The sequence below is a fragment of the Glycine max genome, chromosome 9 (assembly GCF_000004515.6).
Source record: "Glycine max cultivar Williams 82 chromosome 9, Glycine_max_v4.0, whole genome shotgun sequence".
In the NCBI taxonomy this organism is placed as follows: Eukaryota; Viridiplantae; Streptophyta; class Magnoliopsida; order Fabales; family Fabaceae; genus Glycine; species Glycine max.
In genome coordinates, this window is record NC_038245.2 from 1830952 (window position 1) to 1891899 (window position 60948).

At 34.6% G+C, this 60948-nt stretch overlaps 6 protein-coding genes across 15 annotated transcripts in view; 4 read left to right on the forward strand and 2 right to left on the reverse strand.

Moving 5' to 3' along the window:
* The window catches only part of LOC100814455 (peroxidase A2), a 2953-nt gene extending 2083 nt beyond the window's left edge, over positions 1-870 (forward strand). Inside the window, exon 4 of the mRNA XM_026123653.2 lies at positions 102-870. Coding sequence (XP_025979438.1) covers positions 102-583 — 482 coding nt within the window. The 3' untranslated portion in view covers positions 584-870. The remainder of the gene's footprint in view (positions 1-101) is intronic.
* A 4399-nt stretch (positions 871-5269) lies between these two features.
* LOC112997743 (peroxidase E5) lies at positions 5270-8036 on the forward strand. The gene is made up of 4 exons (XM_026123654.2): positions 5270-5698; positions 6508-6699; positions 6893-7058; positions 7399-8036. Exons 1-4 carry the CDS (start codon positions 5486-5488, stop codon positions 7875-7877), a joined length of 1050 nt encoding a protein of 349 aa, XP_025979439.1. The 5' UTR covers positions 5270-5485; the 3' UTR covers positions 7878-8036.
* Positions 8037-10962: 2926 nt separating this feature from the next.
* LOC100816732 (U3 snoRNP-associated protein-like EMB2271) lies at positions 10963-15501 on the forward strand. Its single transcript, XM_003535024.5, has 7 exons — positions 10963-11428; positions 11533-11872; positions 12333-12557; positions 12776-13004; positions 13355-13533; positions 13953-14018; positions 15339-15501. Exons 1-7 carry the CDS (start codon positions 11052-11054, stop codon positions 15411-15413), a joined length of 1491 nt encoding a protein of 496 aa, XP_003535072.1. The 5' UTR covers positions 10963-11051; the 3' UTR covers positions 15414-15501.
* A 1227-nt stretch (positions 15502-16728) lies between these two features.
* LOC100789286 (serine/threonine-protein phosphatase 6 regulatory subunit 3) lies at positions 16729-43511 on the reverse strand. Of its 6 annotated transcripts, none has more exons than XR_415820.4 (20): positions 43184-43511; positions 41416-41519; positions 40399-40485; positions 40237-40312; positions 40086-40160; positions 39714-39767; positions 33885-33944; positions 33508-33624; positions 30415-30509; positions 30105-30307; positions 22543-22640; positions 22003-22106; positions 21762-21927; positions 21481-21603; positions 21202-21284; positions 19626-19767; positions 18885-18914; positions 18454-18524; positions 17341-18315; positions 16729-16991 (listed from the first exon to the last, which is right to left on the reverse strand). XR_415820.4 is itself a non-coding variant. In XM_006586769.4 (20 exons), exons 2-20 carry the CDS (start codon positions 43220-43222, stop codon positions 17397-17399), a joined length of 2646 nt encoding a protein of 881 aa, XP_006586832.1. In that variant the 5' UTR covers positions 43223-43347; positions 43436-43511; the 3' UTR covers positions 16729-17396. The 6 variants fall into 6 exon arrangements, 5 of the variants coding, with proteins under 5 accessions (XP_006586832.1, XP_040861226.1, XP_014617342.1 ...); XM_006586769.4 differs by having other exon boundaries at positions 16729-18315; positions 43184-43347; positions 43436-43511; XM_041005292.1 differs by having other exon boundaries at positions 16729-18315.
* A 3812-nt stretch (positions 43512-47323) lies between these two features.
* Positions 47324-51764, forward strand: LOC100789815 (nuclear intron maturase 2, mitochondrial). 3 transcript variants are annotated; one of them, XR_005886471.1, is made up of 3 exons: positions 47324-50198; positions 50366-50470; positions 51147-51764. XR_005886471.1 is itself a non-coding variant. In XM_003534721.5 (2 exons), exon 1 carries the CDS (start codon positions 47423-47425, stop codon positions 49544-49546), a length of 2124 nt encoding a protein of 707 aa, XP_003534769.1. In that variant the 5' UTR covers positions 47325-47422; the 3' UTR covers positions 49547-49553; positions 51147-51764. The 3 variants fall into 3 exon arrangements, 1 of the variants encoding a protein (XP_003534769.1); XR_415821.4 differs by having other exon boundaries at positions 47324-49553; XM_003534721.5 differs by lacking the exon at positions 50366-50470 and having other exon boundaries at positions 47325-49553.
* Positions 51765-53362: 1598 nt separating this feature from the next.
* On the reverse strand, positions 53363-60630 carry LOC100775219 (beta-glucosidase BoGH3B). Of its 3 annotated transcripts, none has more exons than XM_003535027.4 (12): positions 60357-60630; positions 59703-59957; positions 58768-58972; positions 58383-58473; positions 58113-58258; positions 56821-57064; positions 55650-55754; positions 55314-55496; positions 54582-54786; positions 53803-54295; positions 53604-53686; positions 53363-53504 (listed from the first exon to the last, which is right to left on the reverse strand). In XM_003535027.4, exons 2-12 carry the CDS (start codon positions 59929-59931, stop codon positions 53500-53502), a joined length of 1989 nt encoding a protein of 662 aa, XP_003535075.1. In that variant the 5' UTR covers positions 59932-59957; positions 60357-60630; the 3' UTR covers positions 53363-53499. The 3 variants fall into 3 exon arrangements, with proteins under 3 accessions (XP_003535075.1, XP_006586833.1, XP_040861234.1); XM_006586770.3 differs by lacking the exon at positions 60357-60630 and adding an exon at positions 60190-60350; XM_041005300.1 differs by lacking the exon at positions 60357-60630 and adding an exon at positions 60118-60350.
* Positions 60631-60948: the final 318 nt, after the last annotated feature.

Consider the following 60948-nt stretch of genomic DNA (forward strand, 5'->3'; position numbering starts at 1 on the left):
TTTTTTTATAAAAAAAATTATCGTTATACATCTTTAGTATCATGTGTACCCATTAGAAAACCCTTTAATTGCATTACTTATTGAAATTTTTCTTTTTTTAGGTGCTCATACAATTGGTAGAGCTCAATGCAGATTTTTTGTTGATCGATTATACAATTTCAGCAACACTGGCAACCCAGATCCTACTCTAAACACAACTCTCTTACAATCATTGCAAGGAATATGTCCAAATGGTGGACCTGGCACTAATCTCACCAATTTGGACTTAACCACTCCAGACACATTCGACTCCAACTATTACTCCAATCTTCAACTTCAAAATGGCTTGCTTCAGAGTGATCAAGAGTTGCTTAGTGCAAATAATACGGATATCGTTGCCATTGTCAACAATTTCATTAGTAACCAAACTCTTTTCTTTGAAAACTTTAAGGCGTCAATGATAAAAATGGGCAACATTGGAGTGCTAACGGGATCACAAGGAGAAATCCGATCGCAATGTAATTCTGTGAATGGAAATTCTTCCGGACTTACTACTACTGCCACCAAAGAATCATCACAAGATAGCATGGTTAGCTCATTGTAAATAAATTGGCAAAGGTTGTGCTGAAAAATGCAAAGATTGAAAGTACTAATAAAGCGTTTTGTATATGCACATATATGCTATGTGCATGTGGTGAACCATTATAAACTTTTTACTTTGTATTCAGCACCTAGGACCTAGCTCTATATTATTCACTACCGTGTGACAAAATATATATTTACTACACTCCTTCTATTTCAAAATTTTGCGTGCTTTAGCTTTTCTATTTTCGCAGCAAAACATTGGTTGTTTTAAAATTTCAAGATGTAATGTGCATTTTTTTCCAATTATATATATCTTTATATGTAGTTGAGAGATTAAGACTATTTTAGTGGAATATTTGATAACTTTAAGTTTTACAGTTTTTAATGTAGCATTACATAGTGGAAACAGTAGAAAATATTTTCATAGGAATATAAATAAAGTAGTTGAAAATAGTATAAAAATCTGTAAAACAATAAATAAATGATAATTTAATCTAAATTTGTATGAATGAAATATTTATATATCAGTGCAAAAACCGTAAAATTCAAAGTTTTGGAATGAAGGGAATTTAATCTAAATTTCTGTCACAAGCAATCGTGAACTCCATTGTTTTAAATTTCCACCTAGATTAACGGAAATTGAGTTAAAACTTAAAAGTACTACTTAGCTTCAACAAGAGTACAGACGACTCCAATTATATGTTGCTACGAACATATATTTTTTTGGAATAATTGTGAACCAAAGAAACAAGACAAACAATTGAGTTATACTGACGTGATTCCTATTTCTAAGCTATGTTTGAAATTTTGCCACTCCAAAGTTGAAGGGATTGCGAAAGCTAGGTTTGGATTGTAGCAACTAATTTACTTAGGACAAAAAAAAATTATGCAAGCAATTTTTTCAGTGATGATGTGTGGATGCATTATCTATTTCCTGAATCCTGACAAGAACACAGATATCCAGCAGAATCAAAGTTTTTTATTGTACGAGAAAAACATGTACTAATAAGAATCAAGGAGACTACAAATTAAATCTAGAGAATCCAATTCTATTTTACATGTTTTGGTCCAATGATGAGAATCTAACTCTATAAATAAGATTGCATGAGTCTTTTGTGTGTAAAAGGAGCTTTTATGTTTTATTTGGCGTGGGCTTTCACTTTTGTCAGTTTTGTGCGTCATGTTTTCGGGCTTTAGCATCGTATAGTGGTTTCTATTTATTTATTTATTTTGACTTAATTATACTTATTTTTGTTCATTTAAGTTAGATTCTTAGATTGTATATGATTTTAATCATTTGAGTTTTTTTTAACTAGTTGCATCTCAATTGTTTTTTATTTAATGATTATTTAAAACCACGGGTTGATATCATTGATTGCTGATCTGATATTTAAAAGTTTATTAAAACTATGGTTCAACACCCAACTAATTTAACTTGGTGAGAATTCCTGAAAAGTTGAAACCTAATTTCTAGATAATGAGACCTAATTTGTTGATTTGGAAACGAAGTGGAAAGAAATAAGCAGAAAGATATGATAAAATATTCAATTTTTACCATTTATTTGAAAAGAGAAATAAAAAGGAAAGGATTCTAAAATAAATAAATAAAAAAGGAAAGGAGTTATTTTCATGACATGGGATCTATTAGAAAACATTCTCCCTCCCCAAATCGGCATTTTCTTTTCTTTTTTGTTAATTTCTTAAGATTAAATAAATTTCTATAGCTTAACTTTTTTAAAATTAATAAATAAGTATTATGTTAAGAAAAAATAATGAAATAAAAAATACAGTTGTTAATTAGTATACAAATATTTTCATATAATTTCTCTATTGGTACTGGTATTTGAACTTCTCAAAATGTCCACCCGACGTCTATCTAACAATTATGGTTAATTATATGTATGTAAATATGATTGATTTTATTTAAATGTAGTTAATTATTATTAAATATATTAATCACATATAAATACAAATTTAATCATATTTTTATATGTAATTGAACTCGTTTGATAGTTAGTAACTTCATAACATTATTAATCACTTATAAAATAAAATTAATTATATACTAACTTTATTAATTACTTTTAAAACAAAGTTAACCACCACTTGTGGTACAAATTAAAATTAAACATATTTTTATATGTAATTGAACACATTTGATAATCAATAACTTCATAACATTATTAATCACTTATAAAATAAAATTAACTATATACTAAGCATATTTTCAAGCGGTTTTAGTGGGACGAATATCATTTTCCTTTATCTATTTCTTTTCTTCTTATTTCTATCCATTCAAAGAACAAATCTTCTATACTCTATTTCTCTTCTTTCTATTTCTTTTCTCTATATTTCACTTAATCAAAGCATAAAGGTCATTGAGATGGGTACAAAAATATGTATTTATTTTTGTAACCATAGTATCGGTATAAAATTATTCTCATAAAAAATAATAATAATTCTTCGTCCTAGACTTTAAGTGTAGATAAAATGGGTATGTGTCGATGACAAATAATGTGCATTAGTTGTTCTTAATGCACATGAGATTTTCGTTTTCTTTTTTTAACATTTTTCTAGTGTACATTAATTGAGCTTGATTTGTGGTATTAATTATTTTCTCACATTAGAATCGACCCTAAGTGAATTCCAACTCCATATAAGATGAAATGTTTCGTTAATTACAACGAGAAACTGAATAATACATTATTAAAGAATCAACTCACATTATTAAAGAATCACTTGAATCTGCTATTACAAGTAATATTCGCATCAAAGGCTTTGTGCCTTGTTAAAGCCAAACAAACAACGGCAAAATTAGTCAATTCAAAAGTGGCCGGTACATGTTTATCATGGAAGTTTCGTACATAATTAGTATTATATTAATAAATAATGTAACAACTCCTTCATATTCCAATGCCTAAAATATTAATTTAGCTAGAAATTTAAAGCACACGTGGGTGAAAGTGGGTCTGCTTATTACTTCAGGTTTTAACTAAAAGAAGACAATGAAACGAACTATATAGATAAGAAGACCAAACGAAGTCAATGCACAAGAGATAAAAAATACTATTTATACAACTTCTTTTACAAAAAAAAATTTAAAAAAAGGGATGAAAAATGTAAAATGTAAAATACAATGAATAATATAATAAATAGAGATAAACAAACCAATTATATAAATTACTATATAGCTTTATCGTATAAATTACATAAATTACTATGCAGTTTTAGTTATATATAATGAGAAAATAGATTCATTTACGAATAACTCTTTTAAAATTATTTTTTTTGTTACCATTTATTTTTTAAAAATTTAATCTGGAGATATAAAAAAGTTATTCATAGAATAAAAAAATCATCTCTCATATATATATATATATATATATAATACCTCTATGGATCAAAACAATTAACATATCCAAAAAAAATTATGCTGTACAAACAATACTCATATATATGTATAGATTTGTAGGCAATACTTATGTTGTGAATTGATTTTTTACTGTCTTTTTTGGTATAGGGGAAACAAGTTTAATTACTGTCTTTCAAATTATGAAAAATATTATTATTATTATTAAAACATCCATCCTGCCCAAAACATTTGTGCAGGAAAACTGAAGTCTATAAACGATGATGATGTCGCGCGCAAGACAACTTGGTGTTAAAGCTTTTGGTAACCACACCTTACTTTTAATGCGCCTTATGCTCAGACCAGTTGATTAATAAACTCCCATCACACTAATTAATAATTGATAATACCCACAATGGATGGGTTGAGGTGTGGACGTGTTGTGAGTTAGAATCCTTGGAAAATATTCTTTTTTACAGACCTTGGGATATAAGTATTATTATAGAGACATTTATGTTTCTGCGTTTCAACGGAAATATATATTACATGCCTATGGACGTAATATTTTATCCAAAGTAATGACAACGGAAATGCCGAGAAGAATTAATTAGATTTAGGTTGTACACACAGCTCCTGGTCATGCGCCAAGTCTTAAAAAAAATATATCCTATGGCAATAAATTAGCCAAATAAGAAACTCAATATATAACCAACAACTATTAACACAAATTATAATCACTTATTTTACTTAATTAATTCTGATTGTCCTTAAATATAGAATAGATCGGTCAGAAGAATAATAAAATTTATAATTTTTAATAAATTTTAATCAATAATAAAAATATATTTAAAAAATGTTACAAAATATGTTACTTGCACTTCATTTGATCATAAATTTGTTATGCATTATATAAGATTATTAAATTTTATAACAATTATTTAAAATTCATATCTAAAATAATTTATAAATAGTTGTCAGTAAAAAACTCTTTATACTGAGAAAGCATGGAAATTAAATTTGTAAAAAGTATAACACATTATATAAATTTATATACACAATGTTAGTAGTAGGATGTTATACTGTACTAATGTAAATTCACAATTAAATTTCATATTATCAATTTAATTTTCGTTAGATCAATTATGGTATATCAACAAAGCTAACTCAATATTAATTAATTCTTTCTTTTAGTAGTGATCGATATGCATTGACTTGGTAATAAATTGAGTTGATTAAGAATTGCAATTCAGACACAGTGGACTTGGATTATACATATGGGGTGTACACATTATCACTGCACCTTCCTTCTTCAAGTGGTACTTAACTAAACATAATCTTATCTAACAAAAATAGTTAAATCATCATTTAAAAAATACATGACTTTGTACTAGATAACGTGCCTAACAAGAAGTTGTCTTGTTCTTCAGTGTCATTCTTCGTCCATCACAATATTCACAAGCATGGCTGCTATTTGTCTCTATAAATAAAAGGCAAGTTATATGGTGAGTCTTGCAGCAGCAACACACACAAACAGAGGTGTTGAGTGAGTTCAAATCAATTTTAGGCAGAAAAATGAGGTGTTTTGGTCTTGTAGTGATAGGTCTAGTGGTTGTGCTTGGAGGGTTACCCTTCTCTTCAAATGCAGGATTAGATCCCTTCTTTTACAAGAAGAGTTGTCCCCAGGTGCATTTCATTGTATTTAGAGTCGTAGAGAAAGTTTCAAGAACCGATACACGTATGCCTGCCAGCCTCGTCAGGCTTTTCTTTCATGACTGCTTTGTTCAAGTATGTAAAACTTACTTGCTTATTCATCCTCCCTTTCTATCTAATTTAAGTAGTTAATTCTTTCCACTTTAGATGCCTAAAAACCCATAGTTCAAATTTAAATAAACCCCTTGTGAACAAAAACAAAATTGTCTCCAGCTAAGTGGATCCATCAGTCTCACAAATAAGCTCATAGCCATGATTACTTAGTTAGGTACTCTTTCAATTTAAAACATTTATTGAATTATATTTGAGTTTGATTTTCATGTATTGTTGGCATAAATTTGTTTATATAATTGACCAACAAAATTTTAGGTATGACTTTTAACTTAGTTATTATTAAATTAATAAATTTATTATACCTTATTATTTATAATTGAATATCAGTGTAAGAAATTGTAATGCATGTAAGCAAAGGGGTTAGAGAAATTCTCTAATACACTCTCAGATTTAAAGGTTTGGTACTCTTATATATTCAGAATCTTTCTTTCTCTCTCTTGGCGTGTCAAAACTCATTCAACTATTAGGTTAAAAAACAGTTGTAGCAAAAACCTTAAATTTCTCCTTATACCATAGCAACTCTCTATAAATTAAATTAAATTAATTATACAACTAAATAATGCATGAGATCATAAAGGAAGGGAACACCTTGTTAGTCTCATCTCAAAGTAAGCGGTTTGGATTTTGGAATGTCGAAAATTTCTAGTGGAAACTAAACAAAAGTTCAAGAAAAGAAATTGATTCTTAATTACTTCGTCAGATGTAGTTGTTGAGAATGAACAAGAAATATGAATTGATTTATGTTGTTGATGTTAATTTGTGGCATGCAGGGCTGTGACGCATCAATTTTGTTGAACAACACAGCCACCATAGTGAGTGAGCAACAAGCTCTGCCAAACAACAACTCAATAAGAGGTTTGGATGTTGTAAACGAAATCAAGACAGAGTTGGAACAAGTTTGCCCTGGTGTAGTTTCTTGCGCTGATATTCTTACCCTTGCAGCTGAAGTATCTTCTGTTCTGGTATGCCTCATCTTATATAACATGAAGTCTCATTTTAGGTTAAAGAAAAAACTTAGATCAAGTTCTTTTGTTAAATCCTTTTTTATCAAGTTTGTCCAATCAAATAATAACATATAGATGTTTATTTATTGCAACATATGCTTAATAGAGGTTGTTTATTTATTAGAAAGAATATTCATGTATCATTTGACAGGCTCATGGTCCTTTTTTGAAATTCCCCTTGGGAAGGAGAGATAGTTTAACAGCAAACCGAACCCTTGCCAATGAAAACCTTCCTGCTCCTTTCTTCAACCTCACTCAACTTAAAGCTGCCTTTGCTGTTCAAGGTCTCGACACTACTGATCTTGTTGCACTCTCAGGTAAGAAATGTTCCCCAATTCAAATTATCCTATGTGTTTCAACAATGCTACCTATAATAGCAATAATAAAACGTGATTTGGAAGGAAAACCCATAATTTCTTGACACAGATCAATCATGCTAAAAATCGATAAATATTTCACACGAATATCATAAAAACCCAAAATAATGATAATAATAAATGGAAAGATGAAATCTTGAAATTCAGGGTAAGATATTGGATTTACTAGTGAACACATTAAATTTACTCTAAATTCACCATCTTGACTTGGTTTGACTTTGGAAGAATTTATCTTATAAAAAATAAACACATGAGGGATTTGTATATGATTCAATTTCAGGTGCTCATTCATTTGGTAGAGCTCACTGCTTTTTCATTCTAGACCGATTGTACAATTTCAGTGGTACTGGCAGACCCGATCCAACTCTTGACACAACTTACTTGCAACAATTGCGCCAAATATGCCCCCAAGGTGGACCTAACAACCTTTTGAATTTTGACCCAACCACTCCTGATACATTGGACAAGAACTACTACTCCAATCTTAAGGTTAAGAAGGGTTTGCTTCAGAGTGATCAAGAGTTGTTCTCAACACCTGGTGCTGATACCATCAGCATTGTCAACAAGTTCAGTAGTGACCAAATAGCTTTCTTTAAGAGCTTTTCCGCTTCGATGATTAAAATGGGAAACATTGGTGTGCTAACTGGGAAGAAAGGAGAAATCAGAAAACAATGTAACTTTGTTAACAAGAAATCTGCTGAACTTGATATAGGTATTGTGGCATCCGAATCAGAGGAGGGTGTGGTTAGCTCAATATAAATGAATTAGGAAGAGTTTTATATACACTGGGAAATTATGTGAATGAAGGTCACTAATAAAGAAGCTATAGGCACATTATTCGTATCAAGTGCCCCCAGCTAGCTATAGTTTATTGTATTCTGAATCATGTTGTATTTGTATTAAAATTCTCTTTTTCCATATCTGTTTGTTCTTTTCTTCCATTTTCAAATTCAGATCTTTTAATAGATATATACGTTGGTGATATAACTTGTAAATTTTTCTTAGTGTTGAGAGGACATGATGAGAGAATTTCATTCCTTAAGGCTCTCTTCGGATGATAATACGGAATTAAGGGAGAGAAGATGAAAAGAGAAATTTTCATGGACACCCATTAGGTTGCAAGACAGAGAGAGGAAAAAGAGAAAAAAAAAGAAAAAGTATAGGTTATGTGTGTAAGATTTTGAAAAGAAATAAGTTGTCACGTTATGTACCCAAAAAATTTAATTTCTTATTTTATCCCTACTAAATAACTTTAAAATATTATTTTTACTTTATTTTTCTTAAACCAAACAATAAAACATGATAACTCTTCATTTCTATCATATTTTTCCTTTTTCAAATTATCTTTCTTCTATTTATATTTATTTTATTTCTCTCTTTTAAACCAAACACAATATAAAAAATTACATTTTAAATTGAAATTTAAACTCGAATTGGAATGTTTGATCAATGCAATTGAGGATTCAAGTTCAAAATCAAAATGCATGTTTGAATGAGCATTCAAAAATTAATGTTATTTTTTTAAAAATTGATCGTGATTTATGTTCATATATGTTTGTATCTAAAAATAAGTTAATAGCTATAATTATTTTTATCCACACAAAAATTACCTAGAGTTTATTCAACTCATAATCATTATGGGACATTTGTTTCACGCACTATTTATTTATTCTTGGAATTATGGGATTGGATAAACGTTTACTAAACATGGAAAGCGTTTATTAAAAAAATTAAGCATTTATTATTCCATTTTTTTATAGAAATTATTCCATATTTTATTCATGGTGTAATTAATATTCTTTTCCCATAACAACTTTTAATTACTCAAACTTATCTTTAGGGGACATTTTGGTAGAAGAAAAGTTGTTTCCATCCTAATTATATTGCAAGGTGGCTGCATTCATGATTTTAAGAATATATTTTTGTAGTTCACTGTAAAATTATTGAAAATATTTACAATTTTTTTTCGGAATTAAAGATTTTCATTTTCAATAAAATACTAAGTATATGAGTATACTTTTGTACTACATTATTTTTCTTTTACTATTAATTACTTTTGATCTTTTCCATTAATTTACAGGTTTATTGAATTTTCGTATGCCAACCTTTTAAATTTTATTTTATAGTCATTTTTCTAAATTTTGCAAACAAACTATAGCAATAAAAAAATAGACTAGTTTTTAATAAATTACAAATAAACTTATTTTTGCTACACATTTTTTTATAACATATTTCTTTACACGTGTGCTGTTGTTGGAATAAAGAAAAAAAAATGCATTAACCAAATACTATGAAGTAGTTTGATTTTAGATCACTTGACTAAGACTAAAATACATGCGCAGCTAACACCAAAAGTCTACGGGGTTTAGGTTGAATCCAAACTGAAAGTTTGAGAAAATCGGTATATTAATTGTCATACTTCCTCCAGACTTAAATAATATAAGTTAAAAAAAATAGACCTAAATAAAGGTAAATATTAACTGAGTATTTTATCTTATTTAATAATAATATTCCTATTATGTTGTTTATGTAACCTGTTTCTAATTAATTCATTAATAAAATAAAAAAACTAAAAAGAGACTAATTCATTTAAATTAATAAAATTAAACAGGGACTAATAAAAAAAAACTAATTAAACATGAACTAATTTATTAAAATTAATAAAAACTAATTAAACAGGAACTAATTCATTAAAATTAAAAAAATAAAGAGAGACTAATTCATTTAAATTAATAAAATTAAAGAGAGACTAATTAAAATTAATAAAACTAATTAAAAAGGGACTAATTCATTAAAATTAACAAAACTTATTAAACATGGGCCTAAAATTAAAAAAATAAAATGAGACTTATTCATTTAAATCATTTTTTTATGAACTCTTGTAATTTTACATTTTACATGTGTTTTTAAAAATTCACATAATCCTTTTAAATCTTAAAAATCTATAAAGGTCTTTCAATTCTTATGATATAAATCTATTAAAATTTAAATTATCATAAAAATTTTATAAAAAAAAATTAATAAATCATTACATTCTTATTTAATCTTTAAAATTTTAAAAAAAATTATGCTAAAATAATTTTTTTAAATCTTAATTCAATACATCTTCTAAAATTTTTGTTTTTACCCGATAAAATAATAAGTATAACAAATAATTGTAGCAAAACCAGATGATAAAAGATAAAGAAAAAAGGAAAAAAAAAGGGAAATTTTAAATTACATATTTACTCTAACTTTCATTTTTATAAACTATTAATGAATTTTATAAATATAATTTAATATTGTGTGAGCCAAATTGTTATTAGGATAACAATAGAGAGGTTGATCTCAATAGTAGTCTTTTATCATCAAAATATACCTTGAGGTGTAATTATAATTACTTTATTAATAAATTTTATAAGTATTTATAAGTATTTTTACTATACATTTTTCACATGATTTTTTCATATTATATATAATATATTAATTTTGTACTATATATTTAACGGTTAGAAACATTAAATTTATTAATAATTTATATTTTTTAAAATTATCTTTAAAATTAACATGTGCTAGTACTTTTTGCAATCTTCATACAAGAAAATGAATTTGTCTTATTAAATTTTACCATTTATTATTAAATAACTAAAGGTATTTTGATAAGAAAAAATCATTAGGGATGGAGGTAATATTTATTAGGAAAACATTGTAAAACACTAAAACCCATCAGGATATCGACCGAAGGAACATTTTATTACTAAACCTTAAAAAGAAATATTGCAATAATCTTCAAAATTAAGCCATTTTAATTTTTATTCTTATTGAATGATAAAAAAAATTAATAATTAAATAACATTTCTCAAACACTCTTAAACCCTAGTTGTTTCCTCTGTCTCAAAACAAAAACCCTACAAACAAAACACTTCCTGCTTCGCAAACGTTTGAATCTGAATCATGCCGCGCAAGAAGAAGGCTCACGATCCATTCTTCACCAACGATTCGCGAAAGCGCCAAAAACAGAACAAAAAACTTGACGAAGATGAAGAAGAAGACGCCGAGATAGAAAGCGACTTCGATGAAGACGGCTTCTTCGCCGGCGGCGGCGGCGGCGGTGAGGAGCAGGAGGAGGAAGAGACCGGCGCGGAGGTGCGGAAGAGACTCGCGCAGGACCTTCTCCAAAGGGTTCGGAAAAGCGCGCAGAAAGGAGAGGAAGAAGAGGATGATGAAGAAGAAGAAGACGAAGAAGGAGCAAGAGACTCGCTCGTAGCTCAAAAGTTGTTAAAGGAGCAAAACGAGGAAAGTGGACGCGTCAGAAGAAGCCTTGCTTCAAGGTTTGATTCATTAACTCAATGCATTCCTCAATAAATTGTTTGTGTTTGTGTTTTGATTTAACCATAAAGTTTTGTTTTTTTTTTTTGTTTGGTTGTTACTTTAGGGTGAAAGTGAGTGGTGATGAAGGATTTAGGGTGTTGGCGAAGCACCGGCATAGTGTGACGGCGGTGGCTCTATCTGAGGATGATTCGAAGGGTTTTTCGGCGTCGAAAGACGGAACAATTATGCAGTGGGATGTGAATAGTGGGCAATGTGAGAGGTATAAGTGGCCCAGTGATTCGGTGTTGAAGTCTCATGGGTTGAAGGATCCGCAAGGTTCGGCTACAAGGCAAAGTAAACAAGTATTGGCTTTGGCTGCGAGCTCGGACGGTCGCTATTTGGCAACCGGAGGCCTTGATCGCCATATTCATATATGGGATACTCGCACCAGAGAGCATCTTCAGGTACTGTCTCTGCATTCTTTTAAATGAATGATAATAATGTAGAATTATAGACTGAAAAGTGTCTGGCATGTTTTGTGCCTGTGCCTATTTGAGCATATAGAAGGGTAGTTGGTTGTTAACTGATTGTTTTGTTTGGACTGATTAATGTGTGTATTTTGCTGCTTGTTCTGTATAAAAATGTTTCGCCGCTGTTTTAGTATGTGACGCCTTATCGAAATGCTTAGCTTTAGTTCATTGTGGGTTTTGTGTTTTAGTGGGTAGTGAATTGATTTGAGTGTAATCAGGATCCTACATGGTGATTGACAAAGTAAAATGTGAAGTAAATTATCTGTAGTTAACACAGGACATCTAGTGTTTGGAAAATCATAGGCCTTGTTTGTAGCTAATTGTTTTAGGGTCTTGCACTGTTGAATTGGGGCTTGCGTTGTTGTTATTGGATATTAATTTGGATTTTTTACAGTCTTTTCCAGGTCACAGAGGTCCTGTTTCCTGTCTGACTTTCAGGCAAGGAACTTCAGAGCTTTTTTCTGGTTCATTTGATCGGACAATTAAGATATGGAATGTTGAAGACAGAACTTACATGAGCACTCTATTTGGCCACCAAAGTGAAGTATTAAGTATTGATTGCTTACGCAAAGAAAGGGTACTGACTGCTGGACGTGATCGAAGCATGCAATTGTTTAAGGTAATTTCACCATGATGAAGTATTTGGCTATCATCTAACTTGTATGCTAGGGTTTCCTTGCTTTCTCCTACTGTTGCTGTGTTCTTTCCCCTTTTATGTCTGAAATTATTGATTAAGGGGAAACTTTTATCAGCTAATTACTATTTCTTGGGTTATTCCTATTTCTCTTTTAGACTTGTTTTTGACCATTTTTTTAATGTGCATTCTCCCTAATTTAGGTTCATGAAGAGTCACGTCTTGTATTTCGTGCTCCTGCATCCTCCTTGGAATGCTGTTGTTTTGTTGGTAATGATGAACTCTTTTCTGGTTCGGATGATGGAAGCATTGAACTTTGGACTGTAATGCGAAAGAAGCCTATTTACATTTTGAGGAATGCACACGCATTACCGGTGGATAGCATGAAATCTGACCAAAAGGACAGTGAAAAACTCCCCAATGGTAACTTAGGTAAATATGTTCATATATTTTTTCCTTGCAAGTCAAATGTCTCAAAATATTGACAGTTCCTTCAGTTCTTTAAATTTTGTTGGAGAAAAATATATGATGTATACAGTAACATGTTTTCTTTCTTTTTTCTTTTGCCTGCTTTTCAGAAAATTTTATGTCATTTCCTCTATGATTCTGAATCAATTTACTCCTGTAATGTATGCATCAGAGAACAAACAACATCATATTTTGCTGTTGGCTTAACTACTGCATCTTGTACAATACGAATGCATGAATTTGTAATACATTTGCTAGTTATATTTATCCTTATCTCAAGATCGTAAAGTGATACCGTTGTCTTCATTCTGCAGAAAATGGTTACAACCATCCCAAGGATCATCATTGTTTGTCAGTATTCTCTTGGGTCAGTGCGGTCAGTGTTTGTAGAAACAGCGACCTTGCTGCATCTGGGGCTGGCAATGGTTCTGTTCGATTATGGGAAATTGAAAGTGATACCAAAGACATTAAGTCTCTTTGTAATGTGCCATTGGTAAGTGAAAGGAATAGCAACTAAACTCTAGTTAACTTTTCCTAGATTAATTTTTCATAGATTTTGATTATAGCTTCTGTTGAAAAGGCTATTGTTGTTCTTGTTTCTGTTGAATGTAGCTTCTTCTGTAAATCACTAAATCCCTTGTTATTTATTGAATAACTCTCCCCTTTTTTCAAACCTTACTTTTTTGTGCCATGTGATGTTAACATAAGCTTGCGCAGAATAGAGATTGTATACTTGTAAATTCGTACATAGATTTGTAGTTTTATGTAAAAAATCAAGTTTTACTTTTGAAGTCAAAAAGTAATTTCCAAACATGCAATTCTTCATCTTTCTAGTGTTGGATTTACATTTGTACTGAGTTTTATTGCAGTTGAAAAATCCACTGCCATTTAATTTATCCTTTTGCATAACAGGCTGGGTTTGTGAATTCCTTGGCTTTTGCAAAATCAGGAGAATTCTTAGTTGCTGGAGTTGGACAGGTGAAAATTTTCTCAAACTGTGTCCTGCTTGTATGCTTTTTTTTTTTTGTATACTATTTACTGAAATTTCACTGGAAACACTGTCATGGACAGAAAAGTTATCTGAGCATTTCAACTTTCTAGTTTGAAAGGTGGACTTTTAGTATGATAATATAAGGAAATCGATACCAGGTTATCTTATTTATGACTCACTCACACTAATAGGTGAATTTATTATGTTCTCTTGATGTTTGTGTTCTTTGTTTCTTCCTCCCCCCTAAAGCTCTCTCATTTCCAACATTATTTTTATGAAGGTAGCTGTCTCTCTGGCAAATTTCTATTTTTAGCTTGTGATTGTGAGACTTCTCGTGTTAAGTGATTAGAATGACATAATTTATAAGATTAAAGATTTCTCAGGTCCAAATTTTGCTGCACTCAGTTAGGTGTCAATCTGTCCACAGGTGTGTAAGCCTGTAACCCAATATGAGTGTAACCACATTAGCAAATGGACCTTTAATAATGATTGTCCATGGAGACAAATTTTATTGTTTTTCTCTCCTGGTGTTGGATAAGTATATGAAATTGACTAGTTTTATCTAGTAAATAGATTGCTACCAACTTTGAACTTGAAGAGATTAGAATTGTTGAAAGAAAACATTACTGATGCCTTTAATTCTATAGAAACGCCACTTACATCATTGGATACTATTTACTCTTATAGTTATAGATTGCATATTTTACCAGAATAATTGCAGCTATTATCAAATTCATAATTATAAGCCAGTATATAACTCTGCTTTTAAAGTTAAACTCAAGCTTAAATCATAGAGCTACTTAAATCAGTCTTGCCAAATTAAGGAGTATGCCTCATATGTAAACTTTTGCTATAATCAATGAAATGTTTTCAATTTGATGCTTGAGTCTGCTCTCTAGAGAAGTTTCATTTTCTGCTATATGGGAATTTTGTCCGAGTAATTTTGATATAAATATAATTGTTCACAATAAATTTATGGTAATTCACATCTACTATAGTTTCCGTGTTGGTCCTTTTCTGATGGAGCACGAAGAACATATGATGGGCTATGGAACAAAAAGAAATTCAAACTTCTAAAAACCTAATTAGTGCATTTGTTAGCATCTTGTTTGTTTGGGGCTAATTGCATTCATTAGTATGTTGTCAAACAATGCAATGTTATATGCTAATAATAGTATGTGTCAGGCATTCTTCCTGAATTAATTCTCTCCCACATGATTCTTGTGTCCAATAATTCTTGAGCTGCCAATACCGTGCTAGAATTAGTGTTTTCTTCTTCTATAAACTAAGATGCATTTTGTCTGCAGGAACCTCGTCTAGGAAGGTGGGGACGTAACCCTGAAGCTCGAAATGGAGTTTCAATTCTTCCTCTTAAGTTGTGAGATGAGGCATTGAATATTGTACCCTCCTCAATTTTGACATACGAATTGTAACATTGAGTTGAAATGTAGGTCCGTGATCTTAATTAAATGAATCAATTACATTTATTTTTATTATTGTCATAGATAATTTCTTAGTTTATGCTTTGTTTGTATAGGATTCTGAAATCTTGAAATGTTTTTTTTTTACTTAGGACTACTCAAAGCAAATATAAAAATTTATGGTGCAAAATCATTTTCCTTGACGCCAATACCACCTGTTTCAATACAGTTAAACGCCCCTATCATCAACCTTCCATTGACCTTGTAGTACTCAAAACACAGTAGGCAATTTATTATTTGTCTACTAAATCTTGTTCCTCCTAATTACAATGACTTTCCACTATCATCGAGGGACTTGTGCTGAACTTGTTTACACCGTTATTTGTACATGAAGTGTCTGTTTGGCTCTCCGTTCGGTGTACCTTAAACGGATGCTTTTGGATCCAACGTACGTTTAGGGTCTTGGCAATGATTTTTCCAAACATGGTTTGTAGTTGATTTTGTCTTTCAATCACAAATTATGACTTTTTAGACAATTTTGTAAAAGTTAATAGAATATATGATATTTTGTAATTAAATAATGGTATAAAATTATTTTATATTGATTTTATAATATTTTTTCTCTCAAAGTTTAAAGGTAATTATATATTCAAATAAAAATAAGAAAAATGTTAATAAAGTTTAATTGTCATGCAGTATAAAATAATCTTATAATTATTAAATCACATTTTTCATAATTATAAATATATGATAAATTTTAATTGAATAACGATATAAACCTATTTTATAGTGGATAATCTATTATCTCATTAATACACATCTATTTTTTTTTCTTACTTTCTTACCTTAAATAACTTAACCTTAAATTAACAGGTTTATTATAATAATTATGGGAGTTTAATAGTTGAAAGTTGAAACGAACTAAAATTCAAAGTGTGTTTATGAATAAAAGACAATTAACGATGGTAACTTTAACAACAAATAATAAAAAGTATTAGGTTTCAATTGATCAAAAGACAGTCTGGTCTCATGTTGATTGCGTAATAATAAATAATAAACCTATGCCGAAAATTAAAGAAAAAACTGCTCTCAATCTATAATTTTTTTCTTTCGAAATTACGATTCATTCTTACAGTCAAAAGTCACCAAATAGGTATTAAATAACTTCATATAACCAAAATCGTGAAACACTTACCAGCACATTAATCCCCTCTTATAAACACATAAAAGGACAATGCATAGGAATTCAATGCAACTCTTTAAAACCAACTAAGGGTGATTTGGAAGGGAACTTATACAATATACTGGAACAAGTCAATACAAGTTTCAGAACCCGAGGGTTCAAAGTATGTAATAATGTAACGAATATTGTTCATCCGAAAACTCGTAATTACAAAACGCTCCTCCAACCCCTTCAATTTTCGTCCTTTTATCACTTTCAGTATGCTTTCTGAAGTGCAAGTCCTTATGAGCAACCATCCCAAGCTTTGCAATGCTAAAGACCCACGTGACCTGAGCTTGAGTTCAACCACTTGCTTCCTATAAAAATCATCATACAAGGTTACTTTGAGCAATTGAACAAGTCAATCAAGGAACCCATCTTCACATACCGAAACACTCGGAACGGAGAGACATTTTTTTATATGAACAGTTAAAGATGAAAAGGGTGAAAATTCAGTAGCACCTAATTGGGCAAGCTAAACAATTGTATGAACAGGTGAAGAATTCAGTAGCACCTAATGCATGAGCTAAAGTCTCATCAAACATTGAATTTCTAGCTTCAGAAGTTGGTGGGAATAAAAATTCAATACTCCTATTTAAAAAAATAAGTGTGCAGAGAGGTCCTAAATGCTCTTGCCCTGCCAGACTCCAGGATGTATCTTCCCACCTGATTAATGTTTGCCTGATTAGCCACCCAAGCCAGTTCACAAGAATTTACATAATCTATTCATGTTTGACTCCCATTTTGTTGTCAGTTGTGTCCTTGTTACTGTCTCCTCCAACCTCAGTGACTGACCCATCCACAGCTTTTTTATTGTCAGTTGTGTCCTTGTTACTGTCTCCTCCAACCTCATTGACCGACTCATCCACAGCTTTTTTGTCATCAGTTGTGTCCTTGTTACTGTCTCCTCCAACCTCAGCGACCAACTCATCCACAGCTTTTTTGTTGTCAGTTGTGTCCTTGTTACTGTCTCCTCCAACCTCAGCGACCAACTCATCCGCAGCTTTTTTGTTGTCAGTTGTGTCCTTGTTACTGTCTCCTCCAACCTCAGTGACCAACTCATCCACAGCTTTTTTGTTGTCAGTTGTGTTCTTGTTACTGTCTCCTCCAACCTCAGTGACTGGCTCATTCACAGAAGCGGATGCCCCTGAACTTGGATTATCAACTCCTAGAGTCGGCTCAGTTTTGTCCTTGTTACTCTCAGAGGTTTCAATGCTTGAGTTATTGAGAGAAGCTGATGGCTCATCAGTAGCTATCTGCTCATCCTTTGTTAATGCAACACTGGATGATGAAGATGATGATTCGGCTAGACCAGGATTACTGTTCCCAGGTTCTATCTCAAGTTCTCCATTGGGAAGAACATCAGAAGGGTCATTGGCATCTGAAGATTCCCTCCACTCAACCCACTCAACTGGTTTATCGGTCCCACCATGTTCTAATTTTAGTCCTGCTTCTGGAGATGTTGCAGTGTCAGCTAACTCCTCATCTTCACCAGCAACAACAACATCCCCACTGGCTTTTACAAAAACCTCATCAGTATTAGGTGATGGAGAAGCAAGGGAACCTGTTGAGCGTTCATTGGCAACCCGATCTCTATCCTCCTCGAAAGCAAACCAGTTGGAATTTGTGAATAGAGACCCACTGCATGTGCCAAAGCAAAATAAAAGGTATTCATTGAAAGAATTGGAAAAAAGACCTTTACATGAACACCAGACATTACAGCTCAAATTCAAAGTAGAAAATTGACACATGTATGATCAACAGAGGCACGCCATTTACCTTTCATGGTCATCTCCCAACCGCAAAGAAGATATAACAACTTCTGCAGATTCATCATCAAAATAGACATCCTGCAAGATATATATTATGTCATGTTTTATCATGATTTAAATCAAACCTCAATAAAAAAATCCCAAGACACATCTTAAGTCATAAACAAACACAAGAAATCACCCAAAAAAACAAAGATAAACAAGTGCAGACTTGTATGAAAGCCATCAATTTACTCAGCAAAAATAGGCGAAATTTATGTGGTGCAGGAGTTCAAGTCACTTAAGACACCCAAGCAAGAATTACTCATTCCATCTTTAGACATTTATAATTTACACAAGAAAATTTATCTGAGCATTCACTTCCATATATTCAATTATGAATTCATTTCACCTCAATTCCAAAACTAGAGATTAACATTTACGAGGAAAATATCATACCTCATCATCTCGTTCAAGAGAGCCATGTACCTGAGAATATCATACAACACATAAGAATGACATCAGCCATCAGGAATTTATCTTCGTACAATAAAAAAAAAGTCATGAATGATATAAGAAACGCTCAACACAATCATCAAGTATGCACAATAAAGAAGAAATAGGCTATTTGTAGGACAAAATTCACATAAGTAATTACACAAAAAAGGATCAGCCTGGTGTACATAATATGAGAACTGACTATTAACTGTAGGCAAGAATTATAATAACATCGGAAATCAAGCAAATTCAAAAAAAATGCTGGCAAAGCTATGTGCATTTCACTCTGGTCTGATTTGCATAGGATGGGAAGGATTTGACTTTCTCAAAGTTGAGGATTAGGCTGCCTTTACTACCTAACATAGAAGTTTTCAGATATTACTTTTTTTAAGTTCTTTTGAAGCCCGAATGAGCCGAGCCCATTTTCACAGTTAAATCTTCTGATATAACACCATAGAAATCATCTTTGTAAGTATTTCATATACTTCTGGCCATTATGAAGAAAACAACTTTAGGAGCCTTTGTGGACAGAAACTAACATGACATCACGAAGTGATTCCAAATGAGGTTGATAAATAATCCTTCATCAATCGAAGAAAAATTCCAGATATTTCTGTTCTTCTGTTCAGAGCTATCAAAAATGACACTACAAAATGAACATTCAGCAGCAGACAGACAGGTGATCCCTGGAAATGAATGTACCTCTTCAATGTCTTCATTATTGTAAATGCCATAACGGAAGGCCTGACTCAAATTATTAGCTAATGCAGCAACATCATAGTCCCGATCTTGATAATCATCCTCGTCACTATCCCTATTTCTGTCATGCAACGCTGTTGGTCTCCTGTAACAATCAATTAATTTAAATCAACAAAAGAGTCTCTTAGGAAATACACAACGAAACCACATATGAGCTACATTGAAGCTACATAAAAAAAAAAATGAAGCTCTCAATCCCAATTACCAACAATAATAAGAAAAAAATTCAATAACAGAAAAAGATCGCCCTTAAGCTCAGCTCCAAGGGTGCATTGAAATAAAAAAAAAAAAAAAACTTCGTACCCCATTGCCCAGAGGCTCTTCGCTATGCGAAGGTATGGGGGAGGGATGTTGTACGCAGCCTTACCCTTGCATATGCAAAGAGGCTATTTCCGGATTCGAACCCATGACCAACAAGTCACCAAGGCACAACTTTACCGCTGCACCAGGGCTCGCCCTCTCCAAGGGTGCATTGAAATGCACACAACAAATCAGCAAGAGTACAACACATCTCATGCAATTCAGCTGTCTTGCGTGGTTGATGGGTTCACTTTGGCACTGGTTTCATTTTAAGTCAGTAAAGTAGCACAACAAAAGGGATTTTGAAAAGGGACTAGGCAATATCTACTCAATGGAAGCTTTTTACAGTTTTTTTTTTTTTTTTGGTCAGCAAAGATTAATTTATATTAATTGAGTACCAGAGGTACCGGAAAACAAAATACAAGGTATATGCCAAATGATTGGTTCCACATCAGACTTAATGTAGTCTAAGGGGAACCAAAATCTGGCTACATAGTGGGATAAGACTGTTGTAATTAAAATTACCTAAAATATCCCAATAAAATCAATATACAATTATCGTTAAACCTCTCTTATTTATGCATCATGATCCCAAAGCAAAACCTATAGCATCAATTTAGTCAATTTTGTTTCAGTAAGATGGAATACATCATTCCGCAGTTTCAATATTGTTTTAGTTATTCCAGAAGTACAAGATGAAGGATCATTCTACAAACAAAACTAAATAAAAAACATACATGTCAAAATGAATATCAGCTCAATATTTCAGTAATCCTCTGCATGACAAGAAATTCCATTACAAAAACTTGAAAGTAATCTATAAAGATGTTAAAAAGACAATCTTAATAAAACACAAAATTTTCTTGAAAATTTATGCACCTCTCTGTTACACCACTTTTACATATTCTGGAGCTCGATGCTCTCTTGATTAGGTGAACAATGGTCTATGCCTCAAATGGAAACATTTTTCTTGATCAAGGAAGGTATATTATACTCTGATGGTTCTAATAGTTGCTATGACTTTAAGTTTATGGCTCAAGAAAAGAGAATAAGATTTCAATATCGAGTGAAACCTCTAATGATTCTAACCAGGACATATAAAAGCATGATGCCATTCAAAGAAACAGCAAATCTTAATTTTTCAGCTCATTCTGATATTGGATATGAAGATCAACTAGGGGATAGAACAAGACAATGCAAATTAAGAAATGCAACATACCCACACGACCATTGATAGACATTTTCCACAGCATTGCGATTAGATAAAACACTCAGGTACCAATCTTTCCATTCACTATTTCCCTGTCAATTTAAGAAGTTTGAAAATGAGCTTCAAGAATATGTAGTTAACATTTAACATTCATTTTGTGCAGGAACATGTTAAAACATCCAACAATTACTTACTAGAAAAGAAAGAGAATTGATCAACAGATACCAGCAATATAACTTTAAACACTCAAAAATCCTACCAAAACTTGCTGGAGACAAAGTAACAGACCTGCAAATGTTCCTGAATCACACTGTTGTTATTCCCTAACTGGACAAGTTTGTTAGATATACGGGTTAAGTGTCCTATGCATCCTATCCTGGGTGCTGATTTACCCTCAGCAGGTATTGTTGGCTGCATGAGCATTTGCAAAGACAAATTGAAAAGTTAAAATATTAATTCATCCCAAAATTTTTATTTATTTTTCATTAAATAGTTGAATCAAAACATAGATAACAAAACAAAACACTTTTTGCAATACAATTTTTAGGGGAGGGGGGGAGATCATGCACCTTATTTGTATCAGCTTCCAACGTGAATTGCTTTTCTGCTTGTATAATTTTCCCAACAAAATCACAATCACGGAGAAGATGTTCCAGAAGAGAAGAATTTTTACTCTCCAAGCAAGACATTATAATGTTTTCCACGTGGTGATGCAAAAAGTTATTGTATGGGTACCTACCACATTCAAACATTGTAGCAATGCATGAGATCAAATCACATGACACAAGATAACAAAATAGCTAAACTTACTCAAAGAACAAGTGAATAATTCTTTGTACTGCTCCAAGATCAATCAATTTCCTCTCAGCAGCTTCACCACCAACAGTTACTAAAACTGATATAAACTCTACAATCTGAAAGAATATGTGTTCAGTTAAATATTATGGCAAAGCTGCAATATTACTTCTCAACATCTTCAAAGATCATGAACACCAAACATTAAAAAGGCAATTACTTGTAAAACGTATCATGACAGCAAGGGGGTGTTTGGGTTATTGTTAAAGTTGTTGTTTGATAATGTTTTATATTTCTAGCTTGTTGTAGAAGCTTGCAGTGTTTTATTCATGGGAATAAGAAGCAAGATAGTTGAGAGTATTTTACATTCCTGGGAATGTTTTTACAAAACTTATATCAAAAGTGGTAATGTGATATTCCCAAGTCCACATTCCCAGGAAGCTTGCTCAACACACCTTGAAACAAGAACCACCCAAATGTTCAAAACTCACCTACCAATTTCCAACAGACTCAAATCAAACAGACAAATGCAGCAATTTGCAATAATTAATTTACCTTTAAACGATGTTTACCAAGAGGTGGTTGTAACTTGCCAAAAGTAGTTAGCAAGAGATTTTCAGCAGAAGAAACATCTAAGAGCTTGAGTAAATCACCTGCAGAGTAAGAGCTAGATCAGCATTTTTTTCCTCTGTAGAACCAGTCACAGTAAAACTACAAAATACAGAAAAAAGAATCTACATTCAGACACACTTGGTGTCACGATGTAATGTAACAAGATGAAATGAAAATCACAATTCAGTATCAATACAATTTTACATGTTAGATGTGAGTACTAGTGACCTGGTTTCCACCCAAATTGAAAAGAATGAAATTTATTTTTTGCTTGGGAGAGGGGAATGATTGCAGCAATTAGGGGGGGGAGGGGGGGGGGGGAGAGAGAGCAATAGCAGAAGGAAATTAGAAAGAAATCAAACCAATAAAGAGTTGCATATTGGAAATGGAAGTTAAATGGACTTTTAGTTCATGTATTTAGACAAACTATTTCGCCCCCAAGAAGAGTACTAGGAACACACTCCTAATATGCTCTCTTCTATTGGCTAAAATTTATTGAAAATTACAAAAACATTAGAGATGTTCATTAAATAACAATGTGGGACCCACAAAAGTTTGTGATTTCAAATAAATTTCAATTAGTAAGAGTGTGTTTGCAAGAGTGTGTTCGCAAGAGTGCGTTCCTAGGCATTTTTCTTCTCCGCAAAACATACTTTCTAACCATTCAGAAATTTGTCCATAATCAACCATTGTCATCATATTAGAGTCCACTACACCCTAGAAGGCATATTATATTGCAAACATAGTCTAAGTAGCATACACAAAAAATGGAAGCTTGAAGCTATGACCTATGATCCGCAATTTACCATTGGGAACATTTGACTAGTTACTTGGGCACTTTGTCCCATTCAATTGTTTCTTTGAAATTTTATTTTTTTTTTTTTTGCACAGCAAAAATCAATATATTATATATATAGTTCAGTACTAGGTGTACTGAAAAAACAGAGATACAAAGCAAGACAAATACAATCTGCAACCCAGTAGGGGAGACCAAAAACAGCCCACAAAGATACAACCCAACCCCTCTAAGAAAGAACATCCTTTAGATTGGATGACCAAAAATTAAAGTGCATTTGGAAGTCCTTCTCCACACATTTTAACCAAGACCAGGTGTGGAACAGGGCATCATCCATGACCTTTTCAGGAGAGAACTGCTGGTTCTTGAAGATATTGGCATTTCTATGGTACCAAATGGAGAAGGACAGGGCTAGCCACAGAAATTCCCAAGCTTTGTTGGTACTATCTTTGGTATTCCATTGGGTGAATTGTAGAAAATGTATCTTAGGATCTATGGAATAGGGACCCACTCTATTAACCCATCTCATTGTCTCCCACCAAAGGCTCCTAGTCTTTTCACAGTTGAACATAAGATGATAAATCGTTTCTTCTTCATGATCACATAAAGGACAACTATAAGAAGGCAGTGCGACCTGTCTCTTGCTAAGATTGTCCCTAGTAGGAAGTCTATTCTTGAAAAGTCTCCAAGAGAAAGCCCTCACTTTTGGGGGAATTTTCAAATTCCACATAAGTTTAAAAACAGAGTCTTCCCTGTCACTATGATGAGCCTCCTGCAGCACTTTGTAGGCAGATTTTGTTGTAAAAACTCCATTAGTGTCGGGCTTCCACCAAAGGAGATCTCTGCTGGTTTGGTGAATATGAACAGAATCGATCTCAGCTAGGAAATCAGCTGCCAGCTGGATTTCATGATCAAAAAAATCCCTTCTCCATGATAGCTTCCATTCCCACCTACCCTCCATAAAATCTCCCATAGAATTAATTGATGAGTTCTGCTGTTTACTTATTAAAAAGAGCTGGGGGTATTTTCCTTGGAGATTACAATTGTCCTCCATCCAATTATCCTTCCAGAAACTGATGCTAGACCCACTACCCACTTTCCAACATAAATTATCAATTAAGCATTCATTATGTTGCTGCTGAAAGATACTCTTCAAATCCTGCCACCATTGGGAAGTGAAATTCCTCCTACCACCAGAGATCAGCTCTTTCCACCCACCATACTTAGAGATTAAGATTCTAGACCAAGGTTGGTCTCGATTGTTAGCCAGCTGCCACCCCCATTTGCCAAGTAGAGCCGCATTAAATAAGGATAAGTCTTTAATCCCTAGGCCCCCTTTGTTCTTAGGAAGACAGACTTTGTCCCATTTCACCCAAGGAATCTTGCTGGCCTCTTGGTGACCTCCCCATAAGAAATTTCTCTGGATGGAGACAATTTTTTGCACTACTTTTTTGGGGATCCTAAAGAAGGATAGAAGGTATATAGGTAAGGCTGAGAGGACAGAATTAATGAGAGTGATTCTACCCCCCATAGATAGAGTTCTTTGCTTCCATCTTGCAAGTTTGGACTCAAACTTCTTTACAATAGGCTGCCACACGATCCAGCTCTTAGAGGACACCCCAATTGGAATTCCAAGATAAGTAAAAGGAAATTCCAAAATACTGCAATTGAGGAATTGGGCAGCTTCCCTGCACCAACTTGCTGATTTCCCCAAACAGCCAAAGTGGCTTTTAGAATAATTTATCTTGAGACCAGATGCTTCCTCAAAGCACCTCAGAACACATTTTATGGTTCTCACATTTTGCTTAGTAGCCTCTCCAAAAAACAAAGTATCATCAGCATATTGGAGGATGTTCACTTCTTCTTTTAAAGATCCCACTAGATAACTTCTGAACAGGTTCTTGGACACAGCTGACCTCATCAAGCCTGTGAGACCTTCCACTACAATGTTGAAAAGGAAAGGTGCCAGGGGATCACCTTGCCTTAGACCTCTCTTGGGAGTAAACTCCTTAGATGGACTCCCATTAATTAAAATGGATATAGTTGCAGTATTTAGACAACCATTTATCCATTTCCTCCATCTTTCACAGAATCCCATCCTTTTAAGCATGTAATCAAGAAAACCCCAAGAAACGGAGTCATAAGCCTTTTCAAAATCAGCTTTGAAGACCATGCAAGGTTTGCTTCTAGATTTGGCCTCAGCTATAGCCTCATTGGCAATTAAAACACCATGAAGAATATGCCTCCCCTTCATAAAAGCTGTCTGCCTTTCGTCTATAAGGTGAGGTAATACAGCAGCCAATCTCTTGGCCAAAACTTTTGCCACGATTTTATAGACACACCCTATAAGGGAGATGGGTCTATAATCATTGAAAGATTGAGGGTCATTGATCTTTGGGATGAGGGCTATAAAGGAAGCATTAGATCCTTTTGGAAAGGATCCATTGATATAGAATTCATCCATGAATCTCAAGAAGTCTGGTTTCAAAATCTCCCAGAAGTGTTTAATAAAATTAAAATTGAAGCCATCCGGGCCAGGGCTTTTGTCCCCCCCACAGTCCCAAACTGCAGATTTTATCTCTAGTTCATTAAATCTGGACACAAGGCTTTCTTTGTCTCTTAGATCCAGCGAGGAGAAATAAACACCATCCAGAGTTGGCCTGTTATAACAATCCTCCAAAAATCTGTCTTTGAAGTAATGGACAGCTGCATTTTTAACCCTGCATGGTTCATGAATCCACACACCATCCATGAAAATACCTGGAATAGCATTTTTTCTTCTTCTGTGGTTGATCAATCTGTGAAAATAAGTGGAGTTGCTGTCCCCTTCTTTTAACCACTTAACTCTAGCCTTTTGTCTCAACATAGACTCATAAGCATAAGCTGCCTCCCACAATTGAACTTGAAGAGATTTCTTAATAGAGACTTCCACTTGGGATAAAGGTCTGTCATTTAGAGCATTCTCTAGAGCATTCAGCTCCTTTTTAGTCATAATAACTTTTCTAGCATTAGCTTCTCCATTTATTAAGCTCCACTGCTTTATGCACTGTTTGAGAGTTTTTATTTTATGATTCAGAACGTATCCTCCCCATCCTGGAGGATGATAGTTGCTCCACTGCTGCTGAACTAGTTGCTGGAAACCCTTGTCCTTCAACCACCAATCCATAACCTTAAAAGGCTTTGGCCCCCAATCTATGTTCTTTGACTTTAACAAGATGGGGCAGTGGTCTGAGAAGTCTCTATCAAGCACATACTGAGTAGAATCAGGCCATTGCATCAACCAATCATCTGATATAAGAAACCTGTCCAATCTACTCATAGCACTTCCATTAGGTCTATACCAAGTGAATCTTCTCCCAACAGACCTAACATCCTCTAAGTTCATGTCTGAAATCCAAGCATTGAATTCAGAAATGCTAGGATCCACACTAACAGACTGGGCTGAGCTCACCCTCTCGTCTTGGTGTCTTATAGAATTGAAGTCACCTAATACACACCACGTGGTTACTTGTGAATCTGTCTTCAGCTGCAGGACCTCTTCCCGTTGCTGCCTCTTTCTTTGAAGATCACAAGGCGCATAAACATTTAGAATAGAAACCATTTTGCTGTCCTTAATCCACTTCCCTTCCAACAAAATAAACCCATTCCCCACTACCTTTCTGTCTACTGTAAAAGAGTCATTATTCCAAATACATAAAAGACCACCAGCAGAATTAGTTGCAGGAGCAAACTCAAAGGAAACATTACAGTCAGCCCATAAATACTGACAAAGCTTTCTATCAATAGACTCCATTTTTGTTTCTTGGATGCAAAGAACATCAAGATTATTAGTCAGAGTCATCTTTCTAATGGCTGATCTTTTAACAGCCCCACCCAAGCCTCTAGAATTAAAGGTTAAGATATTCATGAGGCAAGATTGTTTCTACCCATCATAGCTGGTGAATTTACTGCATCCTCACTAATTTGATCTTCAAAAGTCAAACCCAAATGTCTAGCTATGTCTTGATGGAAAGCCTCCTCATCCCCTTGAAGAGAAGTTGTGAAGCTGCTTGAAGGAATGGGACTGAGACAGGTCTGGAGCTGAGGTGTATCAACATCAGCTAGATGCACCCCCCCTGCCTCGTCCTCTTCCCTATGACTGAGGTCACTGTCGGCTGTGTCTAGATGTGGAGGTTTAAAACCATTGCTACTGGGCTCAGCAACCTTTGAGTGGCCCGAATACTTGCTTCCTGCACCCATCTTTTTTCTAGAGTACACCTTAAGGTTATGGGTATTTTCTAATCCATATGATTCTGGGCCTTTAATGTTCAGGCCTTTAATGTTCAAACCGTGAGACAAATTATTTGGTGAATTTGAATTTGTGTTAACTGCAGGATATAAGGCTGGGGTAATATCCTCTGGGCTATGTTGAAGGACCCTAAGGTCAGCGCCCTCGACTATGTCGTCTACGTTGAGACCAGCAATATCTTTTTCCATTATTGGCAAACTCTTCTGACCGAGAGAGGAAAGCCTACGACCCTCCATACCGCTTCCATGCAAAAACTCTGTGAGAGGACCGTTGAGTGGCTCCTGTCGAGTGACACAGTGTGGCAGCCTAGCATCAGGAGGCAGCTCCCGTTGAAGAGGTGACGCGTCACCATCAGAGGAGACCTCGGAATCCGCGCACCATAAATTGATGGCGTTGGTCCACCGTCGCCGCCGGCCATCCCTCCTGTACTCCGACGAAGCTCCGTCCGGGGCGCAAGTTATGGAGTCTTCGTCGGAATCTTCCATAACTGTCGTGAACGGTGATGGTGGCAAATCCTGTAGCTCCGACCGACACCCACGTCTTCCGATAGGTCGAGCTATCTCCTCCCTCAGGAACAGGTGATGTTCCTTGTCATTCACCATAGCCCTCATCGATTGGGAGAAAATTGGTTTCTCCTTAGTGCGAATCAGAATCCGCGCGACGTCAAGCCTTGAACGTTCCGTCGTCTCTTCATCAATTTCGACAATCTCTCCAAATGGCGAAATCAAAGTCTGGAAGTGCTCTGCGTCCCATATCTCCAGAGGAACACCCCAAATATGAATCCATATCAACCGGAATTCAGTCTTCATCTCCGGCGTCCATTTTTGGATTGAATAAATGGTTGAGTCTCCTTTGGATTGTTCTCTGAGGTTGATTTTGTCTGCTTTGGTCACATCCATATCATGGAGGATAATGGTGTCGTCCCCCCAATATGATACCTTCACCTCCATACCTACCATCTCCTGCACCTCATCCACCGCCTTCTCAAACATCCCTCTGTTTTTTAGACGACCCACCCAGAGATTATCTAACCAACTAGCCTTGTCTTTCGCAGTTCGTATAACTACGGTTACGTCAGATGCTTCTGGTCCATTCTTCCCCATCAAAGGCGTCGTAATCTCCTTCTCTTTCTTCTTGTGGTCATGCATGACAGCTTCAGCATACGATTTCATACTGGTGGAGATCGTGTTGTTGAATCTGGGTTGTTTGGGTTCCGTAGGATTCATGGATTCCTTCCGGACTCGAACCACTTCTCCCCCTGTCCACCCCACCTCCCTTTTACCTCCTCTCTGATACTTTGGTTTGTTGACAAACAACTTCTTCCCTTGTATGTATATTTTATTGTCTAGTTGTCTCTCCAACCAAACTGCGTCCTCCACGCCTTTGAAACGGACAAAACCATAACGTTGACCCTGTTTGTTCTTTGACGGAGGTATAAACACCTCCCACACTTTTCCCCACTCCTGGAATAGATTCCAGAGGTACGTTACGTTCACATATTCTGGGAAATTAGAGAAATAAAAGGATGTTATGTCCTTATTATTTCTCCATGATAAAACTCTGTGTTTCTCTCCTGTCAGCTGAGTGTGAGAGACGTTTTGTCGGAGTGATCCCTTGCTTTTCTGTAACCGGGCCTTCCTTCGACCTTCCACTTGAATCCACGGTTGCTCGTAGTGGTTGTAATCGGTGTCTCTCTGGTTGGTCTCTGTTTCATTGGGAACTGTTTCGTTAATGTCGTGACCTCTGCTCCTCCGTTTCTCCTTACTCCTTGTGTAGTGAGCCCTACCATTAGGAGACTCATGCAGGTGTCTATACGTCGAACGTCCTCTCTCTCTCTCAGTCTCCCTCTCATAATCTGACACCCCCTTTCTCCTTGATACTCTCTCTCTCGTTCTGTGTCTAGTGTTTACTCTTTCACTCTCTCCATCTCCGAATCTGTGTCTCTCCCATACTCTGTTTCTCTCTCCTTCACATTCGCTCTCTCTTTCTCTGTTTCTCGCTCTCTCTCGTCCTCTCTCACTGTTTCTCTCTCTAGCCATCCTTATCAGAAAAGTAAGACTAACCTGTTGCTAGTAGAAACTCATTGGGATGAAAATCTATTCTTTGAAATTTTATTAAGTGATAGAATTATTAAAATCTCAATTATAACCCAAAAACCACATTAGCCTCTGCTATTTCAGCTGCATTCATCAGGCAGCACCATAACCACATGCTACTATGAGCCCAGATGCCATCCATGAGAAAGGCTCTGCACCATGACATTTCAGTGGCAGTTTGGCTAAGATCTGGCACACTACCATTTGCCACAGTGGCTATTTGAGAACATTATATAGAGCTCAAAATTATAACACTAACAAGAAGACATTGAGACCTAGAAGAAAAAGGTTATTTGAAGGTCAAAGTGAACGGAGGAAGTCTTACCTAGGCTTTCAAGCATGCCTTCAACAGTCTCAGGATTTGCAGTCACAGTAGATCCATTAGTCATTTGGCGGTTATATGTATAATAAGCGCCAAAAGTATGTCTCTTGGGGTCTAGCAAAGATATGCATACAGATAAAGAGTTAACGAGAACAGATTTTGGCCGAGAGACTTCAAGAGCATGATGGAATAATCTTCCTATAAAGCTGCAAATAGATGATAAAAGATGTTAAAGAAGAAAAGGATGCATAAACTTCAAGTAACTGATGTAGGATTGCACTCATAACAAAAAGAAGTCCCGGAACAAATCTACCTCGGGCTGGAGATTTTGGCAGAAAGCCCTGTTGGAGCAAATCGAGTAATAGCACAGAGAGTTTCTGCTGCATTAGCATGCACTTCTGGAGAGTCCTGTAAAAGCAACACCAAAAGAATGTACAGTCAATGTGAGTGTACTTGCTGGCCTTCTTAATAAAGAGATTATGGTTATCTACATTATCCTTATACCATTCACCGTACGTACTTACTGTATTCATCTTTGTAAGTTAGGGGGGTCTAAGGAGGATTTGTTAGAGAAAACTGCAGTATAAGTAACACAAAGATATCCTCACGTATGCAATAAATAAAAAAATACAGTACAAGTGAAATTGCTCAACAGTGCAATACAGCTATTCAGGCATATAGCCTGGAAGCCATAAAAGTAATCCTAACTCATAACAGCTGTAGTGTACGGACAACATACTATACTTAACACATGAGCATTCTAGTCCACATAAAGCATACAATGCCAAAAATATTTCCATCATTATTACTGTTAAAGCCACCTACATTAATCAACAAAACAGCCCCAAACTCGAACAACATTATGAAAAAAAATCCTATTCTGTATATGAGGCGGTTTATATGTATCACAAAGATGCTTTGCAATTTTTATTTTTTTTATGGGCAAAAATATGTATATATATATATATAAAATCAGTACAAGTAGTACTAATATTTGTACATCCCAGTGTACATGTTTTCTATGTAAGATTATCGTATCGAAATATGCTTGAGATATTAGAATTCCATAACCCCCATCTCTGAGCACACTGGAATACCCATTACAAAAAGTATCTATGGTCTAATCCCTCCCCTATACAAGAATCCAGATTTAATATTACTGGACCAAAAGAGGAACAGCAGCTCAAAATCCTTATCTAAATATCTAAGCCACGTCCAGCAGAAGAAAATTGTATCCTCCATCAATTTCTGTCCATTAAAATCCTCATTTGAGAATACAATTCTGTTTCTACAATTCCAAACGCACCATGTGAGGGCAGCCCACCAAATCCATCATCTGTTTTGGACAATTCCAGATGAATTACAGTATGAATGTTGTAGAAAGTGTTCCTTAGGTGATGCAGGGAACACAGTTACAACCTCTGTCCATGCAAGGCTCTCCCACCATAAAGGCATTATTCTTTGGCAGCCGAAAAATATGTGGGATGCTTCCTCCTCATGACTCGAACAAAACAGGCAGTGGTAGTCATCTAGCTGCACATTCCTTCTCCTTAGGTTTGCTTTGCGATTTTAATCTACACGATTGCTTGCTCTCAAACTAAATACTTTGTGTGCTTTCATAGTTAAGTTAGGTGCTTTTGTTGATCTCCATATATTTTATATATTTGTAATAGTAATTTAAGTAACATTTCATTCAGACTAGATTCATCATTTTTATAAAATTCTGTTATTCCTCAAACATAGTTGTCAATCCCAATAGTGGTGTGGAGCATGGCAATCAAAATTGAGATTTTATTCGAGATCGGAAAGGGGAGCGTGGATCATAAATCGGGGGATCGTAAGATCCTACAAAATTTATAATTAGAATATGACACTTGAAAGACATAATTAAACTTCAATTCAACATCATATGAAAAAAAGAAATGAGAGGGAGTGTTGAAACTGACAAAGAAAAGAGAGAATCGGGATATTGAGTGAAAGAGAACAGATGAGTATTAGGAATAAGATCAACAGTTTATATTGTTTCTTGTTAATTGCATTAATTTGTAATTGAGAGAGTAATTTTCATGGAGTAAAAGAGAGAATCGGTGATTTAGAAGGGCGGGTCATAGGCCAATGTAATTTTCGTTTTAGGGTTTTTGGGCCACAGTAAATTTTCAGTTAAGGGGAAAAGGGGGCACAGTTAAGGGGAAAAGGGGGTGGTTAATTTTTACAACAGAAAGAAGGAGAAAGGTGTGGACTAGTGTTTTTTGGGCCACGGATTATTATATCGGGACACAAACCCGATCCGCAAAAAGCCAAACACCAACTCGCACAAAAGTGCCGCACCACATCGAGCAGCGATCTTCAACAGCGATCCTGGACGATCCGGCGAAATTGCGATTCTCACCACACGGAGACTCAAAGATGGCGAAGAAGATCGTAAACTCGTACAATCTTAAGAATCAGATTGTGATTTTGACTACCATATGGTGTGGAGCATCCAATTCACTAAATGCTATAGCAGGATAATGGGGAGCAAGATGGCCACTATTCTAACCAATTAGAATAAAAAAGATTTAAGAGTAGAAAAAAACAAAACAGCACAAGGACAGAACAAGGCAAGGCAGCAAAGGTCACAGTTGGCCAGAAACAGTGGCAATTTTGCCAGAAAATGGCCTCAGAGGTCTCAGCCTCTCAGGATGATAAGAAACTGAGGAGAACAGAGGTTGGGGACGGACAACTTTCGCAGCTAGCCAGAAAATGCAGAGAAATGCCGGAGAAGGGTGGGTGCTTATCGCAGAGACCAGTGGGTGATACTTCATAACAGAGTGCAGGCAAGTGAATGAGAAGAAGGGTTTCAGTTCTGATTCAAAGGAGAGGGGAAAATCCTTAATTGACCCCCTAAAACAGCCCTAAATGACACTTTCATGATCAAAAATATGTTTTTCCGACCCACACCGATAGCACTTGCTCCAGCTACAATTTTCCGTGATTTTGTCTGCTATTGTGCAATCATTGAAGCATGTTCCAGCTGCTTCCCGACAATTCTGTGACAGCACCACTATTTGGTGCTATTGAAAACTGTGGAAGAAAATATACCTCAAGAGAAGAAAAGCATGATTAGGGTAGTACTGCATCACTCCATAATTAAAAAGTTAATACAAGTCAAATGGGGCACTGTGATTTATTATTACAGTATAAGCTAATAGAAAATGAGGGTGGCAAATAAAACTTCCTTAAGGATATATTTCAATCTGATCATATGCACAAACATTCACATATTTAATTCATTTGTTGGCCTCACATTCAACTTAAAAAATTACATTTTAATTTTATCCATCCAAATCCAGTAACACACTTTTAGATTTGGAAACAGTAACATCCAAATCCTCTAGTAGAGATTTAGAAAAATGATGATACTTACTGAAGAACTGAATTTATCCACAATCATCTCAAGCACATTAGTATCTTCAATCCACTGCATTGCATCCACATGACTTACATACATATTTTCATCAGCACCAATCAAGCGTATCAAAACCTAGTATTCAGAAGAAAAATATTACCACTAAAACAACAAATAAAAAAGCACACACAAGAACAGAATATAGAGAGAAATATAAATTCTAACCAATGAAAGTAATTGATTTTTCAAAATTTAAAATACTATACCCCATGCACATGTATCAGCAATAAATACAAGTAATACAAAAAAGATTTGAACTAACAGCAAATCAAAGAAGAAAGCATAACTGGTGAGTACAGCATTTAAAAATAAATAAAGGTTGTCAAAAAACCAACCTCCATGATAGATGTAATTCCAATCAACTCAACTAGTTTCTTCACAATTTCCTGGTGAGCCTGGATAGCCATAAGGACAACACATCAGCAAACTGATAGATGTGACCCAATGGATGCTTGACACAACAATGAAAATAAGCAGGCCCTTCAGTCCATTACTCCATTACTAGAATATATTAATAATACTAGGAAATATTCATCAAAATGTTCCATCAAGTAACTTCCTTTAATATTATTGGGAAAAACCTAAGTCTCACATCGGCTAGAGATAATGCCAAGATAGAGTATATAGATAGGAGCAACCCTCACCCTATTGCTAGCTTTTGGGGTTGAGTTAAGCCCAAACTCACATTCTAAGATGGTATCAAAGCCTATCCTAGATCTCCATTAAAAGGGTCACCCACCATGTTATCCACGCACCAAGCCCAAAAGTACCTTGCCTCATGAATATCTTAACCTTTAATTCTAGAGGCTTGGGTGGGGCTGTTAAAAGATCAGCCATTAGAAAGATGACTCTGACTAATAATCTTGATGTTCTTTGCATCCAAGAAACAAAAATGGAGTCTATTGATAGAAAGCTTTGTCAGTATTTATGGGCTGACTGTAATGTTTCCTTTGAGTTTGCTCCTGCAACTAATTCTGCTGGTGGTCTTTTATGTATTTGGAACAATGACTCTTTTACAGTAGACAGAAAGGTAGTGGGGAATGGGTTTATTCTGTTGGAAGGGAAGTGGATTAAGGACAGCAAAATGGTTTCTATTCTAAATGTTTATGCGCCTTGTGATCTTCAAAGAAAGAGGCAGCAATGGGAAGAGGTCCTGCAGCTGAAGACAGATTCACAAGTAACCATGTGGTGTGTATTAGGTGACTTCAATTCTATAAGACACCAAGATGAGAGGGTGAGCTCAGCCCAGTCTGTTAGTGTGGATCCTAGCATTTCTGAATTCAATGCTTGGATTTCAGACATGAACTTAGAGGATGTTAGGTCTGTTGGGAGAAGATTCACTTGGTATAGACCTAATGGAAGTGCTATGAGTAGATTGGACAGGTTTCTTATATCAGATGATTGGTTGATACAATGGCCTGATTCTACTCAGTATGTGCTTGACAGAGACTTCTCAGACCACTGCCCCATCTTGTTAAAGTCAAAGAACATAGATTGGGGGCCAAAGCCTTTTAAGGTTATGGATTGGTGGTTGAAGGACAAGGGTTTCCAGCAACTAGTTCAGCAGCAGTGGAGCAACTATCATCCTCCAGGATGGGGAGGATACGTTCTGAATCATAAAATAAAAACTCTCAAACAGTGCATAAAACAGTGGAGCTTAATAAATGGTGAAGCTAATGCTAGAAAAGTTATTATGACTAAAAAGGAGTTGAATGCTCTAGAGAATGCTCTAAATGACAGACCTTTATCCCAAGTGGAAGTCTCTATTAAGAAATCTCTTCAAGTTCAGTTGTGGGAGGCAGCTTATGCTTATGAGTCTATGTTGAGACAAAAGGCTAGAGTTAAGTGGTTAAAAGAAGGGGACAGCAACTCCACTTATTTTCACAGATTGATCAACCACAAAAGAAGAAAAAATGCTATTCCAGGTATTTTCATGGATGGTGTGTGGATTCATGAACCTTGCAGGGTTAAAAATGCAGCTGTCCATTACTTCAAAGACAGATTTTTGGAGGATTGTTCTAACAGGCCAACTCTGGATGGTGTTTATTTCTCCTCGCTGGATCTAAGAGACAAAGAAAGCCTTGTGTCCAGATTTAATGAACTAGAGATAAAATCTGCAGTTTGGGACTGTGGGGGGGACAAAAGCCCTGGCCCGGATGGCTTCAATTTTAATTTTATTAAACACTTCTGGGAGATTTTGAAACCAGACATCTTGAGATTCATGGATGAATTCTATATCAATGGATCCTTTCCAAAAGGATCTAATGCTTCCTTTATAGCCCTCATCCCAAAGATCAATGACCCTCAATCTTTCAATGATTATAGACCCATCTCCCTTATAGGGTGTGTCTATAAAATCGTGGCAAAAGTTTTGGCCAAGAGATTGGCTGCTGTATTACCTCACCTTATAGACGAAAGGCAGACAGCTTTTATGAAGGGGAGGCATATTCTTCATGGTGTTTTAATTGCCAATGAGGCTATAGCTGAGGCCAAATCTAGAAGCAAACCTTGCATGGTCTTCAAAGCTGATTTTGAAAAGGCTTATGACTCCGTTTCTTGGGGTTTTCTTGATTACATGCTTAAAAGGATGGGATTCTGTGAAAGATGGAGGAAATGGATAAATGGTTGTCTAAATACTGCAACTATATCCATTTTAATTAATGGGAGTCCATCTAAGGAGTTTACTCCCAAGAGAGGTCTAAGGCAAGGTGATCCCCTGGCACCTTTCCTATTCAACATTGTAGTGGAAGGTCTCACAGGCTTGATGAGGTCAGCTGTGTCCAAGAACCTGTTCAGAAGTTATCTAGTGGGATCTTTAAAAGAAGAAGTGAACATCCTCCAATATGCTGATGATACTTTGTTTTTTGGAGAGGCTACTAAGCAAAATGTGAGAACCATAAAATGTGTTCTGAGGTGCTTTGAGGAAGCATCTGGTCTCAAGATAAATTATTCTAAAAGCCACTTTGGCTGTTTGGGGAAATCAGCAAGTTGGTGCAGGGAAGCTGCCCAATTCCTCAATTGCAGTATTTTGGAATTTCCTTTTACTTATCTTGGAATTCCAATTGGGGTGTCCTCTAAGAGCTGGATCGTGTGGCAGCCTATTGTAAAGAAGTTTGAGTCCAAACTTGCAAGATGGAAGCAAAGAACTCTATCTATGGGAGGCAGAATCACTCTCATTAATTCTGTCCTCTCAGCCTTACCTATATACCTTCTATCCTTCTTTAGGATCCCCAAAAAAGTAGTGCAAAAAATTGTCTCCATCCAGAGATATTTCTTATGGGGAGGTCACCAAGAGGCCAGCAAGATTCCTTGGGTGAAGTGGGACAAAGTCTGTCTTCCTAAGAACAAAGGGGGCCTAGGGATTAAAGACTTATCCTTATTTAATGCGGCTCTACTTGGCAAATGGGGGTGGCAGCTGGCTAACAATCGAGACCAACCTTGGTCTAGAATCTTAATCTCTAAGTATGGTGGGTGGAAAGAGCTGATCTCTGGTGGTAGGAGGAATTTCACTTCCCAATGGTGGCAGGATTTGAAGAGTATCTTTCAGCAGCAACATAATGAATGCTTAATTGATAATTTAAGTTGGAAAGTGGGTAGTGGGTCTAGCATCAGTTTCTGGAAGGATAATTGGATGGAGGACAATTGTAATCTCCAAGGAAAATACCCCCAGCTCTATTTAATAAGTAAACAGCAGAACTCATCAATTAATTCTATGGGAGATTTTGTGGAGGGTAGGTGGGAATGGAAGCTATCATGGAGAAGGGATTTTTTTGATCATGAAATCCAGCTGGCAGCTGATTTCCTAGCTGAGATCGATTCTGTTCATATTCACCAAACCAGCAGAGATCTCCTTTGGTGGAAGCCCGACACTAATGGAGTTTTTACAACAAAATCTGCCTACAAAGTGCTGCAGGAGGCTCATCATAGTGACAGGGAAGACTCTGTTTTTAAACTTATATGGAATTTGAAAATTCCCCCAAAAGTGAGGGCTTTCTCTTGGAGACTTTTCAAGAATAGACTTCCTACTAGGGACAATCTTAGCAAGAGACAGGTCGCACTGCCTTCTTATAGTTGTCCTTTATGTGATCATGAAGAAGAAACGATTTATCATCTTATGTTCAACTGTGAAAAGACTAGGAGCCTTTGGTGGGAGACAATGAGATGGGTTAATAGAGTGGGTCCCTATTCCATAGATCCAAAGATACATTTTCTACAATTCACCCAATGGAATACCAAAGATAGTACCAACAAAGCATGGGAATTTCTGTGGCTAGCCCTGTCCTTCTCCATTTGGTACCATAGAAATGCCAATATCTTCAAGAACCAGCAGTTCTCTCCTGAAAAGGTCATGGATGATGCCCTGTTCCACACCTGGTCTTGGTTAAAATGTGTGGAGAAGGACTTCCAAATGCACTTTAATTTTTGGTCATCCAATCTAAAGGATGTTCTTTCTTAGAGGGGTTGGGTTGTATCTTTGTGGGCTGTTTTTGGTCTCCCCTACTGGGTTGCAGATTGTATTTGTCTTGCTTTGTATCTGTTTTTTCAGTACACCTAGTACTGAACTATATATATAATATTTTGATTTTTGCTGTGCAAAAAAAAAACTGAGCGTGAGGGGGTGTATTGGAAAAAACCCAAGTCCTACATCGGCTAAAGATAGTGCCAAGATAGAGTATATAAATGGGGGCAACCCTCACCCTATGAGCTAGCTTTTGGGGTTGAGTTAGGCCCAATCACCTTTCCTTCTCTCTCTCTTTCTTCCTTTTCTTTGAATCTATTAATCATTGAATCCATTTGATTGCATCCTCATCATCAACAATGAAGCAACTAGAATTTCCATATTTTCCCTTGAAGGGCACAACTAAATACTTTTGCAATTCCAACCAAACCCCAAGCAATGACTAAACTTGCTGACTGGACCAGCTTTGATCATCATATCTTTAGGGTTTTCATTAGTAATTTTCTGCAATAGTCCCGTGATACAATATCCCAAACAGCGATATCAAAGATGCTTGGTCCTCTTGTGATAATCTACTTGTCAAATGTAAAGCACTAGGTTGTAACAAAACACTGCTTTCTTTTTCAGAAACCACCAAAATTCACTCATTATACCACTGCTGTCAGAAAGTGTAGCCTACTTGTATTGCTGCTTGGAGACAATACAAGTTTAACTAGCTAGGTTGCCTTCAACCTGATAGGAACTGATAATCAGGGACAGTTATGGCAGTTATGGGAAGAAAAAAACTGCTTTAGAAATCAGTTTTGCATTAGAAACTCCAAGATGACAGTTACGTGTAGAAAATAAATGCTAGTAGTTAATTTTGTATTAGAAACAGCAGGATAGCAGTTGTGCGTAGAAAATAATTGCCAGTAGTTATGTATTAGGAGTATAAATCTAATAGTAGCTTGCGTAATCAGGGGTGTGAAGTTATTTCAAGTTTGTGGACAGAGAACACTCTCTGTAGGAGACTTCTGTCTCTGGGACAGCAAGTGTATAGCCATATTTGTGTAATAGGGACTTTATTATTTTAGTCAATTGGTGTTCTATCACAAACTAACAGCACAAATATAAGAGTAAATAGATAACGAGCCAGAGACGACCTATCCAAATCAACTGCAAAATAATAGTCCAAATAGCACCAACCAACATTGGAGATACACCTCTGAACCACAGAATCCAGTTCACTGCTAGCCATTCTTCCAAGACATGCTATATGCACTAACAACTCACTGACAGCACTTGCACTCAAAATCAAATAAATTCCACTCTAAGAAGAAGCATCAACATTTTTTCCAATACAAATGAATAATAAAGAACACATTTCTGGCTTTTCACAGTGCCTTATTAATGTATTGCTAAGGGTAATATTACTTTAGAGACTTCAATTCGTTACCCTTCTTTGCTTATTAGGCATACTGATTATCCATAAAAGTAGAGATTTAATTGCAATTTTAACAGTACTATTGTTTTTAGTTGGCCAATCATTTAATGCACTAACAATCTTAATAATTGAGAAAGGAAGCTACTGGAAAATTCATTAAAACCCTACATTCTAGCATCAGTTCTGCAATAAGCATTTGCACACAACAGTTCAATGTGATAACGATACAGCATGGTAAGAAAGATGTTTCCAAATAAAATAATGAAAAAGTAGTCGACTTACTTGAACATATTGCATGAAAGGAATTGTCTTACGTAACAACAGGCATACAACTACCTAGCAGCATAAGAACTTAATAAGTACAATGGCCAAGATTATTTGTAAAAGGAACTTTAAAAATTAAAAGGTAAAAGAAATAATTAAAAACAGAAGGAAAGAAAATTAAACAGAATGCTAAGTTCTGATCTCAAAGGGAAAGCATTGGTCAACCCAACCATGATTTGTTTTCAAGTCAAATAATTTTGGAGTCAGAGAGCAAAAGTTAAATCGAGTTGGCAGGCTAATTTCTGGGCAAGCTCAACTCTGCCCACAACAAAAGCAATTTTATAGCCTAACTAAACATGCAGTAAGCTTCAAACTTCAAAAAATCAGTACCTTGCTAAAATATCCAGCTAGTAGGTTACTATGGGAGTGATTTAGATCCAAAAAGGAGAACAACAAATTCATCAACTGCCAAGAAGGAATGAAGTCAGCACTCCTAAAATATTACCAACAATTAAGGGTTTAAAAGTTTTTGATGTCTTACTTCCTCATCCTCTATAAGAGTTTTGAGTATGATATCAACTTCACAGGTAAAAATCTCGCATGCAATAAAAGGAAACCTGTTACAATAGCAATAAGATATCACTGCAAAATGCAAATATCCAGCTAACAGGAACTTAATCAATCTCCAATTTGAGCAACCTACTTAAAAGATCGCTTCTTTTCAGCATCCTCAGGAGCTTCTTCAATGATGTATCGTGTCAATTGTTCCACCTGTGCTCTTCCAGACAAACTGCAACAGGCAACATAAAATTTCATTAAGTGCAAATGAATTAAAAGAGAGTTGTGGTCGGCCAATCACACAATAATGAAAGACCACAGTTGAAAAGAACAGAAAAGGGAACAATTTATCCCAAACAAAATTATGTTATCAGTATCCAAGCCAAAGGAATCTATAATTTAAAAAGCTTGCACCAGAAAAAGATAGTCCAGAGTTCATCAGATATAGACAACTTTCCAAAACTACACTAAAATCTATACCTAAGGCCCTATAATTTCATCACTATACCATTTATATTATTATTATGTTTAAATGAAGGTAACAAAAAGACCATTTTTTAATAAATTGTACTTACAATCTTTTATTTGTAACGAAATTATTTTCCTTTCAAAAATAATAAATAGCAATTAACATAAGTTTACTATGAGCCTCATGCACTAGGTCACCCTTTTTAACATTAATAGGAGTTACACTATAAGAAGAATCTCTTCATCCTTTCTTCACTCTCCTAATTCCTGAACCAGATTGACTTTTAGATAAAGGCAAGTAAATGTAAATGAGTATTATCTCAATGGTTCGTTATTTTACATTTCACAATAATTACAATTAAGACACACAAAATGAGTATTATCCCTAATTCCCTATTCATTATCACAATCAAGCTGACAAATTTTCCAAGTTTTGAATCAGATTATCAAAACTCAAATTAGGAGAACTCACAAGTCAATAAAATGGAAACTCAAACCAATACTTTGTTTCCTAATCTAATTAATTAGAAAGTAAAGGCAAAAGTCCAAATTGTTAGAAGACAAAGTAGGGCTCACTTCAGTGATTTCAAGCATTTCACTTCATAATCATGTCCTCACCTCTAAACAATACTATTAAGTCATAATAGTTTCAAATAAGAAATACATTTGTAATAGCAGAAAAGAAGAGCATTACAAATTTATAAGGCGACTGTTAAGAGCTTTGCATTCCTGAATAATTTCATCCTCATCAAGTAGTTCATCCAAAGTAAAATTCTCCTTATCCAAAATGGTCTCCACCTGCAATATAATACACCAAATAAACAGTAAAATCACTATACGCCTATACCAATAGGTATCTTCATATCATTTTAAAAATTAAATTAAATAAATCTATTCTAGTCCCCCAAAGAAACAGCCAATAAATGTAATCATGAAAAGATGGCATCAGGAATATCAAAGAAAATGTTACAGATGTATGAGGTACTTGTGAGTTGTGGCAAAATGCCTTCTAAGAAATTCTAGTAGACAAATTCTAGTAGACAATAAGGAAGTGACTGAAAAAAAAACCTCCAAATTCTTGCCATATCAATGATGGAAAAAAAATCTCTCTAGCAACAATGCAAATAAAACCAAACCAAGGCCAAGAACAAAATCCTATTTTACAAAAAGGAGAAATGAACACCATTGAAAAACTAGGCATTTCTCTCCGACCAAATACACCATATAACTGTTTAGACTGAGCAACACAGTTATTAAATGTTTAGATCGGGAAAAAAAAATATACAGATCATTACTAAAATCAAAGATGTCAATGACGACAATCAATGGCAGCTCCTCATCTTTACCTGATTTTAACATAACTGAAAATTGTGACCAACACGGATCGTGTAAAAAACAGTAAGCATTAGTTTCATTCATCTATCCACAAACGACAACAATCCTAATCCCTCCACACTACTCCAGTGATCATTAAAGATATAAAGATATAACTGTGTAGATTGAGCAACACAGTTAATATTTAGACTGGGAAAAAGATATATAGATCATTGCTAAAATCAAAGATGTCGACAACGACAATAAATGTCAACTCCTCGTCTTTATTTTAATGTAACTGAAAATTGTGACCAACATGGAACATGTGAAAATAAGTAAACATTAGTTTCATTCATCTATCCACAAACAACAAGAATCCTAATCCCTCCACACTACTCCAGTGATCATTAAAGATATTAAGATATAAACTGTATAGGTTGAGCAACATTAAATGTTTAGACCGGAAAAAGATATACAGATCATTGCTAAATCAAAGACGTTGACAACGAAAATAAATGGCAGCTCCTCATCTTTACCCTATTTTAACATAACTGAAAATTGAGACCAACACGGATCATGCGAAAAACAGTAAACATTAATTTCATCAATCTATCCACAATCGACAACAATCCTAATCCCTCCACACGACTCCAGTGATCATTCACACACTCCTCAGCCCCTACTATTGATATTGATATATCACTTTCACAATAATTCAAAGTAAATCGCACGCACCAACAATCCCATACTCTCATCAGTTCATTACTGTACCAAGATTTTCAAAATTCTCAAATACAGAGACTACCCTAGTGTCCTCCACCTGATGTGACAGTAACTACAAACTGGCCAAAACATCAAACCGCACCGCTGCATAATCAGGCACAGAGTTAAACGCACCAATTCAATTACTCACAGTATCCGATTCTAGATTAAACAAATTCGATTTAAAAACGACACTAAGATCACCATGGAGTAAATTAAAGACGCAACAACCCTCCGTATCGTAACAGTTTCCCACGAAACAAACCAAAAAATCAAATCCAAGCAAACACCGCATCAATAAAACATCCAAAACCACCACCAACACACAAGAATCAGTGTCCGCGAAGCTTATGCGAAGAAACGAAGAATGAGGGTGCGGAACTCACCGGAGACGCCGTGGACAAACCAGCCATGCGCCAAAACATGGTGAATTTCTGAAGAAAGGGCGCAGAATCACGAAACCGGAAATCCGAAAACGGATCTAGCAGCGCAGAAACCCTAGCGCTCTGCCCCAAATTGAATTGGAGGAATCGTTATCGGTGCGGAAACCCTAGAATCGGAAACGATGAGACGGAGGGAGATCGAATCGGAGGAAATAGAGAGAGAGAGAGAGAGAGAGAGAGAGCAACCAAAACAACCTTCAATCGCGGGAGAAAAGATTGTTTACAAGTGATGAATGAATAATAGCATTTCAACCATCATCATGTACCATCGTACATATATTTTTTTGTGAATTTCAATTAAATTCAAATTTAAATAGCTGGTGCCAGGATTTATTTTTCCTTATGCATATTTATTAATTTATTATTTTTTATATTAGAAGAAAATTTAGATTTTTTGTGAAAAATAAGAATCAGTTATTAATTATGATACATCTGAAAATTATTTGCCCATTACGAGATCAAACATATATTATTCACTGTGTTGATCAAGTGTGAGATAAATTATTTTAATTTTGAATCTTAGTATATAATTGTGTTATTTGGATGGAAAATTTGAATTTTAAAAAAATAAAATTAAAAATACTTAGTTTATATGTATGATTGCTCCTCCAAAGTTGGAGGAGTGTTGTTGCAGTCCACTTGCCACCGAGAAGCATTCAAAACGTGCCTTCAATTTTTTGGATGATATGTTCCTTTTTTTTAATTTTTTTTCTTTTCTTAGGCTTTGTTTACTTTATTGTGTAAATTTTGTAGTCATGAGTTAGTCATGCAAATTGCTACATCACGACCGACGGTGTTTATTATTGCCCATTAAATTAACTCAATAACTTATTTTATCAGTAATATAAGTGAGAAATATTTTAAATGGGATATTCTCTCAAACAAAATGAGACAGTTTTATGTAAGAGGGAGATGAATAAATATTTATTATTATGTTTTATTATAAATCATAAGATCAAAATATATAAATTATGTGATTTTAAAAAAAAAACAATGTAACTTTTTAAAATGATTTCATATTTTAAAATCTTAATTATTTGTGTACAGTGTATGATGTAAAATTATAAATTTGTTCTCCATTCCCATATAAGAATAATTTAGTGATTATATTAGTATTATACATTATAAATAATTATTTTTTGCATAAAATAATTATATTAAATAGTGTGTTAGACAAAATATAAAACTTCTTGAAAAAAAAATGTTTTAAAAAAAATATATGCATTCAGGAGATATAAAAAAAAAAAGTTTAATGTGAAAGTGTTTGTGTTTATAGTCCAATATAGTATAAAAAAGTTTTTACCAAGGCTTTCAACAAAAAAACTTGTACCTTTCTGTATATAGAAATATGTCTTTTATAACATGTGAAAAGTTTCACTAATCAAATTGATTACAAATAAATATTATGCTTAACATGTTAATTTTGACCATAATAAATATTTTTCAAATTACTTTTGTGGCACCTTTAATCTCATTGTGAGTTTAAGAATTGACTTTGTTAAGTAAATGATTGACTTTGTAGTTTTTGATATTTTTAAGTGTCTAATACTTTTGATAGAGTTTTAACACTTGTAAGAAAAATTTTAACCCAATCTCTTCCTTTGTATTGATCCTTGAGGTAGCTTTTATAGACTTTAGAAAAAAATATTATTTGTGTGATTTGTGTCTTCATCAAATAATTTAATTTTGTTATGAACAACTTGTCTTTTATGATTGTGACACCTTGTTGAGGAGAGTGTGAGAAAAAAATATATTACACTTTTGCGATTCTCTAATCCATTACTTGTATGACTAATTTTGTTGTTGATAACCTACCAACTCTTTTTTTGTTCTTGTACTCTTGAAATTCAAATGTTAGAATAATTTCATAACATACATAAGAGAAAAAAGTTCAAATATTAAAATATTTTATAGAGCAAATCATTTTTAGGATACTTTCACATATAAATAAAACATATGGACGTTAACTAACCAAATACATATAAATAATGTAAGTTAGTTATATAAGGAGATGTTTGACATACAACAATGATATTTTTTTACTACATTTATGTTTTTTTACTATGCTATATATGCAAAGTACTTATTGACTATATTGAAGACTAATTTATACTTAATAACTTAATTGATTACCTATAATGAGATATATTTTTTAAATTATGTTTTTTTATCTACAAGACTTAAAATTAAAATATTGTTTAGAGATATAATCCAATTTCACTCGGACTAACAACATATTAATTTGTTTTATGCTTTTTAAATTGTTTTGTAAAATAGTGTTTCAAAAATATTTTTTTTTTTGTAACATCACATGCTATATACTAGAACATATACATCAATAATATTTTGGGTGATGAAGTAAATATGAGAGAAAAAGATATTAAGGATAAAAAAGTGAAAATGTGCTATTTAGATACATAAAAAAAAATAGAAAGATATTTTTTTTTCACTCATTTGAATAAATAAAAGGGAGGATAGAAATATACAAGAAAATTATATAAAATTTTTCATCACTTAATTAATGGTAATAAGTCAAAATAAAACTTTAATGTATATGAGACTCAAAATAACAACAATTTTTTTTTAAGAATCCATAATAAAATTGGATCATTTATCATAAACTTTAAATATATTTAAACTTATTATAATTCTATTGCAATATACAAATTTTACATTATAATATTCAACATTGGATTTGAATATATGGATGTTGTTCATATGTTTTGAATTGACTTTATATGTATATATTAGTATTTTTCAGCGTGCGACTTCCTCTTTTTGTTTTTACGTAATGTAAGATGTTTGAGTTTCTTATGTACAAACACAATTTAAATATATATAAATACTCATAATTATTTTAAGATGTATGCAAGTTAATTTTTATAATATATTAAATTATAATTTTAGTCTTCTTATAATTTTAAATCCATAATTTTGTTTTTGTTATTTCTAAATTAAGATATTTAGTTTTTTATTTTAAAAATAAACAAAACAAAAAGGATTAAATGAAATAAAAAATAAAAAATATCTTAATAGAAATTGAACCCATAATCCTTTGTTCATACACATACTAATAAACAACTAAGATATTTACTTTATTTAATTAATTACATTAACATTGTTTTCTATGTATTATTAGTTTAGAGTTTTTTTCTTCAAATTATCAAAATTTATAAATTAAAAAATATTTAATACATAAGTATCTTTTTAATTTTACATTAATAATTAGAGTAAAAATATTCTATATCTTGAAATAAAATTTATAATATTGAATATTAATTTATGAAATTTAATTATAAATTGTAAAATAAAAATGTAAACTATTCAAAATAAAAAACATATAAAATGATATAAAGTAAAATTAAAAAGATTCATATATTAAATATATTTTAATTATAAATTTTGATGATTTGAAAAAAAACCAATAACTCTTAACTAATGATACACATAAAATAATATTAATACGATTAACTAAACAAAACAAAAATGACATGATTTATTGTTTTGTTATAAATAAATCATGAATTCAATTTTGAATTAGTTTATATGTCTATTCTTATAAATAAAATAACAAGATTAAATATCTTGATTTAAAAATAAAAAACAAATTATAAAATTAAAATTACATGATACCAAAATTATAATTTAATCTTTACAATAACATGATAATAGTATAAGTTAATGTATAGGCATTGAACTCATATGTTTCTTGGTAGAGAGTTTAATTTTTTTGTCTGAACCACATTATTATTCTTAATGAAAACAAGCATATTTGAACAAGAATATTATAGACCACAACTATATAATCAAAACTAGAAATTGAGACATATGTAGGAATGTGCAATGGTTTGATTTTTAAATCAAATTTAAGAACTAATTTAAAAAATTGACTTGGAGACCGAATTGATTTCAAATCAGTTTTAAATGGATTTTAAGAACAAAACGGGTTTTGAATTAGTTTGTATGCATACCCTTTATATATATGTTTAAGTTACCACAACCCGAATTGATCAACTTGGTCAGTAATATAGAGTTTAGCATAACAAATAAAACATTTTAAACTTGAAGTGGTGAAATTAAAACATAAGAGAGTATTTTAGCCTAGGAATATATGGAGAAAGGGAAGAGCATTGCAGCAGGGTTTTTGGTGGGTTTCCCTGATAGACCCAAAACAAGGACGAAATGCGTCGACGCCTCCCTCTCTTGGCCCACTCCCTCCTCTTCAAACCCACCATCAACAACAATCCCCTACGCTTCCTCCCCATCCTAAACCATCCTCCCTCCGCCCCTCGCCGCTTCTCCTCCGCCACCCCCTCCAAAGACGACGGCGTCTCCCTCTGCTGCCAGATGTGGATCGACAACTTCCGCCACCCCGACCGCGCCGTCACAAACCTCTCCTCCTTCCTCCGTCGCTTCGACCTCTGGGTCCTCGCCTACCAGAAGGTCGCCACCGACGACACCGGCTCCTACACCTCCCGCTCCTCCCTCCACGCCTCCACCCTCCAAGACCTCCTCGCCCTCCGCAACGCCGTCCTCGACGCGAAATTCAAGTGGGGCTCCAGGCTCAAGTTCTTCATCAAATCCCCCAAAGACAAAACCGACTACGACTCCCTCTCCAAGCGCAAAATCAAAACCATCCTCACCACCACACAACCCGCGCCGTTCCAGGACAGAATCGTTCATGAAGTTCTCCTTATGATCCTCGAACCGATCTACGAGCCGAGGTTTTCGCCAAAGTCGTATGCTTTTCGACCCGGGAGAACACCCCACACTGTTTTGAGGGTTATTAGGAGAAGCTTTGCTGGGTACTTGTGGTATATAAAGGGTGATTTTAGTGTTTTGTTGGATGGGATGAAGGTGGGGTTGGTGATTAATTCTGTTATGAGAGATGTTAGGGATAAGTTGGTTGTTGATTTGATTAAGGACGCATTGGTTACGCCGGTTGTTGTTACTACTGTGGAGAAGAAGGAGAAGAAGAAGAAGAGGAAGTATCAGAAGAAGAGGGTTTTGGCCGAGGATGAGCCTAAGCCCGATCCTTATTGGCTGGATACGTTTTTTGGGTTTGCACCCGAGGAGGCGGAGAGGGTACCCAATTGGGGGCATTGTGGGGTGCTTAGTCCGCTTTTGGCCAATGTTTGCTTGGATGAGTTGGATACGTGGATGGAGGGGAAGATTAAGGAGTTTTATGTTCCTTCCAAGAGTGATGTTATATGGAATAGTCCCGAGGAGGAGCAGGGGAACACGTCGTGGCCGGAGTTCGTGCCCACGAGTGGGCCGGATAAGACGAGGAAGATGGATTTTGTGAGGTATGGAGGGCATGTCTTGATTGGTGTTCGAGGGCCTAGGGCAGATGCGGCTGCGTTGAGGAAGCAGTTGATTGAGTTTTGTGATCAGAGGTTTATGCTCAAGCTTGATAATGAGAGCCTCCCTATAGAGCATATAACCAAAGGGATCATGTTTTTGGACCATGTGTTGTGTAGGAGGGTTGTGTATCCAACTCTTAGGTACACTGCCACTGGTGGTAAGATCATAAGTGAGAAGGGCGTGGGGACGCTGTTGTCGGTCACGGCGAGCTTGAAACAATGTATTAAGCAGTTTAGGAAGTTGAGTTTTCTCAAGGGGGATAGGGATCCGGATCCCCAGCCTTGTTTTAGGATGTTTCATGCCACGCAGGCACACACCAATGCTCAAATGAACAAGTTTTTGTCAACCATGGTTGAGTGGTATAGATATGCAGACAATAGGAAGAAGATTGTGAACTTCTGTTCTTATATCATAAGAGGCTCCCTTGCTAAGCTGTATGCTGCAAAATACAAGCTTCGGTCGCGTGCAAAAGTGTACAAGATTGGTGCTCGTAACCTGAGCCGTCCATTGAAGGAGAAAAAAGGGCAGTCTCCTGAGTACCATAATTTGCTGAGGATGGGTCTTGCCGAGTCAATAGACGGGCTACAATATACGAGGATGTCTCTTGTGCCTGAGACCGATTACTCCCTGTTCCCTAGTAATTGGAGGCCTGACCATGAAAAGTTGTTACTAGAATACATAAAACTGGAAGATCCAAAAACTTTGGAGGAACAACGGGATTGCATCAGAGAACAAGGTCTTGTTTCACCTCAAGACTATATTTCAATGCTCGTGTGGAATTATAAAAGGAACTCTCTTCCTATGGACCAGCTCTCCTTAGTAAGGAGCAATGAAAGTGTTGTAGGAAATCAGCATTTGCTAGTTGGCTCAAACCAGGATGACCAGGACCACACAAACCAAGAAGAAGAAAATGATGGAAGGATGAATGCAGCACAAATGTAACACAAAGGTTTTGTAATTTGCACTCACTAAGCAATACTATTTTTGTATGCGGTCTTTAAATAGGATCTTTCAAGAGGCTTTGGACACATTGAGAATTTGAGATATAGGTTTTTCATTTAGTTCCCTTATTCCCTCGCTTGCTTGCACAAGTGGTGTTAACCTATTATACTTGATCTTTGGGTGGTAAACCATTTTGCTCCCTTTTCTTTTGTTCTTTTGCTTTCCTCATCTTCTAACATGAAATGTAGTTATTAAAATGTGTGAAGGATGGTGACTGTTACATATATAAAAACCATTTATGTACTTCACTCTGCAAAATAAGCTTTTAGTAGGATTCGTGGACTTGATATCAGAGCCTTTGTGGCTGAGAGGTCAATAGTTTGATACTTGCCAAACTCATTCAAGAATTTCAGCATAACATTAAAGAATGCCTGTGCATTGTCCACTCAACAAACCAACGTGTTTCATGAGAGACAGTGTATTAGAGATAGAGAAACTATTCATGTGTTTCATGTGATACAATGGTGAAGTGTTTCAAAAGTTTACATAATTGAGTGCTCTTTGCAATTTTTGGGTAGAATCCAATGTTTTCCGATTAGGATTTTTGCTTCAGTTTCAAGCTCATTTGGTGCAGTGGTGTCATCTTTGCAAGGTAGTTCTTGGTGAATCAACAAAAAGCTAAAGGGATAAATTTCTATAGTTCTTGCTTTAATACTTAATAATGAGATATACACCATGTCCATGATATACATAATGACAATCCTTTTAGCTACTGCCTTTACAGGACTACCAGTAATGATTGTTTGCACTGTATTTCAGATTCAGACGATGCCACAACTTTCGTGAGCAATTAGCTTGGTACAATGATAATCAGTTCATCTTTGGTTCAGTTTGGCAACCTCTTAGAGAGATTTTGAAAAATAAGTAATTATTTCTCTCATAAAAGGCTATTCCAAACATGCTATTGGAGGGATGATACTTTTTAGTTGTGTACCTTTTGGCTACATGGATTTTAGTATGCTTTTGTGCTTGATGCTGTATCATGGATTCATGAAGCTTTATGTATTGTAAATCACACTTGAACATGCCAGTTTTACTACTTTGTCTCTCAGTAACTATTCATTAGCCTTTCCTTCTTCCTTGACCCAGCACTAGCTAGCTCCTTCAATTCCTTCTTCTCATTCTTTATTTTAATTTGGTTTTTGGCAGTTCACATTTTTTTATCCAATATTCATTAGTATATTTAAATTAATATGCATGTTGAGATTTTTAAAGTCAGAGTGCATACATCTAGCTTGTATTTATAGGGAGACTTTATCCCCTCCCATCTTCTGCTTCATTGGGTTCTGAATACTCTTTCTGACTCTTCCAGTTTTAGCATTGGTTTTTCACTTTTCCTGTCAACACTTCACCTACCTGTCTGACTTTGTAGTTGCTTGTCATGTTAGCAGCATTTCCTTGTTGAAATATCTGTTTCACTCAACTACTTTCTTTGTTCAGAATGTCAAGTTTTGGAATTAATCGACACCAAAATGTTACACTTAGCATCTTCTTTGAATCTGTCTTTGCTGTTTCCATAAACCCTTTTTTCTCTTTACAGGTTGATATTATGTTTCACCTTTCCACCATGGATGCTTGCCAGAGAAAGGATACAATAACTGAAGAATGGAGAGCTCTGACGTGCTGGCATCCACTCAGGCAAAATATTAACACTGCCACTCTGCTAGTGGGAACACTGACTGGGCTATAAGGTGGCAAAAATCCACGCACTTGAAAATGTGGAAAGTAATTCCACATACTTTTCTGGAGTGCTATATCTGTGAGTCCACAGGAAGGAGTATGCAGCTTTCTGTAATAAAGTGTGTTCCTCGTGGATGCATAGCAGCATAGGACAAGGCAAGGTGTGAATTGAAGTACTGAACTCCAACAAGATCATTTCATATATCATGTTAATTTTGTAAATTGGCTATTTGTGATTTGTCCATACGTGCTTGCTCCAATTCATTTTTCTAATGATTTGAGCATACCCGCAACTCTTAGTTCTTGAATAGCACATTTATATGTATTTTTTTTTCACTTTATTTTCTGTACGGGCAACTCAATGCTGTAAGAACTTCAAAGCAGTGTACTAGGAAGAAGCTCGTTATACTACATTATGAGTTTCTCCTTTGATTCCTCATTTTAAAATAATAATAATTATTATAATTTATTTTGTAAATTCATTTCCTATGTAGTTCCAGTTAGTTTTTTTTTTTTTGGAAAACATTACCAGGTCCCCTGAAGGAAGGTTAGTGGAAATGTTAAAAAAAACAGGAGAAATTTGTATAATTTTATAAAACTTCAGGGAAATTTAGGTAATTTACTCTATGAGTATCCGTGCATTGGAAAGGTTTTCTATCTTTAGGGGGTGTTGAATTTGTGATTGAATCTAATAACATTAGGTCATTGTATTGACTTTGTTTATCTATATGGGCCTAAGTCTTCTGAACGAGGTCCTGAATTTTAGAATAAATTACATTAATATTTTTTTAGATTACACACAATTTTCTGTTATTTTTAACATTTTTAATAACATTTCTTATAAGAATATATAGTATAATATACAAGTGATGTCAGTTGTAATGTTCTTCAAACAGTAAATGGTGTTAATATAAAGATTATTACCTCTTTTCCATATTTATTTTTTTGGACAGAAATATATCTATTTCATTTCATCCAATAGACCATAAAGGATATATGTTGGAATGTAATTAAAAGTATGGATGCTAACAAAAGACAATGATGTTCTAGCTAAGGTACGAGTAACATTGTTGGCTTGCTTTCTTATAAAACGCATCAATGAGTTTGGAATAGAAATTAAGGCTTCTCTACGTTTTGACAGCCCATATATTTTTTATGTTTAAGGTTATAGGTTATTGCACATAGATTAAAAAACATTTAATGGAATTAAAAAATGTTGTATTTAGACTAAAATGTCTTTTTGATACTTTTAATAGGTGTTAAGTAAGAGTATATTTGAGGGGGGAAATATCAAATGAACTTTAAAAGTCTAGCTAAAACATCAAAATATCAGTATAATTTACTGGGCATCACAGGAATATTGAAATAATAGCTGCTTGCACACATGTTCACACCTGATGTAGGTTAAAATTTGTGTTTAGGTGCGTGAAAAACTAGATAAGATTAATTAATAAATATAATCTGATATAATAAAAATTGTATAATTATGAGGCCATTTATGTGTAAGTGTGCATGCAACACTGCTCCCAACAGAAGCATCACGTGTCGTGACAGCTAAGGTACTAGAGTTGCACTAAGAGCATCAATACAAGACAATACCGTAAACCAACTTGTAAGGTCAAGTGATTCCACTTTTTTTTTTTGCTTAGGTTTGGGTGTCAATTTAGACTTCTATAATAATTAAACTACTTAAACTATAAGTAAGGAACGGGTGCATATAAAGGTACTCTAAAGTCTAAAAGAATCGTTCGTTCTCTGTCAGGCGATGTCTCTGGTGATTGCCATTTACACTTATTTGACACTTTTACAATAATTTTGATCAAGCGAAACAAAACTTAAAGGAAAAAATAGTATCAACCCTAGAGGACATTTATTTCCTAGTTATTTTGAATTTGGGCTATATATACAAAGACTTGCATTTGAAGATTTAATTCCGGTGATTCGAGTAGAGGCAACGGAACACAAATCAAAATGCTATAGTACTCTAAATAACTTCACTACTTAACGCCCTAGTAGATTTAATACCTAAATTGTCTGATATTCCTTCGAACAAAGTTTCAATTATGAAAAAGAATGTGCTCAAATTACTAGTTCATGAATAATAATGTCTCAGTAGTATATACAATGAATTACACTAGAATAAGACTAAGCCGGGAAGTATCCCTAGTTAGTTCTCTAGCCTCCTGCTCCAATAAAGCTCCCATAAATTGTGCTTAACCTATCAAAGTGAGCAATCAATCATTAGTATTCTATACACCGAGTTAGACATGAGATTATTTTGTCTCACTTGAAAAAAAACTAATCAACTTTGTTATACCAGTTGAATATAAGCTGATGATTAGGGTGGTCACTATAATGGTAAATATACAAGCCCTTGCACCAACAGCAGCAGAGGTTGACCTGCAAATGCATGGTTCCATCAGTAATAAGAGGAGCAACTCTTGTCAAATGAGAAGTTGTTAACGACTAGCAGCATTGATTAATAAAAAGCTTTAATAGTTTAAATGAAAAATTACCTTGCTACCAAGTCCTTGACGGATTCAGTCGTTAGTCCGAAACCAAAAGGAAAAAGAGGATCATAGTGAGGATCCCCAAAATTCATTGGGAGTTGATCTACAGATTTGAACCATGTCCTCGCAAGCTTACCGGTGAAACCATAGTCACCAAAAAGGACATCTGTCACGCCTTGGCCTTCAGTGCCTGGTAACCATGCAGCCACCAATGCATCTATAGAAGAAACGTATGGTTCAATGACAATAGGTCTGCCAGAAATGATGACAACCACACACTTAACAGTCCCACAGACATTGTTGATGACATTTGGGCCAGATTCCATCATTGCAAGTGTCGTACTGTCCCCAGCAGTCTCGGCATAAGGAGGCTCGCCAACTACAACAATGGCATATTCGAAGTTATTGGACCTAACAAACTCATTGTCAGGGTTGTCACGAAAGACGACTTCTGTGCTTGTATCAACTGCTGATTTTATGGCACTGAGAATAGTTGTTCCTGTCCAAGGAAAAGAATATTAGTTTCTGCTCCTTTGACATGCATGCAACTACCTGCTATTAGTTAACTAAAAATATGCATGACAAGCTTGGTGAATATTTATAAAAATGACTAGTAACTTTGCATTGCGTCACATATTATATAATTTTGGATAGGTTCAAAAAATGCACATTAACCACTTGTCTCACACATCAAAGTAAATGAGTAACATAACATCTAGAGCTCAGAATCTCATGCTTCCATAGGCCTAGACTTCTGCTTGTTACGATGGCTGAGAGTCACTTACCTCTTGTGTCACTGTTGCCACTGAATCCTTGCCATTTGATTGTCCACCCACCGCACTGGTAACCCAAATTATCGGCATGAGATCCAGCAACTAGGATTTTTGGGACTTTCTTTGGAAGAGGCAGAAGTGGAGCACTTTCATTTTTCCCATTCTTAAGCAGTACAAGAGATTTTCTCACTGCTTCCCTTGCTAGGTCTCTGTGTTCCTAGTTAAAAAGCATAATCTTATATCTCATGACTTTCAATGTCTCAATTATACTAGGGTATATTATAAACTACAGGCAACAAGGAATGCCATTAAAAAATAAAATGCAGACTAAGTTTTGTCCTTAAAAATCACTTGCAGGCATCAGATAAGTTCAATGCTGTAAGGTATATGATGTTTAGTTTCTTAATAAACTTGGGTTACAAGTTTCAAGATTTTCATTTTTTTCTAAAACTGTTATCAACTGAATCTATCAGGCAGAAGCTGGATCATCTTAGATGGGTTGAACAGTAAGAATCAATCCAAATGGGAGATCATCTGAGATGGTTAGGTCATAGGTGGGTTTGGAAGCAAGACAAATTATATTCAATGTGGCTCAAGTTATAGAGATACACTGTTGTCTTTTGAATAGAGTAATATAAGACATTATTGGGAAGACAATTTCACAAAAAAAATGTTTTTCAATCAAAGGAAAGAGCATATTGGTTTATATTATTCTGATTGAACTAAACGGTTTGGATGACTCACCTGGCTTCCAAGCTCATTGACTAAGCTGGTATCAGCTAGAGGATTCTCAAAAAGACCCATGGTGAACTTTACAAGCAAAATTCTCTCCACTGCATCATCAATGCGCTCCATTGGAATGATATTGCTCTTGACCAAGAGAGTAAGATCCTGAATGAACTTGTCATATTCGAATGGGACCATCACCTGTAATGATTAGTTAACAAAAAGAAAGACTGAGTTCTATAACCCTACACTTGACTACTTGAGAAAGTATACATTGTTTCACGAGCTACACTCAAGCAGAAATTTTATTCACTCCAGTCCCACAGGCAATTTCAACATAAACAGAGGACTAACCATATCAACACCTGCTTCAATGGAAGCCTGCACAGAGTATGTGTAATTTGAACTGGGTGGTGATGTGAGTCTATCAATACCCTGCCAATCTGAGATGACAAACCCCTGATAAATAAGTGAACAAAATTTGTTGTTAGCATCCACAATATGAACCATGTTGCTTAAATCAGGATCTGACAATGGCAAAAAGAAAGGCTGTACAAGAACATCAGATGGGTTTATTCTCACACTATACTTGATAATATGGTTCAAACAGCATCATCAAAATATTAATTTTAATTGCGGCATAAGTTACATGGACTTCTCAAGACTATGGCACAAAAGATTTTTTATAGTAGATCTAATAACAGAGAACATTGAACATAATAGTGCAAATAGTTGATTGATTTTCATTGTTATTCAAAGTGAGTTCCTTTGAGAAATGATTTCAGAAAGCTTTTTGCACAACAATAACCTTATCTGGCTGTAACAATCAGCAAATTATAGAGCAGTCAGCATGTGACAGAAATATCAAACACTGATCAAATGTTTCATAGGAAATTGGCACAACACTTTAATATTTGAATTGAATATCAAATGGAATTGACTCACTAATGATGATCAACAATGAAGGCCTTGATCAGTTACATATGAAATGCATAAAACAAATATATTATGGACTAGTGAAAATAAATAGGATATACTTTCAATTGGAAAGATGGCAAGCAGCTAGATGAAGTGTGCTAGCCATTTTTTCTTAGGTCATCAATTGGCAGTTAATATGGATACAACATTTACTGCAGAAAACTAAGGATATAATATCTTTAGTTTTTGGGTTTTTTTTTTTTTTGTGGGGGGGGGGGCATAATGATGATACACCACAAAAGACTTTCATATATTGGCTGATTTCATGTTTATATTCACATTTGTGTCTTCATATAATTATATATCTAAGTCTATGCCACATCATATGAATCAAGTCACTATCAGGATTTTCTTGTGTTGCCATGTTCAAATCATGTTGTGCAGTGTTCCTCCCATGCCTGGGTCTGTTTTTCTTACTAGATGAGATAATATGATAATCAAACAAAGCTACTTTAAAAATCATTTGGTAGCAGCTTCCATTGCATAGAACAACTGTACCTCAACATTTATTATGTATGAGAAATGAATACAAAACGAAGCCAATCACCTTAAATTTAAGGGTATTCTTGAGGAAGCCAGTGACTAGATCACGATTTGCATGCATCCTCACACCATTCCAACTGGAGTATGAAACCATAACTGTAGAGACCCCCTTAATAATAGAATCAGAATATGCAGGCATGTGAATGCTCAACAATCCATGCCAATCAATCACTGTGTTGTTCTCATTTATTCCCTTCGTTGTACCACCATCTCCAACAAAGTGTTTAGCACAAGCTGCTACCTTTGTCCTACAAGAAATTTGTAAGCCTAATGAAGGAAAGAGGGACAACAAGAACTCATCTTTTACATCTGTAACTACAAAAAATACAAGTCAATCATGTAATTAATAATTACTAACATTTTTGCCTATCATAAAAAATCATGTAATCATGATTTTTTGTTCATTTTTGTTGCAGCTTAATAATTGTGGTTGATGTCAATAATAATTAATTGGCCAGTATCCCTAGATGGGCTGTTGTTGATATGAAGTGGTTTCCCCTAAGTCAAATTATGATAAAGTAAAACATATTAAAAAGGCCTTATTACCCAAATAAAATTTAGACTATAAATCAGTTTCTATTAAATATCAGATAGTTACTAGAAATCACATGCATACATCACAGATCCAGAGGAATAGTGTTACTTTTTACACACTTTAGTTAAGGCTAAAATACAATTTTGGTTCTCCCAATATTTCGAATCTGCAAATTTGGTCCCCCAATTTTTCAAAATCAGCAATTTTAGTCCAACTGTCTAAATCAATACATGGATCGTAAAGTTTTTGACGTTGGCTTAAATGATTGCCAAAATAGTATTTGCTTTTTTTTTTTTATTTATATATTGATGACTAGATAATTTAAAATAAAAAATATTTTATAAAAATACATTGAAAACATCGATGCATTAAATTGGATGGTTGGACTAAAATCACTGATTTCAGAAAGTTGGGGAACTAAATGTCTCTCTTTTAAAATAAGAGGCCCAAAATTGCATTCTGGAAAAAATAGGGGGAACAAAATTGTATTTTAGCCCCTTAGTTAAAAGGCATAAGAATCTTTCAAATATATTAGTTTATATTTATTAGCAAATAGGAACTTATGTGATTAAAATCACTAAAGATCCATGAATTATATGTAAATTTTACCATCTTTGTATGGGCAGAAAACCAACAGATTAGGCATCAAAATCCATACAACATGGCCCCAAGGGTAAATTTTATAAAATGTGTGCTTAAAACACCCAATAATGAAATGCAATATTGTTTTTAAAACTGCTTTAATATCATTAATTACATACTTGCCACCAACATATGGAAATCCCTTCCTGGAATTGGCAGGGATACTTCCTTGTAGACCAGGTATGATTTCTGTCATTTCTTGCACAATTTTAGGATCCTCACTATAGCTTTCATAACACCGACCCCATCTTGGATCTCTACAAACCTATAATCAGTGTTTCAGGAGTAATCAGTAAAATTATAACGAAAAAGGTGCACATTTGACAATCTCTAACCTGTATAACAAGAAGTTTTTACAAGTTTATTATTAGACTCTTCATCCTATTTACCGCTATGCATGGAGCAAAAACATAAGGAATCCCCGTAGCTCTAACTTCAAGAGCAGTTGCAGCACCGATCCTTTGTGCCAGGTTAGGATCCCTGTTTACCAAAGATTATTAGAACCAAACAAGTGGATAAATGCAACTATGGTAACAATACAACACCATTAAGATTAAGATCAACTAAGTTTTAATTTTTAAACCTACAGAATTGGCAGCATAGTTCATACAATGACTCCCTTCTCACACAAGTATATAGCCGGTGAAATGGTTCAGGTGACAAGAACTTTGAGATATGCAAATTATCAAGTTGCATATGAAAATTCTAGTATCAAATGTTGTCCGTGTCCCCATACAAACAGAACAAAAAAATGATAATAAATCTTATACTTGCCTGGTACATCCAAGCCCAACATTATGGGGAAATATGGTAGCATTGTAGACATTATTGTGTCCATGAACAGCATCAATACCATAGATCATTGGTATGCCCAATCTACTCTCAAGAGCTCCTTTCTGAAAATCATTTATCATATTAACCCAATCTTCAGCAGTAGCCCTTGGAAGGGGTTCACTACCGCCACCACTCAATACACTCCCTGCACACAATTTAAAGAACCAGTTAATTGATAGTGTCTCTTAATGATAATCTCCTTTTATTTCCAATTCTTAATTTTTTCATCAATTACTCATTCCTGGCTTCACTTCAATTTCCTATTTAGGTGATAAAGATCTTATGAGAATATAAAACTAAAAAGACCCAAAAGCCTATTGAGTCATTAAAAAGCAGTAGCATAGTCAAACATGAACAAAGAGGAAGACATGAGCAGGCAGAGTAGGAGGGAAAAAGAAACACAAATTGAAGCCAAGGAAAGAAAAAGGCCTAAAGTTGGCAACTTACCCACTTTCTCAGAGATCCCTTTCCCGTGCTTTAGTGTTCATATTTACAATAAAGTTTGAAAGAATGTCAAGCAAATATTGAAAAACATAGTTTGAAAGATTAATCATAGTTGCAAACAATCAAATGCAATGCAATTCAAAAGGAAAACTGTAAGTTTGGTTACAAAGTAGTTAATTGTCTAGACATGGGAAATTTTCTCTGTATCCCTGGAATATGTACTCTCTTTCCTTTGAAGCAAGACATCTGACATGTATGATTATTTTTCCTAATTCCTAATTTAGGCAAAAAATAAGGGGGGAAACTGATAAAGAAAGATATCCGCAATCGCATACCGAAAATTTGCTCCTAGGCATGAAATTACAGAGTGAATTAAAAAACTATTAACTGAGAAGAGAAAATAAGCTAAGAGTTTTCTTAGTTGTTCTTACCAATGAAGCTGGTTTTCATAACATTAGCATTGGCAACACTCCTATCAATTTGAACCATTTGACCAATCTTCTCGTCTAAAGTCATTCGACTCATCAAGTCCCTAACCCGAGTTTGAACCGATTGCTTTGGATCTTTGTATCTTAGGTACTCTATTTGAGCTTCTCCAATTGATGTCAAGCACCAACACAGCCACAAAACACCCAACAAATGAAACAATGCCCTAGACATGTTTTGTTTCCCAGCCCTCACTTCACCTGCAGAAATCGAACAGAACAGAATACAAACCGAATCCAATAAAGATTTAGTTTTTGGAGTTATACCCCACTTGGTCTTTAAGGTATATGATAAAAGAGCAGCAAAAGAAAAGCATATCCAATGAAATGGAACTCAAGAAAACTAAACCCCATTACTTACTTCAGCAGTTTCTTTTTTTTTAATTTAAAAAGTGGAAATGTGAAAAGGGGTATAAACTATAAAGTATGTTACCAATATTATCAAGCACACTTTTTTTTTTCTTTTCTGCAGCTAGGAACTAAGTTTACATCAACCAAACAGAAGGTGAAGTGATGAATCAAAACAAAGGAACAACAACAGTACAAGTACACCCTTCAAGTTAAGTACTATGAGAGAGAGGGAGAGAGAGAGAGAGAGACCTCAAAAGGGAAGCAAAAATGGTGACTTTATGAGATGATATTAAGAAAAGTTGGTAACTTTGGATCCAATAGAGAAAGGGGTGAAAGATAGAAATAATGCAAATGGCACAGTGAATGGTAGTGGGAGACACTTATCATTGTTGTCGTCAGAGGGTGTGCGGTTTTTTCTCGAAGTGTGGAGGTTGCTTAAGAAAACGTGGTGATGACAAACTATGTGGGGAAAAACAAAACAACTAGCTGCTACGAAAATGTAATGAGAGAGGTTTCAGTTTTCAACGGACTTTGCTTAACGTACTTGATTAAGATAGGTAAAAAAAAAATGTTTTTAATGTAATTCAATTTTATCTTTTAAATTTAATTTAGTTCAATTAATTTTTATCTATTAATATTATATATTTTTAAAATAATTTAATTTTATCTTTTAAAATTAAAGTTGCTAATAATTTCATATCACAGTTAAGAACTATTACACAGAATATTTACCAATTAGATGTATTTTGCACGTATAATTAATATAATAACGATTTTCAATTGTCATAATAATATTTAAAAATTTAAAAAAAATATTGGTATATTCAAAAAAGACATAAGT

Bases quoted from the DNA above. Each gene is read 5' to 3' on its own strand.
- LOC112997743 (XM_026123654.2), top strand. From the start codon at position 5,486: ATGAGGTGTTTTGGTCTTGTAGTGATAGGTCTAGTGGTTGTGCTTGGA. The intron at 5,699-6,507 runs GTATGTAAAACT...TGTGGCATGCAG, and splicing joins TTCATGACTGCTTTGTTCAA to GGCTGTGACGCATCAATTTT. The intron at 6,700-6,892 runs GTATGCCTCATC...ATCATTTGACAG, and splicing joins CTGAAGTATCTTCTGTTCTG to GCTCATGGTCCTTTTTTGAA.
- LOC100816732 (XM_003535024.5), top strand. From the start codon at position 11,052: ATGCCGCGCAAGAAGAAGGCTCACGATCCATTCTTCACCAACGATTCG. The intron at 11,873-12,332 runs GTACTGTCTCTG...GATTTTTTACAG, and splicing joins GCACCAGAGAGCATCTTCAG to TCTTTTCCAGGTCACAGAGG. The intron at 13,534-13,952 runs GTAAGTGAAAGG...TTTGCATAACAG, and splicing joins CTCTTTGTAATGTGCCATTG to GCTGGGTTTGTGAATTCCTT.
- LOC100789286 (XM_006586769.4), bottom strand. From the start codon at position 43,222: ATGTTTTGGCGCATGGCTGGTTTGTCCACGGCGTCTCCG. The intron at 33,945-39,713 runs GTAAGTCGACTA...ATGGCTATCCAG, and splicing joins CTTTCATGCAATATGTTCAA to GCTCACCAGGAAATTGTGAA. The intron at 18,525-18,884 runs GTATGATATTTT...TATATCTTGCAG, and splicing joins CTCTTGAACGAGATGATGAG to GATGTCTATTTTGATGATGA.
- LOC100789815 (XM_003534721.5), top strand. From the start codon at position 47,423: ATGCGTCGACGCCTCCCTCTCTTGGCCCACTCCCTCCTCTTCAAACCC.
- LOC100775219 (XM_003535027.4), bottom strand. From the start codon at position 59,931: ATGTCTAGGGCATTGTTTCATTTGTTGGGTGTTTTGTGGCTGTGTTGG. The intron at 54,296-54,581 runs GTAAGTGACTCT...TTCCTTGGACAG, and splicing joins TGGCAACAGTGACACAAGAG to GAACAACTATTCTCAGTGCC. The intron at 53,687-53,802 runs GTAATTTTTCAT...ATGCATTTGCAG, and splicing joins GTCAAGGACTTGGTAGCAAG to GTCAACCTCTGCTGCTGTTG.